At 38.1% G+C, this 72,089-nt stretch overlaps 3 protein-coding genes and 1 long non-coding RNA gene across 5 annotated transcripts; 3 read left to right on the top strand and 1 right to left on the bottom strand.

The window, feature by feature from the left end:
- Nucleotides 1–36,414: 36,414 nt before the first annotated feature.
- Nucleotides 36,415–38,013, top strand: LOC148696385 (uncharacterized). The gene is made up of 4 exons (XM_088696213.1): nucleotides 36,415–36,641; nucleotides 36,867–37,050; nucleotides 37,248–37,306; nucleotides 37,705–38,013. Exons 1-4 carry the CDS (start codon nucleotides 36,528–36,530, stop codon nucleotides 37,864–37,866), a joined length of 519 nt encoding a protein of 172 aa, XP_088552339.1. The 5' UTR covers nucleotides 36,415–36,527; the 3' UTR covers nucleotides 37,867–38,013.
- Nucleotides 38,014–46,741: 8,728 nt separating this feature from the next.
- Nucleotides 46,742–49,363, top strand: LOC148696384 (uncharacterized). Its single transcript, XM_088695201.1, has 2 exons — nucleotides 46,742–47,940; nucleotides 49,285–49,363. The coding sequence occupies exons 1-2, from the start codon at nucleotides 46,742–46,744 to the stop codon at nucleotides 49,361–49,363; spliced, it is 1,278 nt and encodes a 425-aa protein (XP_088551327.1).
- A 5,380-nt stretch (nucleotides 49,364–54,743) lies between these two features.
- On the bottom strand, nucleotides 54,744–59,027 carry LOC148696383 (uncharacterized). Its single transcript, XM_088695847.1, has 5 exons — nucleotides 58,614–59,027; nucleotides 58,403–58,480; nucleotides 58,209–58,293; nucleotides 55,897–55,985; nucleotides 54,744–54,962 (listed from the first exon to the last, which is right to left on the bottom strand). Exons 1-5 carry the CDS (start codon nucleotides 58,914–58,916, stop codon nucleotides 54,819–54,821), a joined length of 699 nt encoding a protein of 232 aa, XP_088551973.1. The 5' UTR covers nucleotides 58,917–59,027; the 3' UTR covers nucleotides 54,744–54,818.
- Nucleotides 59,028–59,091: 64 nt separating this feature from the next.
- LOC148696382 (uncharacterized) lies at nucleotides 59,092–60,553 on the top strand. 2 transcript variants are annotated; one of them, XR_015963659.1, is made up of 3 exons: nucleotides 59,092–59,635; nucleotides 59,949–60,069; nucleotides 60,175–60,553. It is a non-coding gene; the product is annotated as an uncharacterized LOC148696382 (long non-coding RNA). The 2 variants fall into 2 exon arrangements; XR_015963658.1 differs by having other exon boundaries at nucleotides 59,136–59,592.
- The last annotated feature ends 11,536 nt before the right edge of the window (nucleotides 60,554–72,089 follow it).

Genomic DNA, 72,089 nt, shown 5'->3' with positions numbered 1-72,089 from the left:
GTAGAATTTGTCTTCACCAATGTATGGAGAAGAGACTGAGAGATTTGCAATGTCATTGGTGATGTGTGATGTAGCCCCATAATCCAATAGCCAAGATGGAGAAGGTTTGGAAGAGTAATGAGCACATAGAGCAATAAGTTTGGCTGGTGGTATCCTTCCAAAAAATCTTAGGATTCATCCCATCAAAACAGTTAATGGCTTCGTGGCTGGTGGAACCACATATTTGGCATGTAATCTTGAAGCTAGATGAGTGTGAAAAACCTTGATAATTTGACCTAAAACCTTGATAATTGGAGTGATTCTGATTTCCGGGACTATTGCCATTAAAATTGCCACGATTGTTATTGTAATTGCAATTCCCTCTGCTAGAATTGCAATTATTTCTCCTTCGATTAGAATTGTACCAGAAAGATGATTGAAGTGGTTGATTGTACGCATCAAAGGCTTGTTGAGGAAGCTTTGGCAGCAACAGTACCTGAGACTGAACAGAAAAACCTGAAATAACTTAGTGGCAGAAGAAGAGATTGTTTGTTTACGACGAGCCATGGAGATTTCCTTAGTGAGTAACAAACCATGCAGTTTGTCAAGAGAGTTAGAAGATAGACGAAGCATAATTGAATTAATGAAAGACTTGAATTCATCAGGCAATCCATGAAGTGTTGTTGCGATTAGGTCATGATTAGAGACAAATGAGTCAGTGGCTGTAAGAGAATCTGAAATTTCTTTAATCTGTTGCAGGTATTCTAAGATTGATCGAGAACCTTTCTGAATTGACTAGAGACGAGATCATAGTTCATTAGAAACTCCACCAAATCATTGTTTAAGCTTCTGCCATAGTTCTTGAGACATAGAAAGGTGAAAGGTATCAAGTCCTAAAAAAAAATGTCGAATTCAACCAGATCAAAAGGTTTTGATCATTTTCAAACCATTAATCAAACATTGGATTCAAAGATCGATCTGGGAGAAGTGGAGCCGAACATGGCTTAGTTCCGCCAATGAGACCAAGAAGCTTGTAACAGTGAAGAATCAGGGGGCAAACAACACATGCCATGGAAGATAATTCATTTTCTTAAGTTTAATTGGCACCATGCTGCTAATATTCTGGATCGTAAGAGACATATACGAATTCGGAGGTTGAAATTTACAGAGGAATTAAAGTTTGGTAATGTTGGTGAATCCATTGAAGAAGATGATTCAGAGGGAGATGTCATGACATGCAGAGGCAAGATTCAAGATTAGAAGAGTAAAATCAAGAATTGAAGGAAGAAAATCAGAGATGAAGCAAGAATTCGATCAGGAATTCGATGTCGTAGAGTAGAATAGGATCAATATTGTGAGGCAAATGGCAAGATACCATATAGAAATTGAGATTCTCTACATAAAACTTTCATTTCATTGAAGGGTAAATTTAGGACAATACAAGATAGTATATGCAGCCAAAGGCTAATTACAATAGTACCCTTAATTTTTATAACTAACTACACAATTACCATAACTATTTACTGTTATAACAAACTAGTATCAGTTTTGGATGATTTGGCATCTTCCTTAATATTGGAATCTCGCCATATATTGGGTAATATCTAACTAAACCAATCTTTATTCTATAATATATATATATATATATATATATCTAATTAATAATAGTCTTGAATAGAAGAAAAGTCTGAAGTTCAAACTTCATGTTTGTCTCTCGACTCAATCTGGTTTGAACCACCACCAGACTTCACTTCAGACCTTTTTTCTCGATTAGTCAGCCACCACGCACCACCATCCCACTTTATCGTGTAACCACCACCACTACGACTTAGTGTGGTCCTCTACAAGTCTTCTTCACACCTCAACAACGTCAATCACTTTTTTCCACCGTTAACTTCTTCTTCGAACAAGACCACCACCTACCACTTCGCTGCATACAGTGGTTGTTGTTACAACTATATTAGAGAGGTACCTAGGAATGTGGTTATTTATTCATGTCTTAGTGTACTAGTGATGTTTTGTGATGATACAATAAACTTTAACCCCTTAAATTTAACCTCCAGCAAAATGGCAAATCAAATATCTCGAAGCTTAAATAGTCATTGGCTATTAGTTTGTTCGTTAAACTTAAGCACTTTTGCAACTTAAGCTAGTTGGCTAGTGAGGGTGCTATAAAAATATTTGGTCATTCTTTGATTAAGAATGTGTGGACGTGACACCATTGGTCAACAAAGAAAAAAATTGTAAAAATGATTATATTGTTCACCTGATTCAAGTTAAAGTTGTTGATATTAAGTGTATATGATGCGAGATTTATACGCACACAAATTAAACCCTATTTGTGACAATTGTAGTAATGATGTAAGTAGGGATCGTTCTAACCGGGGATTAACTAGGGGTGCTAAACACTTGACTCAAATAAATAAAACTAACTTTTAAAACACTTAACTTACTTAACAAGAATTCAAAACAAGTACACAAGACTCCAAATACTTAAAAACACAAAAATAAAACAAATACGAATGATTAAGACTCAACGAAATATGGGGGAAATGTGTTTGGGCGAGATTAAATTAAATGGACATATTATAATTAAGGGCAAAACGTAAATATGAATGTGATGAAAATATGGATGATGGAATAGCCAAGGGGTTCTTCTCCACACATGTTACACTTGCATACAAGATTGATTCTCAGTTGGTCTTTCGATAAATTATGAAACTCAACACCCCGGGTTAATTAGGTCCGCTTAAATTAACCGTCAAGTTTTCCTTAAGTTAATGAATTGGATGGGTTTGCGCAACGTAATTCACAACATTCTCCAAAAGTCCTTTACGTGAAAAACACAATAAAGATACAATCAAAGATCATTAAACAACATGAAAACTATAAGTGTTGACGAGACATTCGTTACTATGATGAGCATGAAACTCGTGCCAAGAATTCATGTAGCGCGATTGTTTATAAGCAACCTCCACTACTTGTGAATATAAGTTCGTAACGATTAGGTGAAACTCACTTATATTCTAGCGTCATATTCATGCATGAAAATTAAGCGCGCATTCTCAATAAACATACATAAATAAGTTATCAATCAAACGGTTAAACAAATTGAATCCACAACTTATGAAATTCCAACGAAAGTTAGTCAATTCATATTGCAAATATAAACATAGTTTCGAATCACCCCCTAGCTAAAGGGGGTTTAGTTCCTCATAACTTTGAAATCAAAGAAACACCTAAACATTCCAACAACTCAAACTTGAATTGTATGAACGTTTAGGCACTCTTCTCTTCCTCGTTGTTGTAGCACAAGATCTAAGGAGATGTTTAGGGCTTTAGGTGTATGTGGAATGGAGAGGGGAATGGTTGGAGTGGCTGCAATGGAGGAGAAAAACTGCACAAAATGGAAGGTGATTCACGGCACAAGATGTGTGTTTGTGTTGTGTGTTGTGTTGTGAATGGAATGAATGAATTGTGGCTGCAATGGATGCTTATTTATAGGTAAATAAGAGGGAACATGACAGCTAGGAGGTGGGTGGAAATGTGGCTGCAAGGTGTGTGAATGATTATGAATGAATGCATGTGGATGTGGCTAGGTTGGAAAGCTGAAATTGCTGGAATTCAAAGTGAATGTGCACGGCAAAGGGTGTGTTTATGTGTTGTGGCTGATTTGTTTGTTGATTAAAGATGCATGTGGATGAATTATACAATGGGAAAGTATGTGATTGATAACTAGGGTGAATGGTGGCTGCAATGATGAAGTGTGATGGCTGAAAATGGCAAGGGAGGTGCACGGCAATGATGGTGTTTTTGGAGTTGAATGTGGCTGCAAGGTGTAAATGATTATGGCTGCAAGGTGTAGATGAGTATGGGTATGATAATTGATAATTGTATGGTTATGATAAGTGTATAGTTATGATAAGTGATAAGTGAATGATTATGATAAGTGATAAGTGAATGATATGTTGTTATGATAAGTGTATGATATGTTGTTATGATAAGTGTATGATATGTGGTGATGATAGTTTGGTCTTCAATTTCGTCCATCTACTTGGCTTTAAGCATATGCAATCCATTTAATGCCCCAAACTACTCCAAAATGCATCCTTTCGTCCAACACATCTTATGATCCTGAAAACACACAAAAGAAGCATAAAGGACTAAAATAACTAAAGAAACATAACGTAAATGTACGAGAACAAGCCATTTAAGTCGCATGAATATGCTCCTATCAAATACCCCCACACTTAGCTTTTGCTAGTCCTCGAGCAAAACAGAAAAACAAAACAAAACGAAACGAAACAAACCAAACACAATCTTAAACCTTCCAACGTTGCCTCAGGGATTTCCAATGCACATGACATGTTAAAAATCATCATTCCCACAGATTTTGGTTATCTTTACACTTAATCATACTTAATCATAGTCACCACATACTAATTCACAATTAAGCATTTAAAACCATGTTTTGAATGTAGTAACATGCCTTAGAGAATTTGCTCAATTCCTTACAAAATATGCACTCAATTTTCACTCAGATTTTCTGACTACACACCCTAATCTAGTTATATGTGAGAAGATTGATGTAAGCATAAAAACGAACACTCACATATACGTATTTCAAATGAAGCAATTTCTGGAGTTAATAAGCATGTTTTTAGGTATGATCTCATGAATGGAATGCTACTACTTAGATGCGAGAACCAGTGACACCATATACTCATACCAAGTTCAAACTCCACAAATTGAAACACATAACACTCAAGATTGAAGTCACGGGTTATACTGGGGGTTGGGGTGTTTGGATAACAAAGAAGGAGTATGGAAGACAAAGGTTCTTTAAGCAATAGTGAGCAAAGTAATGAATTAGACATTTAGAATTCCCTTTAGAACGCAAATATCAACTTTGAACACCCAAGGGGGAATCACACAAAACTTAGGGCCATATTCAACTTTTTTTTTTGGACCCTTTCTTCAACCATCAACGCTTGTGAGTTCATTCTTACTTATTTTCACTCCTTTTCTTTCTTTTCTTCTTCTTTTTCTTTTGAATCTCAAAACATACATATAAACTTAAGAACAAACTTTTACTCCCCCACACTCATTTTCTTGCATAATGTAACTCAAAAGGAATTCATTTTCCGTCATGCTTACTATGCTTCAAGAACAAGGGTACGGATGGTCCTAATCTAGGCTATGTGAGAATGATATGGGTTAACAAAGAACATGGGCTAAACAAGGCTCAACGGGGTTAAATCTTACAACATATACGAAATATGGGAAGTAAGGCTATTTGGCTATGGTGGCAACTACACAACTTCATCTTGATATATGTTATGCAATTCAATGTCATGCTTTGAATGAAACGGATATAAGTTCTAGCATTTAGTTCTATCATGATACAATTGCATTCTAAGTAGCAACCAAGCAAGGAATAATGAGATCATGCAACAACTTTAGAAAACAAAGAATCACAGATTATAACTCTCCAAAGAACGTTTAGGCTCAAGTCTCACAAGGTTGTAGCGTTTGTATGAGTTCCTTCCTTCAAGCATGTTACAAAAACGAATTTTTCTTTTATGATTGCATGTGAAGTCATACATTATAACCATAACTAAGCATATACCAAGAGTAAATCAAACTTTTCTCCATGTTTATAACTCTTTTTAACAGTCATGCAATTACAAACCAAATCCTCATCATTGTGTTGGAAGGTACCCTAAGACATAAACACACAAAAACGACTCAAAACACTCTTTTTAGGTTTTTCAAAACATGTTTTTCAAATTTTTATGTGATTTTCTGAGTTATAAAACAAAACATACTAAAACACTCTAAAACAGCTTAAAAACATTTTAAAACAGCAAGGAACAACACTTGAAGTTAAGGGTGATAAAATCCACGAATTTGCATCAGATATACTTAGTTACCCCCCCCACACTTAAATCAAACATTGTCCTCAATGTTTTAAGCTTAAAATCACACCAAACAAAAATAAACATAAAAACAGCAACGAAACATACTAAACATGGCATAATGTAAATAACAAAGAGAAGAGTTTAGAGACGCAAATCTGGTTGTGGAATGTAAATTCCATCTTCTCCTTGTTGATTGCATTGAGGCTTGATGTTGGTGATTCCACAGGCTTAATCTTGAACTGGTTTCCTCCCATCGTTGATTTTCCTTTGTGCTACTCTTGAACTGGGCTGGAGGATTCTTTTGTTCTCCCCCGAAGGTGATGCGAGATTTATACGCGCACAAATTAAACCCTCTTTTTGTCAATTGTAGTAAGTATGTAAGTAGGGATCGTTCTAGACCGGGGATTAGGAGGGATTGTTAACCACTTGGATTTGACTCAAAAACGTAAAATAACAATATGAAACACTATACTAGACTCAAAGAATGCAAAACTAAACTTTAAAACACTAAAACAAACCAAAAGACTCAAACATCACCCAAAACACTCAAAACTGCCTTAAAATCACTTTCTGGGGCAGTTTTGAGCACTTTGGTGAATTTGGACGAATTTATGTAACAAATTGAATCACAACACTTATAAACACAAACTAAATTGATTTCTAACTAATTTGACAAGAAAGTAAAGGGGGATTTAGGTTTTGACGAATTTAAACTAAAAGAACAGATTGTAAGTAAAAACAGATAGTAAAGATGAATGTGATGAAAATATGGATGGAAGGCTAGCTAAGGGGTTCATCTCCACACATGTTACACTTGCATAATAAAATGATTTCCAATTGCATTTCAATAAACCATGAATTCTCAACACCCCAAGTTAACCGTGATGCACTAATTAACCTTCAAATCTTCCTAACGTTATTGAATTGGATGATGCATGCGACAATTCAAAACATTCCCCACAAGTCCTCAACATGAATGCATAGAAGAGGTACAAGCAAGAATCATTACGCTCTATGAAAATTATAAGTGTTGACGAGGCATTCGTTACTATGATTGCATGAAACTTATGCCAAGAATTCGTTTAACGCGATTGTTTATAAGCAACCTCCACTACTTGTGAATATAAGTTCGTAACTATTAGGTGAAACTCACTTATATTCTAGCGTCATATTCATGCATGAAAATTAAGCGTGCACTCTCAATAAACATACATAAATAAGTTATCAATCAAACAGTTAAACAAATTGAATCCACAACTTATGAAACGCAATTAGAAGTAATCAAATCAAAATGCAAGCATAAACATATATTTCGAATCACCCCCTAGCTAAAGGGGGTTTAGTTCCTCATACGTACAAAACAAAGAGAATCAAAGAAACACCTAAACATTCCAACAACTCAAACTTGAATTGTATGAACGTTTAGGCCCTCTTCTCTTCCATTCCTCATTCGTACAAAACAAAGAGTATTGAAATTAAACATTGAAATCAAAGAAACACCTAAACATTCCAACAACTCAAACTTGAATTGTATGAACGTTTAGGCCCTCTTCTCTTCCTCTTCGTTGTAGCACAAGGTCTAAGGATAGTTTGATGGTGTGAATGGTTTGGGGAGTGGTGTTTGGATTAATAGGGAAACTCACGGCCAAGGATTGGTGTGATGGTTGAATTTCTGCAATGGATGAGTGAATGGAAGAATGTCCATATTGTGGCTGCAATGGATGCTTATTTATAGGTGAAATGGGGGGAACATGACAGCTAGGAACTTGGTGGAAAGCTGCAATGGTGATGGGAGATGCATGTGGCTTGGTTGGAATGAAAGGGAATGCAATCTGAAATGGGAGATGGAATGGGATGCACGGCAATGATGGTGTTTTGTGTGAATGATGGCAGATTGTGTTTGCATGTGAATTAGGTTGTGAAATGATGAAGGAAATGCATGTGCACGGCAAGGGGAGTGCATGTGGCTTAGGTTGTGTATTGTGATGCATGTGGCTGATTTAATTGAAGATGCATGTGCAATGAAGTGGAATGACAGCTAGGTTATGATGATGAGTGCATGTGCAAAGTTGGTTGAATGATTATGAGTGCATGTGGCTTGAAATGAATGTGGAATGGCTGCAAGGATGAAGTGGACAACCTGGAAAGGTAGGGTGAAATGAAGTGGAATGACAATGGCATGTGGAATGAGATAGGAGTGCACGGCAAGGTTGGAGAAATGATTATGGATGCATGTGTTGAATGATTTCTTGGTGAGGGATGTGGAGTGGCTGGAATGATGAAAGAATAAAGGATGCATGTGGGTTAATTAATTAAAGGGAGTGCATGTGCAATGTTTTAAAGGATGGAATGCATGTGAATATGCTGGAAATCTGATGGTGTGCACGACAATGGTTGTTATGTGCAAGGGAATGTGCTGAAAATGCATGTGAAAGCATGTGAATTAAAGCTAGGGTGAATGTTTTGTGAATGCATGTGGATTAAAGGTTGGGAGTGCATGAAATGCACGGCAATGATGGTGTTTGGTGATTGAGTGTATGATATGATAAGTGGTGAATGATATGTGGTGAATGATAAGTGGTGAATGATATGTGGTGAATGATATGTGGAAGTGTTTAAAATAGGGAACAAAGCCCTTCCTTGCATGGCAAGGAAGGGAGACACAAGGAAACACACGGCATAAGGGATTTGGAAAGGTTTAAATGTCCTAAAACTAAAGGGAACAAGGTTCCAACACTTTGGTCTTCAATTTGGTCTTCAATTTCGTCCAACACTTTGGCTCCAAGCATAAGCTATCCATCCTTAGCCCAAAAGTGCTCCAAAAGTCTCCAAAATGCATCTTTTTGGTCCTTTAGCCCTTTGGACCTACAAACACACGAAAATAGTTTAAAGTACTACAATAACTAAAGAAACATAACGTAAATGCACGAGAACAAGCCATTTAAGTCGCATGAATATGCTCCTATCAGAAGGTCTGAGCTTACTCCTCTTCTTTGTTCAATCTTTCCAATTCGTATTGAATACGAATTGGAAAGATTGATGTTTCATTGTCACCCGTCTTATCTGTCCCTTCTCTGGCAGTGTATCAACCGTTGAAGATGACTACTCGAGAGCAATACTAGGTAAGCAACCAGGAATAGATTCCAGGTAGTCGGTTCCAGATCGGAAGGCTAACTTCAAGTGCCTCTGATTGCTCTCTTTCACTTTGCCATGCGAGTAATAACAAGGACAAAGGAAAAGACAGGGAAAGAGCATGATATGAGATACTTTTGCTTTTGACCTTGATGATATGAGATACCTTTGCTTTTGAAGAAGCGGCGAATGAATCAGCACATGTATTTGTTGTGGTTGTCTCTACATGCTTCAATCTACCGTTTCCTCCTGCTTTATTTGTACTCCAGGTATCTGGTATCTTCTTTAGGGGAGAAAAAATTGAGTATTTCAAGAGGCTTTGCTGGGAGTGCGCCCTCAGAGGTGAGGAAGAGTTGGACATTTTCTTCAGGTCTGCCTTGCCATAAGAGATGAAGGTTGACATATATAGGGATTTCTCAATAGCAAGTGGTGGTACTGTTCTTTTACCCTTGTCGACAAACGTCTCTTCAATTTCTGAGCAAACGGCTCTTCGATTTCTGAACAAACGCCCCTTCAATTTCTGCATGGCATGTAGTGATCACGGGTGCGGCTCTGTTACCACGCGTGTTGGCAAAAGTGCGTAGTTGGGATGATAACCTTCACGTGTTTTCAACTTTGTCAGAGATCTTTTGACAAAGTTGAACGCGTTATCTGAAAAGCCGCAAAAGCGTCGCCAAACTTCACGCAGGAAAATCCGGCTCTTTGAATCGGTGGTCGTGTCGCCTTGGCTTTTTATAGAGGTATCGATCACCTCCAACATGCACACTTTGAAGATTGCCCGTTTGTGAAAATCGTCTTCGGCCCTTTCAGATTTTACTCCATCCACCTTTCTCTTTTAACCCTTTGACAATGGCTAACCCGTCTAACATTTGCTTAGATTTGAGTCTAAGCAGTGATCCGAGCGCACCGCGTCAGGTAAATGTATGGTGCCCTTCTTTCTTTTCTTCTAATGGCCCTTTGACAGGTGAAGACTCTGTGATGAATGACACAACAACAGCTACGATAGTAGCTAGAAACCTCATCACTCCAAAAGATAGTAGGCTGCTTTCAGAACGGTCTGATGATTTGGCCGTTCAGGAGTCCCTCGCTCTTAGTGTTCAGTGCGCAGGCTCTGTGTCCAACATGGGCCAACGCTTACTTGCTCGATCCCGCCAAGTGGAATCATTGATGGCGGAGGTGGAAACTCTTAAGCAGGAGATCAAACAGCTTAAGCACGAGAATAGAAGTTTGCATGTGCTTGCAAATAACTATTCGACTGACATGAAGAGGAAGCTTGATGAGCTGCAAGAATCCAGTGGTCGAATTCAAAGTGACCGTCAAAAGCTTGCGGCTTTCTTCCAGAGGCACATTTTTCCTGGCTCATCTAGCGTTCCACCAAGTATTGAGGCCTCTTCTTTGATGCCTCCCGCTTTTGTAGTTTTCCCAAGTAGTGGGGCTTCAAGTAAACGTCCTTTGTGAAGGCTCCATCTTTCTTTGTTTAGCAGTGCCTATCAATAAATCAAGCATTTTCCTCAATGTTCCAATCATAGACTCACACAATTAACAAACAAACAAACAAACAAAACAACAACTAAACAACCTAACATGGCAGAAACGAAATAACAACAAAGAGAAGAGTTTAGGAATGCAAGTCTGGAATTGGAGTGCTTTCTAAGTCTTCCTTTGTTGAATGCATGGGTTGCTCCCAAGTAGCGCTTTCTTTTACGTCTTGCAGCCGGACGAAACCTTCATTTCTTACTTAGAGCCCACGGTATGGAGGGGTATGTCCTCCACGGTATGCTCCTTGAACACTTTCATAATATGACTCACTGAATGGGCGGGGATAACGATCCTCCCTGATGGTGATGTTTTGTTTCTGAAAGTCCATGTACATGCTCCCATCACCTTGAAATTGATTGGGTACCTGCACAAAAGAAGGTAACAACCTATTAATTGGAATGGGAATTGAAAATGGGATCGAAGACTTACAAACATATTGTGGTGACGGCTCAAAAGTGGCAGTTCCATCAACAATATCACTAGGACTACTTTCAACCATATTGGGTGGTTGTAGGGCAATCACTCCAAGTTCTTCTCCAATGGTGGTTCTTGATACATCCTTCGTGATAAGTGTGGATTCTTTCGGCCCTGTGTCCTTATGCACATCTATGACAAAACAAGAATGACTATCGTTAGGATTCTTAATGGAGTCTGAAACTTTAAAATTAATAGTATCACCACCAAACTCCATAGTTAAGGCTCCCTTGGCCACGTCAATCTTGGTGTGGGCTGTTTTCATGAAAGGTCGTCCAAGTAAGATTGACGATGGTGGAGAGTGGGTTGAATCCTCCATGTCAAGCACATAGAAATCTGCAGGAAAAATCAAGTGGTCCACTGGCACCAAAACATCTTCCAAAACTCCTCTCGGGTATGCATTAGATCGATCAGCTAATTGAATAATGACACCATCTTTTTTAAGCTCTCCTAGATTCATAGATGCATAAACAGAGTATGGCATGACATTAATTGATGCACCTAAATCTAGCATAGCATGTTCGAACTTTTTATTACCAATTATACAAGGGATAGTGAAACTACTTGGATCTTTGCATTTAGGCGGCAACTTTCTTTGCAATATGGCAGAGACATTCTCACTTACATGTACCACCTCTTTCTCCCGAATCCGTTTCCTTGTTGTACAAATCTTCTTCAGAAACTTAGCGTACTTCGGAATTTGCTTTATTGCATCAAGGAGCGGGATATTGACATGCACCTTCCTAAACGTCTCCAGGATGTCTTTTTCATCCTCCTCTTTCTTAGATTGCATAAACCTGCTAGGAAAGGGCACATTTAGTGGAATCACATTAGAAACAATTGAGTTTGGACCTACCTTACATTTGTTGGACGGCCTAGGTGCTTGAAGTGGTTGTGGCAAAGGTTGCTCCACCCTTTCCGTGGCTTTGCCCTTGCTTTCTTCCTCTTGCAGCAACCTTTCATCCTCTTCTTGGCTTGATTTTGGTGGTTGTGAGGTGGTTCCAACTTCCTTGCCACTTCTTAAGGTGATTGCATTGGCGATTTCGAAACCACCTTTGGGATTGACCACCGTAGTGCTTGGTAACTTACCATTTTCACGGAATTGTCCCAAAAATTCGGCCATTTGGCCCATTTGCTTCTTTAGCTCATTAACCTCCTTTGCTTGGTTCTGCATTCCCTGCGCCATTGTGGTTAATAATTGATATGTTTTATCATCATTCACAGACGTACCTGAGTTGGTTTGGGATGATTGTGCTTGAGGAGGTGGTTGTGCTGCCATTGGCCTTGGAAAGAAACCCGGAGGTTGTCGGAATCCACTTTGTTGGGCAGGTTGTTGTGCATCTCTCCATCTGAAATTTGGGTGGTCTCTCCAACCTGGATTATAGTTGTTAGAATATGGATCGTTCCTCGGTTGGTTTTGATTCCCATAGCCTATAGCATTGGCAGATTCCCACCCTCCGTTCTCAATTAATTGAGGGCATGTCTCGGATGGATGCCCTTGCATTGAACACACGCCACACACTTGGTTTTCTTGTGGTTTTGACACCTTGACAACCTGAGACATGAGAGAAGTAAGATTAGCCAATTGTGATTGAATATCAGAAATTGCACTTACCTCATTCACACTTTGTTGTCGTGGCCCCTCTCTTTGTCCAACTCCTTCATATTGTTGAGCGTTGTGTGCTCGGTTGGCAATTAGAGCTTTGGCATCCACTAGAGTCTTGTCCACTAATGCACCATCCGCCGAAACATCTAGCATTTGACGTTCCATGGGAAGGAGTCCCTCGTAGAAATATTGAATGAGCAGCTCCTCCTTCATTTGATGTTGTGGACATGAAGCAACAAGTGATTTAAAACGTTCATAATAAGATGGAAACGACTCACCTTGATTTTGTTGGATGCCACTAATTCGTTTCCTCAAGAGAATGATCTTTGCAGTTGGAAAGAATTTCTCTAAGAATGCACGTTTCATACTTTCCCAAGAAATGACAGTTCCAGGGGACAATTCAAACAACCAATCTTTGGCCTTGTCCATAAGTGAGAATGGAAAGGCCTTCATCTTCAAAATACTCCCATCAACGTTGATGGGTGTCATACTTGAGCAAACTACTTCAAATTCCTTAAGATGTTTGTTAGGATCTTCCATGGACAACCCATGGAATTTAGGAATATGATGTAATAAACTAGACTTAAGTTCAAACTCATCGGTCTTCTCAGGGGCTGCATTGGGGTATTGGATGCAAAGAGGGGCTGCATTGGCCAAACCCGAGGCAGAAAGCTCCTTGATGGTCCGATTGTCCACTGCCATGGTTGGTACTTCCTCTTTAAATTCAGGTTCGGGACTAGGAGGATTATATGCTTGTGATTTCTTTTTCCTTCTCAAAGTCCTCTCGAAATCACCGTCAAAGTCGGAGATATGCCCACGAACAGGTTGTGAGCTACGGGTCATAAACTAGTACCTACACACAAGAGTAAACAAGATAAGTAACCAACTTAATAGACTCGGCACAAGTAAGAAAATAAGTTGACACACACGGCACAAAAACAAAACACATACACAAGGTGCAAATATTAAAACAAAATAGAAACTTAAACAATTTAAACAAGACTCAAGACAAGGGATTAGCAATTTTGCCAATCCCCGGCAACGGCGCCAAAATTTGATGCGAGATTTATACGCACACAAATTAAACCCTATTTGTGACAATTGTAGTAATGATGTACGTAGGGATCGTTCTAACCAGGGATTAACTAGGGGTGCTAAACACTTGACTCAAATAAATAAAACTAACTTTTAAAACACTTAACTTACTTAACAAGAATTCAAAACAAGTACACAAGACTCCAAATACTTAAAAACACAAAAATAAAACAAATACGAATGATTAAGACTCAACGAAATATGGGGGAAATGTGTTTGGGCGAGATTAAATTAAATGGACAGATTATAATTAAGGGCAAAACGTAAATATGAATGTGATGAAAATATGGATGATGGAATAGCCAAGGGGTTCTTCTCCACACATGTTACACTTGCATACGAGATTGATTCTCAGTTGGTCTTTCGATAAATTATGAAACTCAACACCCCGGGTTAATTAGGTCAGCTTAAATTAACCGTCAAGTTTTCCTTAAGTTAATGAATTGGATGGGTTTGCGCAACGCAATTCACAACATTCTCCAAAAGTCCTTTACGTGAAAAGCCCAATAAAGATACAATCAAAGATCATTAAGCAACATGAAAACTATAAGTGTTGACGAGGCATTCGTTACTATGATGAGCATGAAACTCGTGCCAAGAATTCATTTAGCGCGATTGTTTATAAGCAACCTCCACTACTTGTGAATATAAGTTCGTAACGATTAGGTGAAACTCACTTATATTCTAGCGTCATATTCATGAATGAAAATTAAGCGCGCATTCTCAATAAACATACATAAATAAGTTATCAATCAAACGGTTAAACAAATTGAATCCACAACTTATGAAATTCCAACGAAAGTTAATCAATTTATATTGCAAATATAAACATAGTTTCGAATCACCCCCTAGCTAAAGGGGGTTTAGTTCCTCATAACTTTGAAATCAAAGAAACACCTAAACATTCCAACAACTCAAACTTGAATTGTATGAACGTTTAGGCACTCTTCTCTTCCTCGTTGTTGTAGCACAAGGTCTAAGGAGATGTTTAGGGCTTTAGGTGTATGTGGAATGGAGTGGGGAATGGTTGGAGTGGCTGCAATGGAGGAGAAAAACTGCACAAAATGGAAGGTGATGCACGGCACAAGATGTGTGTTTGTGTTGTGTGTTGTGTTGTGAATGGAATGAATGAATTGTAGCTGCAATGGATGCTTATTTATAGGTAAATAAGAGGGAACATGACAGCTAGGAGGTGGGTGGAAATGTGGCTGCAAGGTGTGTGAATGATTATAAGTGAATGCATGTGGATGTGGCTAGGTTGGAAAGCTGGAATTGCTGGAATTCAAAGTGAATGTGCACGACAAAGGGTGTGTTTATGTGTTGTGGCTGATTTGTTTGTTGATTAAAGATGCATGTGGATGAATTATACAATGGGAAAGTATGTGATTGACAACTAGGGTGAATGGTGGCTGCAATGATGAAGTGTGATGGCTGAAAATGGCAAGGGAGGTGCACGGCAATGATGGTGTTTTTGGAGTTGAATATGGCTGCAAGGTGTAAATGATTATGGCTGCAAGGTCTAGATGATTATGGGTATGATAATTGATAATTGTATGGTTATGATAAGTGTATAGTTATGATAAGTGATAAGTGAATGATTATGATAAGTGATAAGTGAATGATTATGATAAGTGATAAGTGAATGATATGTTGTTATGATAAGTGTATGATATGTTGTTATGATAAGTGTATGATATGTGGTGATGATAGTTTGGTCTTCAATTTCGTCCATCTACTTGGCTTTAAGCATATGCAATCCATTTAATGCCCCAAACTACTCCAAAATGCATCCTTTCGTCCAACACATCTTATGATCCTGAAAACACACAAAAGAAGCATAAAGGACTAAAATAACTAAAGAAACATAACGTAAATGTACGAGAACAAGCCATTTAAGTCGCATGAATATGCTCCTATCAGTATACATGCTAAATGGCATAATCTGTGTAATGGTAATTGGCATCATCCTAATGATTAAGGTTGTTAGAAGATTACTTAGTCATTAAGTTTCCTTGCTTGTATAAATAACATTGAAGGCTCATTTGTTGTAACTAATTGTTGTAATTGCAATACATAAAATCTCTCTCTCAAAAACTTTATGCGTCTTCCATTGCTGTTCTTTGAGTTCTTCATTTCTATAATTCTCTAGTTCTGTTAAGATGGTATCGAGCTTAGGTGTTTCTTGAATCCACCTAGGAGAGATGTGATAAGGAGATCTCTATGGCAGTGATGTTTGTTCGTATGGCGGTGGTTTGCGATCTTTCGATTTTCTTCGCAACATTGAATCAGGTAGTATAGTTCTGAAATTTATGCTCTAATTGGATCTTTTTCTGGTTTCTTGATGTGTTTTGTTGAGGCACAAAGCTGTTTTTTGAATCTTTGACTGTTGCAATAGTTCTTAAAATTGTTAAGGCATAAAGCCATAGATTTGTGAAATTTGCTGAAAATTGAGCTATATATTTGTTTGTTTGAGCACCAAGTTGGTTTTTAATTGAAGATTATGAAGAAAATTGATAAAAACTTAGGGCACGAAGCTCTGCATTGTGTTGTATTGTGGTTTTTTTATTAAAAATTTGTTAGCACAAAGCTTATTCAGGTTGAGATGATCGTATATTGAAGAGATTATCAATGGTGTCTACACACTTATGATTGAAGGATTATTAGCAATGCTTACAATTCGACTACAAGATGATAACTCTACTAAGTGGTCATTTTTGTTTCAATCAGTGTTAGAAGGCTATTATTTGTTTAACTTTTTTGATGGTACAAATGTCTGTCCTCCCAAGTATGTAGTTTCTTTGGAAAGTGGTGTTACAAAGGAGATTACTCAGGCATATCATGATTGGACTAAAACTAATAAAGCTTTACTCCGTTTGCTTATATCTATTGTTGGGGATGAAGCTATTGAATATGTTGTTAAGTAAAACGGCTCATAAGCTCTGGACTTAACCCAGTGATAGATATGCTATTGTTTCTCGGGCTCAGTGATAGGAGCATATTCATGCGACTTAAATGGCTTGTTCTCGTACATTTACGTTATGTTTCTTTTGTTATTTTAGTCCTTTATGCTTCTTTTGTGTGTTTTCAGGTTCTAAGGGCTTAAGGAGCAAAGAAGTGCATTTAGGGGCCTTTTGGAGCACTATTGGGCTAAGGATGGATAGCTTATGCTTGGAGCCAAAATGTTGGATGAAATTGAAGGCCTTGTATGCACTTGAGGACACAAAACAATGGCCCTAACCCAATTACACAACCTTGCCATGGGCTTAACCATATTTCCCTTCCCTTGCCATGCAAACCACCCTATTTTAGGCCCATTCTATGTACTTAAACCCTAGCCCTTTAACCTTGCAGCCCTATTCTAATTTATTCACTTCCATATTCTTCTTTAATCCACATGCATTCATCATCATTCACCCTACCTTGCAATTCCACAAAACACATCCCATTGCCGTGGCTTTCCATCTAATTTCAGCCATCCCACTTCATCATTGCAGCCACCATTCACCCTAGTTGTCAATCACATGCTTTCCCATTCTATCCACATGCATCTTTAAGCATTCACTCACAAGCTTTCCCAACAAACAATTCAGCCACATGCATCACAAACACACCTTGCCGTGCATTCCTTGCATTTCCAGCATTCCCATTTGCATTTTCAGCTTTCCACCAACCAATCTAGTTGTCATTCCACATCCATTCCCTTCTTTAATCATTCCTAGCTGCCATTCACATGCTCTCCCATCCATTCTCTCCCTATAAAACCATGCAATGCATTCATACAAACCATTCCAATTCACAACACAAAACAATCACACAACACACCATCACAAATCCCTTTATGCCGTGTATATAAGTTCCATTTTCTGCACATTTTTCTCCTCCACTCCAACCACTCCCCATCCCTCCAAAACACTTCACACCATCACACAACCTTTCCTTAGACCTTGTGCTACAACAAAGAGGAAGACAAGAGGGCCTAAACGTTCATACAATTCAAGTTTGAGTTGTTGGAATGTTTAGGTGTTTCTTTGATTTCTATGTTTAATTTCAATTCTCTTTGTCTTGTACGTATGAGGAACTAAACCCCCTTTAGCTAGGGGTGATTCGAAACCATGTTTAAGCTTGCAATATGAATTGATTACCTTTGGTTGGAATTTCATAAGTTGTGGATTCAATTTGTTTAACCGTTTGATTGATAACTTATTTACGTATGTTTATTGAGAGTGCACGCTTAATTTTCATGCATGAATATGACGCTAGAATATAAGTGAGTTTCACCTAATAGTTATGAACTTATATTCACAAGTAGTGGAAGTTGCTTATAAACAATCGCGTTAAATGAATTCTTGGCACTAGTTTCATGCTCATCATAGTAACGAATGCCTCGTCAACACTTATAGTTTTCATGATGCTTAATGATCTTTGATTGTATCTTTATTGTGCTTTTCACGTAAAGGACTTTTGGAGAATGTTGTGAATTGCGTTGCGCAAACCCATCCAATTCATTAACTTAAAGGAGAACTTGACGGTTAATTTAAACGGACCTAATTAACCCGGGGTGTTGAGTTTCATAATTTATCGAAAGACCAACTGAAAATCATCTTGTATGCAAGTGTAACATGTGTGGAGAAGAACCCCTTAGCTAGCCTTCATTCCATTCATTAAATCCAAATTCGTTTTACAATCTGCTTAGTTTATTAACTTGTTTTGTTATTTCAATTTTCGTCAAATCAAACCCCCCCCCTTTACTTTCTTGTTCTTTAGTGCTTAGAATCTGTTTAGTTTATGTTTTAAAGTATTTTGAATCAAGCCATAATCTTAAATTCGTCCAAAATTGGGTTTAAGGTCAGAAACTGCCTAGTTAGTGTTTTTAGGCAGTTTTGAGTCTTTTGAACTTGTTTTGAGTCTTTTGGTTTGTCTTAATGTTTTAAAGTTTAGTTTTGCATTCTTTGAGTCTAGTATAGTGTTTTATATTGTGTTTTTACGTTTTTGAGTCAAATCCAAGTGATTAACAATCCCTCCTAATCCCCGGTCCAGAACGATCCCTACTTATATCTATACTACAATTGTCACAAGAGGGTTTAATTTGTGTGCGTATAATTCCCGCATCAAATTTTGGCGCCGTTGCCGGGGATTGGCAACTTTGCTAATCCCTTGGATTGTTTACTTTCTGTTTATTTGTTTATTTTGTTAAAGTTTCTGACTGATGCGAGATTTATACGCACACAAATTAAATCCTCTTTTTTGACAATTGTAGTAATGATGTAAGTAGGGATTGTTCTGGACCGGGGATTAGGAGGGATTGTTAATCACTTGGATTTGACTCAAAAACGTAAAAACACAATATAAAACACTATACTAGACTCAAAGAATGCAAAACTAAACTTTAAAACACTAAGACAAGCCAAAGACTCAAAATGCTTTAAAAACACAAACTAAATTGATTTCTAACTAAATTGAACAATAAAGTAAAGGGGGATTGAGTTTTGACGAAATTAAACTAAATGTACAGATTGTAAATTAAAGCAAAATGTAAATGTGAATGTGTGATAGAATTGAATGGAATGAAGGCTAGCTAAGAGGTTCATCTCCACATATGTCACACTTGCATAATAAAACGATTTCCAATTGCATTTCAATAAACCATGAATTCTCAACACCCCAAGTTAACCGTGATGCACTAATTAACCTTCAAATCTTCCTAACGTTATTGAATTGGATGATTGCATACGACAACCCAAAACATTCCCCACAAGTCCCCTACATGATTGCATAATAGAGATACAAGCAAGAATCATTACGCTATATGAAAATTATAAGTGTTGACGAGGCATTCGTTACTATGACTGCATGAAACTTATGCCAAGAATTCGTTTAACGCGATTGTTTATAAGCAACCTCCACTACTTGTGAATATAAGTTCGTAACTATTAGGTGAAACTCACTTATATTCTAGCGTCGTATTCATGCATGAAAATTAAGCGTGCACTCTCAATAAACATACATAAATAAGTTATCAATCAAACAGTTAAACAAATTGAATCCACAACTTATGAAACGCAATTAGAAGTAATCAAATCAAAATGCAAGCATAAACATATATTTCGAATCCCCCCCTAGCCAAGGGGGGTTTAGTTCCTCATGGTACAAAACAAAGAGAATCAAAGAAACACCTAAACATTCCAACAACTCAAACTTGAATTGTATGAACGTTTAGGCCCTCTTCTCTTCCATTCCTCATTCGTACAAAACAAAGAGTATTGAAATTAAACATTGAAATCAAAGAAACACCTAAACATTCCAACAACTCAAACTTGAATTGTATGAACGTTTAGGCCCTCTTATCTTCCTCTTCGTTGTAGCACAAGATCTGAGGATAGTTTGATGGTGTGAATGGTTTGGGGAGTGGTGAAAATGGAAGGGGGAGGCCACGACAATGGTAAGGATTTTGTGTGTGAATGGAGATGGTGTTTGGATTAGTAGGGAATTGATGGAATGGTGCCTTAAGGCACGGCACCAAGGGATGGTTTTCTGAAATGGAAGAGTGTGTTGTGTTGTGAATGGAATGAATGAATTGTGGCTGCAATGCATGCTTATTTATAGGTAAATGAGAGGGAACATGACAGCTAGGAATAGGTGGAAATGTGGCTGCAAGTTTGGTGAATGATTATGAGTGAATGCATGTGAATGTGGCTAGGTTGGAAAGCTGAAATTGTGATGGAGAGTGCACGGCAAAGGGAGAAGTATGTGGCTGCATGTTTGGGTTTGTTTAAAGGGTGCATGTGGGTGAATGTTAGGTTGAAATAATGATGGAAAAACAGCTAGGAAAAGAGGGAATGCATGTGGAAGTGTGGCTGCAAAGAGAAAGGGAATGCACGACATGGGTAGAATTTCTGGAATGATGGTGTTTGGTGTTGGAAATGAGTGGATGTGTTGCTGCCATAATGAAATGGAAATGCTGGAAAGGGTATGAAAGTGCACGGCAATGGAGAAGGGGGAGCATGTGCTTGTAGGGTTGATATGTTTGAAGATGCATGTGTTGAATTGGTGGTTGAATGATGAAAGAATAAGTGAATGATTATGATAAGTGATAAGTGATAAGTGAATGATTATGATAAGTGTATGATATGTTGTTATGATAAGTGTATGATATGTTAAGTGATAATTGAATGATATGTGTATGATAGGTGGTTATGATAGTTTGGTCTTCAATTTCGTCCATCTACTTGGTGTTTAAGCATATGCAATCCATTTAATGCCCCAAACTACTCCAAAATGCATCCTTTCGTCAAACACGTTCTATGATCCTGAAAACACACAAAAGAAGCATAAAGGACTAAAATAACTAAAGAAACATAACGTAAATGTACGAGAACAAGCCATTTAAGTCGCATGAATATGCTCCTATCACTGACCTTGTTTTGTTTTTCTTGTTTTAGGTACTAGTGTATGACTCGGAGTTCTCAACCGATTCGTGAGGATATCTCGGACTTTGACAGTGATTTTGAGAGGACTTTGAGACGGAGGAAGAAGTACCACGAGTCAAATCTATCAAGCCCAGAACCTGAGCTTGAAGAACAAGTCCCAGAAGAGAAGGAGGAGCCCAAGGCACCCAAGGGGGTAGTTGAAGAACCCCAAGGCATGACCTTGGACAACCGGACACTCAAGGAGCTTTCTGCTTCGGGATTGGGTAATGCCGCACCCTTGTGTATCCAATATCCCCCACCGGCCGAAGGCAAGACCGAGGAGTTTGAGTTGAAGTCAAGCTTGCTCCACCACATTCCGAAGTACCATGGATTGTCCATGGAGGATCCGAACAAGCACTTGAAGGAATTTGAGGTAGTGTGTTCAAGCATGACTCCTGTCAACATCGACGGAAGTATTTTGAAGATGAAGGCTTTTCCATTCTCTTTAATGGACAAAGCCAAGGATTGGTTGTACGACTTAGCTCCCGGAACCGTCACATCTTGGGAGAGCATGAAGAGGGCATATCTGGAGAAGTTTTTCCTAACTTCTCGAATCATCCTTTTACAAAAAAGGATAGGTGGAATCCAACAAGAAGAAGGTGAGTCCTTTCCTACGTATTATGAACGTTTTAAATCTCTTGTTGCTTCGTGTCCACAACATCAGATGAAGGAGGAGTTGCTTCTGCAATACTTCTATGAGGGGCTCTTACCAATTGAACGTCAAATGCTCGACGCCTCGGCGGGTGGAGCATTGGTGGACAAGACACCCAGGGATGCCAAGGTTTTGATTGCTAACCGAGCATTGAACGCTCAACAATACGAAGGAGTAGGCCAAAGAGGACCCCCACGGCAGCAAGTACATGAGGTAAGTTCCACACCCGACATTCATTCACAGTTAGCTAATCTTACTTCCATTATGTCTCAGATGGCCGAAGGAATGAGGGTGCAAGGACCAATTGTATGCGGAGTGTGTTCTATCCAAGGACATGCTTCTGAGAAGTTCCCACAACTCATTGAAAATGGTGGAAGGGAAAGCGCAAATGCAATTGGGTTTCAAGGCCAAAACCAACCGAGGAACGATCCATATTCGAACACGTATAATCCAGGTTGGAGAGACCACCCGAATTTCAAATGGAGGGAGCCCCAACAACCACACCAACAAGGAGGCTTTAGACAACAACCCCCAGGTTTCTTCACGAAGCCATACGCACCCACACATGCTCCACAACAATCTGCCCCAAATGCTTCAGGTACGTCCCTAGACAATGATACACTTCTTAAGTTACTAACTAATTTGTCTCAGGGGCAAGAGAATCAAGCCAAGGCAATGCAAAATCAAGAAAAAAGGGTGGATCAATTGGAGAAACAAATTGGCCAAATTGCAGAGTTTGTAGGCCAATTCCGAGACCAAGGCAAGCTCCCAAGCTCAACCATCCCAAACCCAAAGGGAGGGTTCGAAACGGCCAATGCAATCATCTTGAGAAGTGGAAAAGAAGTTGGGGCAGGTCCTACACCATCACCATCAGGTCCTAGCGAGAATGAAAAATTGAGAATTGAAGAGGAGGAAGCAAGCCACCCCACGGCAAAGGTGGAAACACCTTTGCCGCAAGCTTTTATTGATCCAAAAATGTCCAATTCGGCCAAAAAGGGTAAGAATGTGTCAAATTCGGTTCCTACTAATGTTTTTCCTAGGGATGTGCCTTTTCCTAGTAGGTTCATGCAAACAAAGAAGGAGGAGCAGGAGAAAGACATTCTTGAGACGTTTAGGAGGGTCCAAGTAAACATTCCTTTACTTGATGCCATTAAGCAAGTGCCCAGGTATGCAAAGTTTTTAAAAGAGTTATGCACAACTAGGAAAATAATTGCAAACAAAGAAGTTGTGAAAGTAAGCGAAAATGTATCCGCGGTTTTGCAACGAAAGTTACCTCCAAAATGTAAGGATCCAGGGAGCTTTACTATCCCATGCATAATTGGAAACACTAAATTTGAACAATGCATGTTAGATTTAGGTGCTTCTATTAATGTCATGCCGTATTCCATTTATGCATCTATGAACCTTGGTGAGTTAAAACAAGATGGAGTTGTAATTCAATTGGCCAATCGTTCTAATGTTTATCCCAAGGGAGTCCTTGAGGATGTTTTAGTGCAGGTCAATCATCTCATCTTTCCTGCAGATTTTTATGTCTTAGAAATGGAGGATTCAAGCGATGCTCCATCATTACCACTCTTGCTAGGCCGTCCGTTCATGAAAACGGCCCAAACCAAGATTGATGTGGCCAAATGAGCACTAACAATGGAGTTTGGTGGTGATGTAATTAAATTCAATGTTTATGACTCTGTTAAGAATCCTAACGATAGTCATTCTTGTTTTGTCATAGATGTGCATAAGGACATAGGGCCGAAAGGATCCACACCTAGCCCGAAGGATGTATCAGGAACCACCGTTGGAGAAGAACTTGGAGTGATTGCCCTACAACCACCCAATATGGCCGAAAGTAGCCATGGTGACATTGTTGATAGGGCTGCCGATCTTGAGCCTTCACTACAATATGTTTGTAAGTCGTCAAGCCCAATTTCAATTCCCATTTCAAATAATAGGTTGTTACCTTCTGTGGTGCAGGTGACCAACCGATTTGAAGGCGATGGGAGCATGTACATGGACTTTCGGATCCACAACACCACCATCAGGGAGGATCGTTATCCCCGCTCATTCAGTGAGCCATATTATGAAAGTGTTCAAGGAGCATACCGTGGAGGACATACCCCTCCATGCTGTGGGCTCTAAGTGAGGCATAAGCATACCATCGTCCGACTGCAAGACGTAAAAGAAAGCGCTTCGTGGGAGGCAACCCATGCAATCACCAAGGAGAAGATGGAATTTACACTCCATAACCAGATTTGCGTCCCTAAACTCTTCTCTTTGTTATTTACATTCTGCCAAGTTTAGCGTGTTTTGTTGCTGTTTGTGTGTTTGTTTTTGTCAGGTGTGATTTTAAGCTTAAAACATTGAGGACAATGTTTGATTCAAGTGTGGGGGGGTAACTAATGTTGTTGATGCAAATTCGTGGGATTTTATCACCCATAAGTTCCAGTGTTGTTCCTTGCTGCTTGTTCCTTGCCGCTTTTAAGTGTTTTTAAGCTATTTTAGAGTGTTTTAGAGTGTGTTGACTTAAAACTCCGAAAATCACATAAAAATTTGAAAAACATGTTTTGAAAAGCCTAAAAGAGTGTTTTGAGTCGTTTTTGTGTTTTTGTGTCTTAGGGTACCTTCCAACACAATGATGAGGATTTGGTTTGTAATTGCATGACTGTTAAAAAGAGTTATAAACATGGAGAAAAGTTTGATTTACTCTTGGTATATGCTTGGTTATGGTTATAATATATGACTTCACATGCAATCATAAAAGAAAAATTCGTTTTTGTAACATGCTTGAAGGAAGGAACTCAAACAAACGCTACAACCTTGTGAGACTTGAGCCTAAACGTTATTTGGAGAGTTAAAATCTGTGCATTATTGTTTCTAAAAGTCGTTGCATGATCTCATTATTCTTTGCTTGGTTACTACTTAGAAGGCGTTTCATCATATAGTTCCAAATGCTAGAACTCATGCCCATTTCATTCAAAGCATGTTAATTGATTTGCATAACATATATCAAGATGAAGTTGTGTAGTTGCCACCATAGCCAAATAGCCTTACTTCCCATATTTCGTATATGTTGTAAGTTTAAACCCCGTTGAGCTTTGTTTAGCCTTTATTCTTTGTTAACCCACATTATCCTCACCTAGCCTAGTTTAGGACAATCCACACCCTTGTTCTTAAAAAGATAGTGAGCATGACTTAAATGAATTCCTTTTGAGTTACATTATGCAAGAAAATGAATGTGGGGGAGTAAAAGTTTGTTCTTAAGTTTATATGTATGTTTTGAGATTCAAAAGAAAAAGAAGAAGAAAAGAAAGAAAAAGAGTGAAAATAAGTGAGAATGAACTCACAAGCATTGATGGTTGAAGAAAGGGTAAAAAAAAAGTTGAATATGGCCCTAAGTTTTGTGTGATTCCCCCTTGGGTGATCAAAGTTGACTTCTGCATTCTAAAGGGAATTCTAAGTGCCTAATTCAAATACTTTGCTCACTATTGCTTTAAGAACCTTTGTTTTCCATATCCCTTGAGTGTTATGTATTTCAATTGTGGAGTTTGAACTTGGTATGAGCATATGGTGTCACTGGTTCTCGCATCTAAGTAGTAGCATTCCATTCATGAGATCATACCTAAACATGCTTATTAACTCCAGAAATTGCTTTCTTTATGATACATATATGTGAGTGTTCGTTTTCATGTTTACATCAATCTTCTCACATGTAACTAGTTTAGGGTGTGTAGTCAGAAAATCTGAGTGAAAATTGAGTGCATATCTTGTAAGGAATTGAGCAAATTCTCTAAGGCATGTTACTACATTCAAAACATGGTTTTAAGTGCTTAATTGTGAACTAGTATGTGGTGACTATGATTAAGTATGTACTTAAGTATAAGGATGACTAAAATCTATATGAGTAATGTTCTTTTAACATGTCATGTGCATTAAGAATCCCTGAGACCATTGTTGGAAGGTTTAAGATTGTCTTTGGTTTGTTTTGTTTCGTTTCGTTTTGTTTTGTTTTTCTGTTTTGCTCGAGGACTAGCAAAAGCTAAGTGTGGGGGAATTTGATAGGAGCATATTCATGCGACTTAAATGGCTTGTTCTCGTACATTTACGTTATGTTTCTTTAGTTATTTTAGTCCTTTATGCTTCTTTTGTGTGTTTTCAGGTTCTAAGGGCTTAAGGTGCAAAGAAGTGCATTTAGGGGCCTTTTGGAGCACTATTGGGCTAAGGATGGATAGCTTATGCTTGGAGCCAAAATGTTGGATGAAATTGAAGGCCTTGTATGCACTTGAGGACACAAAACAATGGCCCTAACCCAATTACACAACCTTGCCATGGGCTTAACCATATTTCCCTTCCCTTGCCATGCAAACCACCCTATTTTAGGCCCATTCTATGTACTTAAACCCTAGCCCTTTAACCTTGCAGCCCTATTCTAATTTATTCACTTCCATATTCTTCTTTAATCCACATGCATTCATCATCATTCACCCTACCTTGCAATTCCACAAAACACATCCCATTGCCGTGGCTTTCCATTTAATTTCAGCCATCCCACTTCATCATTGCAGCCACCATTCACCCTAGTTGTCAATCACATGCTTTCCCATTCTATAATTCATCCACATGCATCTTTAATCATTCACTCACAAGCTTTCCCAACAAACAATTCAGCCACATGCATCACAAACACACCTTGCCGTGCATTCCTTGCATTTCCAGCATTCCCATTTGCATTTTCAGCTTTCCACCAACCAATCTAGTTGTCATTCCACATGCATTCCCTTCTTTAATCATTCCTAGCTGCCATTCACATGCTCTCCCATCCATTCTCTCCCTATAAAACCATGCAATGCATTCATACAAACCATTCCAATTCACAACACAAAACAATCACACAACACACCATCACAAATCCCTTTGTGCCGTGTATATAAGTTCCATTTTCTGCACATTTTTCTCCTCCATTGCATCCACTCCAACCACTCCCCATCCCTCCAAAACACTTCACACCATCACACAACCTTTCCTTAGACCTTGTGCTACAACAAAGAGGAAGACAAGAGGGCCTAAACGTTCATACAATTCAAGTTTGAGTTGTTGGAATGTTTAGATGTTTCTTTGATTTCTATGTTTAATTTCAATTCTCTTTGTCTTGTACGTATGAGGAACTGAACCCCCTTTAGCTAGGGGGTGATTCGAAACCATGTTTAAGCTTGCAATATGAATTGATTACCTTTGGTTGGAATTTCATAAGTTGTGGATTCAATTTGTTTAACCGTTTGATTGATAACTTATTTACGTATGTTTATTGAGAGTGCACGCTTAATTTTCATGCATGAATATGATGCTAGAATATAAATGAGTTTCACCTAATAGTTATGAACTTATATTCACAAGTAGTGGAGGTTGCTTATAAACAATCGCGTTAAATGAATTCTTGGCACTAGTTTCATGCTCATCATAGTAACGAATGCCTCGTCAACACTTATAGTTTTCATGATGCTTAATGATCTTTGATTGTATCTTTATTGTGCTTTTCACGTAAAGGACTTTTGGAGAATGTTGTGAATTGCGTTGCGCAAACCCATCTAATTCATTAACTTAAAGGAGAACTTGACAGTTAATTTAAGCGGACCTAATTAACCCGGGGTGTTGAGTTTCATAATTTATCGAAAGACCAACTGAAAATCATCTTGTATGCAAGTGTAACATGTGTGGAGAAGAACCCCTTAGCTAGCCTTCATTCCATTCATTAAATCCAAATTCGTTTTACAATCTGCTTAGTTTATTAACTTGTTTTGTTATTTCAATTTTCGTCAAATCAAACCCCCCCCCCTTTACTTTCTTGTTCTTTAGTGCTTAGAATCTGTTTAGTTTATGTTTTAAAGTATTTTGAATCAAGCCATAATCTTAAATTCGTCCAAAATTGGGTTTAAGGTCAGAAACTGCCTAGTTAGTGTTTTTAGGCAGTTTTGAGTCTTTTGAACTTGTTTTGAGTCTTTTGGTTTGTCTTAATGTTTTAAAGTTTAGTTTTGCATTCTTTGAGTCTAGTATAGTGTTTTATATTGTATTTTTACGTTTTTGAGTCAAATCCAAGTGATTAACAATCCCTCCTAATCCCCGGTCCAGAACGATCCCTACTTATATCTATACTACAATTGTCACAAGAGGGTTTAATTTGTGTGCGTATAATTCCCGCATCACTCAGATTAATCATCTCAAGATTGAGTTGCATAATATCAAAAAAAGAGTTGATTCCATTGAAAAGTATTTTTCTCAAATTGAAGCTTCTGAAAGATCAATTACTTGCAGCTGGTGAAAGTATCTCAGATAATGATCTCATTGTAGCAGCTTTGGCTGGTTTGCCTACAAAGTCCAATATGATCAAGACTGTTATTGTAGCTAGAGAGTCACCAATTTCTCCTAAGGAATTTCGAGCTCAACTGTTGAGTGTAGAAAATACAACATAAGAATTTCAATCTTCGCTGCAACTTTCAATGTCTGGAATGTTTTTTCAAGATGAATCTTCTACCACTAGAGCTAATTGGTAGTACTTTGAAGGAGAATGCTCTGCTACTACAACAAATAGGCAGCCTAATCAAAAAGAATTTTTCGATGACACTGGATAGAATCTTAATGGTGGCTTTGGTTTTGTTGGTCAATTTGAAATGGAACTAGTTATTCTAGAGGTCAGTTTCTTAGAGTAACATACCCCAACATTTCCAATCTGGAGGTTAGTTATCTTAGAGGAATAATGGTAGTTACAATGGTCCTTGATATAATTCAGGGCCTAGATTTAATGGAGGAAATGGAAGCAATTTCAACACAAGAAATAATAGAGGGTTCTCTGGCTCATCTGGTAGTAATAATGAAGGAGTTTTTGGATTATCTAGTGGTAACAAAGGAGGTTCAACCTAAAATAACTGGAATGGAATAATGGTTAGAAGTTTAATATGATTCTAGAATGTCAGATTTGCAACAAAAGGGGCCATATTGCTCCCAATTGTTCTTACAGGAATGAACAAGCTCCTTCTTTCAAAGATGGTATTCTAGAGTGCCAAATCTATAGCAAATGAGGACCTATAGCTCTTAACTATTTCAATAGAGGTAACTACTCTTATTAAGGCAATCAACCATCTCAAACTCTCACTGCCATGACTGCATAATCTAATTCTGAATTGAGTCCAAATTAAGCATGGATCATGAATACTAGAGCAACAAATCATATTACTAGAGACATGGCAGACTTGGGCATGGTTACAACATTTGAAGGAGATCAAAAGATAACTGTTGGTAGTGGTGAATGTTTTCCAGTGAAGAATACTATTTTTTCTTCCATTAAAACTCATTCTAAACCTTTACAACTTTTTACAGTGTTACATGTTCTTGAACTTACTACTAGTCTTGTATCAGTTTATACTTTGTGTAAAGACAATAATTGCTATGTAATATTGGATGAATTTGCTTTTTGGGTGCATGACAAGGCAACAAAGACAATTCTTATGAGGGGAAAAAGTAATGGAGGCTTGTATTACATTCCGAAGCAACTGTTTGTTAGCTATGATCAGCTTTTGAATCTACACCAAAGGCTTTCCTTGGAAAATTAATAAAGGCATCTTTGTGGCATCATAGGTTAGGACATCCTCCCAATGAAGTTCTTCACAGCATGCTATGCAATTCATAGACTACTTACCAGTCCGATAACAATCAACACATATGTAGTTCTTGCCTAAGTAATAAAATGTCTAGGCAAATGTTTGAATCTAGATCTCTTGAGTCTGTAAAACCTTTTAAAGGATCAATAGTGATGTATAAGGGCCATCATCTGTTGTATCAGTTGAAGGATATAAGTACTATATCAGTTTTATAGATGATTGTACTCGATTTACATAGATTTTTCCATTAATATACAAGTCTCAAGTTCTAGAAGTTTTTGAAAAGTTCTTTGCTTTTATTAAGAATCATTTTAGTGCTGCTCCTAAGTTCTTTCAATCTGATGGTGGTGGTGAAATACATGAGCACTGCTTTCAAGAAATTCTTAACTACAAAGGGTATTGTTAATTTGGATTCATGTCCTTATACCCCTCAACGTATATCCTAGAGACTGCTATGACATTGTTAACCATAGCACAATTGCCTCATAATTTGGGTTTCGTGCTTGTTCTCATGTTATGTTCCTTATCAATAAAATGCCCTGCGAATTGTTAGCTATGAATTCTCCCTATTTCAAGTTATTTGGTCATCATCTAGTCTTGAAATCTCTAAAAGCTTTTGGAACAACAATTTATCCATACCTTAGACCTTATAATTCTTCCAAATTGGATGCAAGGACATATCAGTGAGTGTTTTTGGTTATGCTTTTGGTTATAAAGGTGTGTTGTGTTATAACAGACTTAACAAAAGATTGTTTGTGTTTAGATATGTCATACATGATGAACAAGTGTTTCCTTTTCATAATAAAGGACCAATGGTTGGCTCAGCTCAAGGTATTATAGTTTCTAATAGATATCATCCTATTATTGTTCCTTATGTTTTACCAATTTCCACTGAGATAAGCACTTCTACTTCTACTGCCACTAGTTCTCATGATGACTCTGTGAGTAATAGGGGTTCAATTTCAAGGGATAGTTCTGAGTTTTAAGACAGTTTAACAATGCTTTAGTTGATTCAGTTAGTGGTGAGATTTCTTCTGGTTCACTACAGCATCATTCTGGAGTTCAAATACAAGATTCACTCTTAATTTCAAGTGATCCAATACAGGCATCTCCACAACAATCTATTATTCTCTCACCTTACTTGTCCAACTTTTGTTGCCTGTCCATCATTCTACACAATTAGAGGTACTTCTCCCTCTTGATCCTCCTTTTACTCCTGCTACTAATGAACATCATAATATGCCATTATCTAGTTCTATTCATCCTATGCAAACAAGACTCAAGACATGACTATTTCCAAGCAAGATTATAGTGCTTTTTCGTTTCTACATGTCTTGATATTGGTTCAAACATGTAAGATATTGTCTTTTGTGGTTTTTCTGCAATTCATCAAGTTCATGAGTCTTGAGAGCCAACATCTTATAAGTCTATAGTTTCTAATGAGCATTGAAGAACTGTTATAGTTGAGGAATTTATTGCATTGCAGAAGCAAGGAACATGGGAATTAGTTCATCCACCTATCAATCAAAGCATCATTGGTAGTAAATGGGTTTATAAGGTCAAAAGAGATCAAAATGGTAAAATTTCAAGATATAAAGCTAGGCTAGTGGCTCATGGATTTAGTCAAGAGCATGGATTGGATTATGAAGATACTTTCAGTCCTGTTATGAGGCATAGTACAATTAGACTAATCTTGGCTCTTGTTGTTTCTCAAAGTTGGACATTGAGACAATTAGATGTGAAGAATCTTTTCTTCATGGGGATTTACAAGAAGTTTTCATGGAGCAACCATAGGATTTTTAGGATACCACTCATCCAGATTATGTATGTAAGCTTGTTAAGTCACTCCATGGACTTAAACAAGCTCCTCAAGCTTGGAATTTGAAATTCACATCTTATTTCCCTACTTTAGAATTTGTCAAGCTTCTGAGTCTTATTTGTCAATTATACTTTATGTAGATAACATCATTGTCACTGGGTCTAATCTAGAGTTGGTTCAAACAGTAATTGATGATTTAGGTGCAGTTTTTAACATGAAGGATTTGGGCAAGTTGACTTTTTTCTTGGGGTTCCAAATCACTTATCAAGATAATGGTGATTTGTTTATTTCTCAATCTAAATATGTCAAAGACTGAAGAAGGCTGGGATGGAATCTTGTAAGCATGTCCTACACCTTGTAAACCTCACACACAACTTCTCGAGGATGAAGGTACACCATTGATTGATCCTAAAATGTTTAGAAGTTTAGTTGAAGCATTGCAATATCTTACTTTTACTAGACCTGATATTGCGTTTGTTGTAAACTATGCTTGTCAATTTATGGCAACACCTACAAATGCTCATTACTATCTTATAAAAAGGATTCTGAGGTAGTTACAAGGTACAACTAAGTGTGATCTTACATATTCTGCCAGTACTAAGTTAGAACTTTAAGCCTTTAGTGATGCAGATTGGGCTTCAGACATTAATACTCGGAGATCGACCACTAGATATGTAGTTTTCTGGGTAATAATCTAGTTTCTTGGCAATTGAAGAGACAAGGTGGGGTTTCAAGGAGTTCTACTAAAGCAGAATATAAGGCATTAGCTAATGCAACAACTGATGTTGCATGGATTTGACTTATTTTAAAGGATTTGAAAATGTTTCTTCCTCTACCTTCTTTTCTGCATTGTGACAACATTTCCTGCATAGCTTTGTGTTCAAATCCTGTTTTTCATAGACTCATCAAACATTTGAACACAAATTTCCATCTTGTGCGTGAGAAAGTTCAAAAAGGGGATATGCAAGTTGTTTCCATTCCTACTGCAAACAAACTGCTGACATTCTTACCAAAGGACTTCATGTTCTTACCTTCATTCATCATTGTTCCAACCTCAAGTTGGGGTTCCCCAGTTGAGATTGAGAGTGGGGGGTATTAAGTGTATACTTGCCAAATGGCATAATTTGTGTAATGGCAAGAGGCATCATCCTAGTGATTAAGGTTGTTAGAAGATTACTTAGTCATTAAGTTTCCTTGCTTGTATAAATAGTTTTGAAGACTCATTTTTTGTAACTAACTGTTGTAATTGCAATATAGAAATTATACATCTCTCTAAAACATTATGCATCTTCCATCACTGTTCTTTGATCATTTCTACAATTCTCTAGTTTTGTTAAGAATTGAACTGTATTCGACCTAGCAAAGAACTTCTTCTCAATCAGAGTTATTTCTTTCTTGGGGATAAGACTTTGACCAAAGAAACAAAGTGCGAGAAATGCTAACATTTGAAGGGAATGTGCGATTAAAGCTAGGAATTGAAGCGAAACCCGATAGAATTAAAAGAAAGTGTGAGAAAGGGAAAGGAAATTAAGAACAAATGTATAGAAAGTAGTTTTTAATTTATAGATAATTGAAAAGATAATATCAAGAATTGAAGTGCATAAAGTAAAGAATTGAAATGTGAGTGCGTGAGCTAATCGCATGCAAAACAAAGGAATTGGAAGACAAATGCGGTGAATAAAATTGCAACAGAAATAAAGAACCAAAACACTGCGTAAACTAAATTGTATGACGTAAATGAATTGAAAGACGAGCAACGAGTAACTTGAGTAAAAGTAATCCCGACTAGAGCTACATTATGCTACTCCTAGGTTATGAATTGAAAAGTTAGTAGAACGAAAAGATGTTCCACGTTGTGTTAAGGGTTCTTCTCATGTTCAATGTTTTGTATTTATAGGCCTCCATAACGTCCCAACATGATTGACCATTAATGGCCTTGGGATTACATCAACCAATATAATTCTTCCTTCAATTGTCATAATTGACATTGACCATCCTTGATTGCATACATCAACACGATTTTGATACAAAAGACATTTACCACTTAAATCATGGATATGATAGAATATAATTAGTATGACATAATTTGATATCCTCTCCACCTTGAGCTCTCTCACCTTAAATATTTGATGACACTTTACTGGCTTGAAACCTTTACATCTATGCTCAATCTTCTAAAAACAGTGAACTAATATAGAAACTCGTGGTTGGGTCACGGTCAAAGCTCATCAAGCTACCCTTGGAAGTCTCGTGGTTGGGTCGTGGTCGGAGCTCATCACGCTACCCTGGAAGTTGGAATGATATTATATGTTTTTATTGTAAAATTATCAAAGAGACAGGCCAATGCCTCGCTTCGAACAACACCGGTACTGTTCCCAACTTGGTAATTACCACCTGCACAATCCATCAGGTGTGAGATTTTATCACAAAAGACCTCGATATTAGTTGGAGTGTAGTTAGGATATGTAAATTCTTTTTTGTTTCTTTCTCTAGCCGATGTGGGATTTCTACAGTTATTTGATGGACTTCATGGGTTGTGGCCAAAGTCGTCACCCTCATGTCCAAATAGCTAGTCACCATACTACGATACAATTGGTGCGGTTGCAACAACAAACTGACCTCGGACATGGTCAAGTATCATAGCAGTATTAACATGGATGACATCAACTCATTCTGGACTAAAATCAAATTTCAGCTTAGAATGAATTCAGTCTAGAGCCTTAGCCTAAGTCATATGATGACTTGAATCGGGACAAATCACATATTGGCATCTATCTGTTATTATCATCTTGGACCAATTTTATTACTTGATAACCCTAGATCCATGAGGTCGAATGGTGTAAAATTTGGGCACAAATCAGTCCCTTGCATAAACCAGAAACACAACAATAAGCCCAATACAATCATTCTGAGTTGTACTAGCATCAGTTGCGCGTGAAATTAGTATATTCCATTCAATTTAAGATAATGTTACGGCTAACTAATCTCTATGTTGAGAGTGAATTCCATATTAAGGAAAGGAGAGACCTTGCATGTGCTTATAATAGGTTGTGCTACTCTCTATATTGTCAATTGGTTTTATGGTGGAACCTCAACTTTCTTCATGTTATTAGAGCAGGTTGTCCTACGTGTGAAGCTCAACGGCCACATGTGCTCCACATCTCCCGAGTTGTGTTGTCTATGTGTTAGGCTTGAAAATTTGCCACACGTGATGGTGCTTATAAGAAGTTGGGCTACTCCCTACATTGCCAAGTAACTTTATGATGGAACCTCAACTTTCTTCACCCTGCTAATCCAGGAAGCTATTGATAACCATTGATGAAATGATACATTGTTAGACCCACCAAATCATGATGCTAACTCTGTTTATCCAGCCTAACAACAACATGAATAGGTCGGACTCGTTACCATGTTCATAGCCAAAACGATCGAAGCCCTTTAAATTGAAACCATGTACAGCATGATTCCTAATGAAAGTGATTTCGATACGCTTTGTTTCAATTCCAAAGAGAAAATGAACATAAATAAACAACTTTTTTTAAAAGGTTCATTTATTGATTTGCCCCTTAAACAGTCTTGTAGTCTCATAGACGTTAATTAAATGAAAGACCAGTCTGAGCATTTCTTATTGGCAAAGATGTGTGTCATTGTGGTTGGTGATGTCTAAAATTTTAGATTGTCTTAAACCTCTGAAAACAACCAATTCTCTGCCAGCGTGGACGACTTGATTTTGATAGTTTCAGGAAGTAAGGTGAGATAAATTCAATTTAAAAAAATAAAATGAGATTAAAGGATAGTTTCATAGGCAAATCAATAAATAAACCGAAAAAATGTGCTGACATTATTTTCTATTCAAACCTAATTAGCTAAGACGGGTGGTGTGGCAAAAAAAACCAAGTGCGAGGCACATGGGGTACATGCCACATAGAGTGCATACTAAGTAACGACGTTGGTGGGGGAGGGTGGACCTTTCCATGTCCACAAAGAAGCTGCAAGGACGGTTTTGCCACGCTCCTTTGTCTCCTTCGTCCCTATGTCCCTACCTCCCACTCCACTCATGGGTCCTATTCAACTTATTTTTTGGTTCTCATTCAACTTCTTCTACGCTTCTTTAACAAGATTATACAATTCTCGTTTTAAAATCACTCATTTAACATCTTGTTTATGAAATTATAACTCTATTAGTTAAGAGTAACCATCCTTGCATCTAAAGTTTCGAGTTAAATTTCTCTACCTCTTCCCTACCATTGCTCGCATAAAGAAAAACAAAAGCTTCATGTTACTTACCTCAATGGATATTGAAATTACTCGGTTTATGACATTAATTATTAGAAAATACTTGTTTCCAACCCATTGATTCTTTCATTCTCAACTCACTTGTGATTAGCTTATCTTCATTGAACAATTTTTATAATCAGAACCATTCATTTTCTTCAATATTCTTTAAAAAAATATCAAATTAAAAAGGTTTTAGCTTTCCACATTGAATATATACGTGAAATTATATATTTACTCGTCTATCTTGAAAGTAAAATTCTATAAGTAATGCACCATATCTACTTACAATGATCACAAAATAACACACATTTCTGAGACAATTTTTTTTGAAGAATTCGCCATGATATATCTGATTCATGCATAATATCATGAAAAATGAATACAAATTTTTGGTTGCTTCTTAATATCGACAATAGGTTTGAAAAAGTATCTAAAAATTTCAAATTTAGATATTCGTATCCTTTCAAAAATAGTGAAATCCAATCTATAAGTACGTCTCACCTTATGACTACTATGTGCGATCAATGGATTTGGAAATGAACTGTTTTCCTCTCTCAATATCTATTTCCATGCATTATTCATGCACCAGATAAGTTATCCATGTATCATGCTTTTGTGCTTTTTAGGGCCCTCCAATCGATTTAAAAGTGAGAGATGAAGGGGACAAGGGGAGGCCTCAATATCTTGAGTTTGGTTTTAGACGTTCATCACCCAAACACCTACATGTTCTCTTTAAGAACGTCTCTACCACCTGCATTTATTACTCCTCCTTCCCCTATCACTACAAATACTATGCAAACCTAACACTTCAACTCACTCACATATAGAAAGACTTTCCATTACTCTCATCGATTGAACCATCGACCGTTAGTTCTGTTTGTGACTTCAAAACCTTGAGATCGTAACCTCTGTCTTTCGTAATTATGTCTTCAATTGTTCTTCTCGTTCTTCTGTGCCTTTCCATGCATGCATGCAATGCCCGACTTCTAGGCTTCGTTCCAAAAGAAAGTGGCTGTAGAGCCTACCATTCTATTGAGGTCGGCACAAATATTTCCTATATATATATATATAAGATAATTGATGGGATTTAACGTAATTGAACCAACCAAAATGGTCATCATAATCTCATCTAATTAACTGAAATATAGCTACCTGAAATGATCTTGAAATATTGTGACAGAACCTACCTTGCATGCAATATATAAATGGTTTATTATTGCATAGTATTGAAAGTGGCCTAACTATTTTAGGTTTTGGTGCAGGATGTAGGGAATGTCTTGAGACGTTCTGAGACTTCAATGTCGTCGACGAGGCCGACCATCTCAGTAGAATGGCAAACAAAGCAAGTAGAAGTGAAGGTCGACGCTGAAACATTACTCACCCTTCAGAGTATCCCAAAGGATGATCTTTTGAGGAAACAAGGACATTTCCATGGACCAACTTCAGGTTCTTAATCTATCTTCGAATTAATCAAGTCAAATTATCTCCCAATAGTATTCTTACTATATATGTTGTTAACTACGAAAAATAAACATTCCTCCGTTGTGCAAGGAAAAAAAAAAATTTATTTCCCAAAATTATTCTTGTTATATGTGTTATTTTTTTGTTGTTTACGATGGTGATGGTATGGTGGCGATGTGCAGGACATGATATTTTTACAGTATCTTCTGGGATTGACCAGAAGAAATCGATTAAAATGAAGGTACGTACATAAGAATTCACCCAATTGCTGCGTTAGAGTATGATCCCTTCTAGAATGATGCATGGTGGTGCAAGTGGCCACATTTATCTACTTCACCATATGTTCCCTGTGAAGATGCAGGGCATGTGGTCAACTCATGCATGAAGAAAATCAGTACTATAAACTACGATTTTGCAACAACGCGTAATTTTTTTTTGCCAAACTTATATTATCAAACAGCTTCTGAGGTGCATGCTAGATAATGAATTTGAACCACACATTAAAACAAGAATCAACATAATCAATGATGCTTAAATTCACAGCCTAACAAAATAAGTATATATGACATAATTGCTTGATAGTGTCAATATTTTGCATCGAAATGCATATATATGATATGAAAGATCTGCATGATTTAGGGATTGGAGAGGCACAGAAGGACATTACTGGGATCTGCTACACTACATAATCAGATGGAAGAAGATAAAGGTCCGAAAGGAAATAAAGCTATGGAGGACGTTGGTGTTATGGATTATGCACAACCTCACAGGAAACCACCCATTCACAACAAAAAGTCCTAGACATATTATATGATCAGCATGTCTACACTTCTGATGAATTTACCGTCTACTTTTACCTAGTTGGCAAGCGCTTAAGAAAAACAATATAATGCTTTTCCTTGGTTTCTGGGAATGATATAGATATTTATAAATAAGGAGCTTTCATTACTTTTTTTTCAATAAAAAATATCTGTTCATTAGAAAATAATAATAATAATATCTCCTCGCAAAACCTTGGAAAAGAAGAGGAAAAAAAAGAGTTCAGCTGTTATAATTATGGATGCCATGTGAGTGAAGATTATTCATTGAAGATTGTTGCATAGGGTAAATAGTTCTCACTAATTGGCTTACAGTATTCTTGCTCATGGTTTTATAAGGTTGTATATGTTTTGTCAATTGAATTTTCCTATATAAAAGAATAATTTTGAGGCCCCACATACAGACTGAAAAAACCTTTTGTTCTCTCTTGTGAGCAACAAAAGCTCAAACAATAGCACAAAGAAATCATACAAGTTTCTTTCATTTCCATGTCCCATATCCAAAAATAAGTAAAAATAACAAGGCAGTGTGATACTTAGATCGTGTTCCACTTCAACCTCTAAGAAAGGTTCTCCCTCTCTTTCTCTTTTGCCTATTTATAACATGTTATCAGCATGACTTTGTAACTCTAACTAGTTTTCATTCCTTTGCCAAAATGTTTCCCGAAAGGATATTATTGTTTCTCTTTCTTCTCTGCCTCATTTGGTTTATGTTCCCTTGCCACTACAATGACCTGCTAGCACCATGCTTTCTCTTAGTCCTTAATTTAATAATTAACTATGTTTTATATTTATTATTTGGTGTAGCTTTCGATTACTAATCATGCACTGCATTTTAGATGGTGCAGTACAATGGCCCATCATGCACAGCATAGTTAAATTTACTGTAGTTTTAGATGGTGTGGTATAATCACCCATCCTACACCTCTATTTAAGTTTACTGTAATTTTAGATGGTGCGGTATAATCTCTTATCCCGCATTACATTATTCTGCTCAGGATGATGCGATACAATTGCCTTCCTCGTTAAATAACTACCTAAGAATTTTTAATTAATGTCTAAATTATGTTAATCTTGAATTTGAAGTTTTGAGTGCTAATCATTTTGGCCTAAAGTTCAAAAATGAAAATTTGTAAGAATGAAAAGTTTTAACACTGCATTCATTCAGAATACATATTACTGCAAGTTCTTACACATCTCACTTTACTTTTCAGAAAAAGAAAATGACTAACTTGGCAAAGTTTGATTTTGTCGCCCTGAATGTCACTGGAAAGAATTACCTTACCTGGGTTGTAGATGTCAAGATCCATCTTGAGGCAGGAGATCTTGGTGACACCATTAAGGAAGGAAACCTTATGTCCTCTCAAGATCGGGTGAAAGCCACTGGCTCTCTAGAATGCATTGAGAACTAGATATAATCACCAGAAAACAGCGATTCTCCCAAGAGCTCGTTATGACTGGACACATTTGAGAGTCCTGGATTTTAAGACGGTTGTTGAGGGTTGATGTGAAATATTCTAACACTCAAATTAAAACCCTATGATTGTAGTGTATGAAAGTAGGGATCGTTTTAGGCGGGGGATTATAAGGGATGCTAATCTACTCTAAACTGACTTAAAAACACAAAACTTAACTTAAAAACACTTAACTAGACTTATATGACTCAAAACAAACTAAAAAGACTCAAAACACACAAACTAAGTTAAATTGACTCGAAACAGACTCTAAGAAGTTATTTGGACGAATTTTAGACTATTAAAACTCAAAACACTAAATTGGATAGATTTGAACACATTTCTAATTAATCTAACACACTTAATTAAAAGGGAGATTGATTTGGACGAAATTAAAGTAAAAACAAACAGATTGTAAAGACTCTAAACAACTTGGACGAAATTGGGTGAAATATGGGTGAATGGCTAGCTAGAGGGTCCTTCTCCACACCTGACACAAATGCATACAAATCGATTTCCAATTATTATTTCTTTAAACCATGAATGACAATGCCCCAAGTTAATTGCATCGCACAACTAACCCAAATTTTCCTTATTTCATTGAATTGAATGAATACGCATTACAACCAAATTATCTTTCTCAAGTTCCCTATATGAAACGCATGATAAAGATACATATCAAAAGTCATTAAGTTCTATGAAAATCATAAGCATTGACAAGGTATTCATCACTATGAAACGCATGAGACTCCTGCCAAGGATTCACTTAACACAATCATGACTAGTGACTTCCACCACTTGTGAATATAAGTAAATAACTATTACGTGAAACTCCCTTATATTCTAGGATCAAATTCATGCATGCAAACTAAGTAGGCCTCCTTAATCAACATACAAGAATAAGTTATCAATCAAAAAGATAAGAAAATCGCATTCATGATTTATGAAACAATAATTGGATGAAATCAATTCATATCACATATATGTTCATGGCTTTGAATTCACCTCTAACTAAAACGAATTTAGTTCCTCATGTTCGCAAAACAAAGACAATTAAATTTAAACATTGAAAACAAAGAATAGAATACACCTAAAAACGTTCCAACAATCCAACGTTTTGAATGGCAAGCACGGCTCCAGGTGTGGTGGATGGTGTGGTGTGAAATTGTGGTAAAGGGTGGTGGTTTATGAGTGTTGCGGCATCATGTATTTATAGGGTGAAGGGAAGGCATGAAATTGGGCTGAAAATGAGAGAAATTAGGACTCCAAATCACCAAAGAACAAGGACACTTTAAATCAGATTCCAAGGAGGACAAGGAATGGTCCTTGTGGCAGATTCTAGAACTTCTAGAAGGGCTACATGTGGTATAAACTTAGAGCACGAAAATAGGGCTTCTAGAACTTGATATTTAGGTGATTTAATGTGAAAATAAGTCCTCTTTGAAGCTGGAATTAAGGTAGGAAAAGATTAGGATAGGATAAGATAAGATAAGGTTGTATAAGGTTTGGATAAGATAAGGTAATTTGGATAATATTCCTTCTTTGTAGCTGATTCCTTATCTTCCAAGTCTTCAATTTATTTCTTCCACATGTTAATCACATTCCTAGCCTTTCTTTATCTTCAAATTCGTCCATCCAACTTGCTCCATGCATATGCAAACCATTCCAAGCCCAAAACTGCTCCAAATAGCACCAAATTGCACTTCTTGCCAACTTTGTCATTTAAACCTACAAACACATGCAAATAGCTTAAAGAACTATAATAAATAGAAACTAACTTACTAAATGCAAAGAAACAAGCTAACAAAGTCGCATAAATATGCTCCTATCAAGGATAACTCTTCAATGTTCAAAATTAGTTCCCAAATGAAACTTTGTGGGTAGAAGATCACTGAAGCAGACATACTAGAAAAGACATCCAGTACTTTATATGCCTCTAATTTGCTCCTGGATCAGTAATATAGAGAGTGTAGTTTTAAGTACAACCAAATGATACTAAGCACTTTGTGGTTGAACAAAACAATGAGCTTCTGATGAAAAATCATTAGTCCCGACCAACTAGATTAGTACTATATTCCCAGAAGTGAATGCTACTTCCCTTGAAGCAAACACCACCTCTTCTCGTGGCTATAATTACATATGAGGACTTGACTGCAAGCGAGGCCCATGGAATGGAAAGGGCAAGAACCTTGGTATTCAATACAATCAGAGTCCAAGGCATAGTCCCAAGTCAGAGCTTTAAAAATGTAAACTGCTATACGGAGAAAGCTCATATGAATGACATTCTGGGAAATCCTGAAAGAGTTTGCCATAAGTGTGGTGGCAATGGTCATTGGGCACGTACATGTCATACCCCAAAGCACCTCGTGGATCTTTATCAGGCATCCCTCAAAGAAAAAAAATTTCTGACCAACTTTATCGACCAGGCTGATTCGATGAATGTACCTGATCCAGTTTTCAATTTATCAGGACAATTGAACACAATCCATCTAGATATTTCAAACTATGTTGTGGAGAGGGGGAATGAAGTTTATAGGTCTGAATACATCAATCTTAGTTGCTGTGTAATTTTGCTTTTCATTACCTAAACTTGTTGTCTGAACCTTTTATTTTCAATTCAATAAAGTGGCATCATAATTTCCTTTAATTATGAATAAACTATTTTTAATTATGATTGTTTTACTCACAAAGCATGGATTAAAATTATGGATATTCTCAAAACAGGGCAAAGATATTTGTTTTGCAAACAGCGTAACCACGCATGCAATACTTCAAGATTGAGAGTATTTTTCAAGCTTGATTCTACAAAAGCAAAAGTAACAACAATATCTAGCTAATCAGACGTAATTAAAAGCTCAGGTCGTTACCAAATAGAACACCCATACAAAATGTGTTGTACACCACTTGTTCTACAAGGAATTTGTTGAGTTTTAAAGAAAAACGTTTGAATGGATACCACATAGAAACAAAAAAAAAGTAGAAAATGAGGAATACCTATGCATTATCTCCAACGATACCCATAAGCTTACATTGGAGAAGTTGCATTGTTTATTGAGTAGATTGTATTATACATACATAAGGGCAATTGAAGCAGACAATGTCATGAACCAAAAGTTCTTTGGCCCAAAAATTTACATGCTCTGGCATGACCGTCTGGGGGTCATCTAGGATCCACCATGATGTGTAGGATTATACCAACTCTAATGGACACACATTACTATGCAAACATATTGCCATACGAAATGATAACCCTTGTCAGGCTTATTCTCAGGGGAAGTTGGTAACTAAAGCATCTTAGTTAAAGATTGATGCCAAATCCCTATCATTTTTGCAAACAATTGAAGGGAATATTTGTAGGCCTATTTTACCACCTTGTGGACCATTCTGATACTTCATGGTCTTGGTTGATGCATTTACTAAATATTACATGTTTGCTTTTTGTCTACCCGAAAGGTAGCTTTTGCAAGACTTCTTGCTCAGATAATTAAGCTACGAGCACAGTTTCCAAATCAACATATTAAGTCAATTTGACTTGATAACTCTCGTGACTTTACGTCTCAAACTTTTGATGAATATTGCATGACACTGGGCATTGATGTTGAAAACCCTATTCTTCATGTCCATACTCAAAATGATTTAGCAAAAGCATTTATCAAGCGGCTTCAATTAATAGCTCGCACTCTATTCATAAGAAACGAAGTTGCCAGTTTCTACATAGGGACATGCCATCCTACATACTACATCATTAGTTCAATTGAGCATGTTGCCAACCATTAATACTCCTTAGTACAACTCGTATTTGGGCACCAACCAAACATTTCATATTTACTATTTTTTGGTTGTGCCGTCTACGCGCCTGTCACACCACCATAACGTACTAAAATGGGACCTCAGTGCATATTGAGAATTTATTATGTAGGTTTTGATTCACCATCTATGATTCGATATTTGGAACGCTTGACAGGTGATATTTTTAGGGCTTGTTATGAGGGTTGTCACTTTGATGAGACAACTGCCGTTAAGGAAGAAAAGAAATTCCAGAAGAAAGCACTTAGTGTGAAAATGAAGTGAGAACAATTGTTCATCTTCAAGGTATTGCCAATCAAATGCCAGTTGCATGTAATGATGCATAAGTGGAAAAATCATATGTACCAATTGCAAATGTGCCTGCAAGAGTTGATGTCCCTCGTGGGCATAATAATGTGGCAACAAATGATTCATCCATTGCATGCCTGAAGCGTAGTAGAAACTTAGGTTCAAAAGATTTAGCTCCTAGAAAGAGGAAGATGAAGGCACATCTGAATCCAAATGAAACCATTCATGAAAATGAAATGAATGATGAACTTACAATTTATGATTCTGTACTTCTAAAAAAGCGAAATGTCATTGATGAGACACATATCCTTGAAGAGACAGAAATACATGAAAGTAAAGAAATCTCCATAAATTATGCTTGTACTAATGAACTGTGGAATCCAAATGAAATAATTATCGACGATATGTTTGCATTCGCAGTAGCCACTGAAATCATAGTAAGCTATGATATTGAGCCACACTTTATTAATGAATGTAAACAGAGCCAAGATTGGCTAAAGTGGAAAGATGCGATCCAGGCAGAATTATATTCCTTGGAAAAACGAAGTGTTTTTGGACCAGTAGTCCATATATCATTACTTTACCTTTACTGCACTTTTACTTGTGCTCTGACATCACGTGTGGAATGGGTTCAATCCCGCGCACATACGCACTTTAGAATTAGTTATTTTAGGTTAAATTAGTTTGCACTTTCCGCATCACCATCACTTTATGGCTTCATAAGCTTTCAGGTGTCGGCCAACACAACTCGATCTAGGTGTCCAGATGGATATTCTGGGTCGGGGTTTGTTAGTTTGGTAAAGCCCGCTTGGAGCAAACCCTATAGGTTACAAATGGGTGTTCATAAGAAAGCGCAATGAGAAAAACAAGATTGCAAGATATAATGCACAACTCATTGCGCAAGGTTTTTGACAAAAAACTCGTAATTGATTATGAGGAGACATACTCTCCCGGAATGTATGCAATTACGTTCCTATATGGAAATCCCAAAAGGACTTAAGTTGCCCGAAGCAATTAACAAACCATGATGTGTGCTCTCAATTAAATTAAGGCAATCGTTATATGGGCTAAAATAATCTGGAAGGATGTGGTATAAAGTTTCTTAATGAGTATGTAATCAAGGAAGAATGTACCAATAATGTCATTTATCCTTGTGTGCTTATTAAGAAATCAGACTCTAGGTTTGCTATAGTAGCAGTATATGTCGATGATTGATAGGAGCATATTCATGCGACTTAATTAGCTTGTTCTCGTGTCGTTATGTTGTGTTTACTTAGCTATTTTAGTGTTTAAGGCTACTTTTGTGTATTTTCAGATTATAAGGCCAAAGTGTGCAAGAAGATGCAAATTGGAGTCTTTTGGAGCGAAAGAGGAATGAATGAGTTGAAGATTTGAAGAAACGACGAATTCCTACTCCAACGATGAATTCTTACCAAAACGAGGAATCCTACTCAAACAAGGTTTCCTACTTGAAGTAGGAAAGTTAACCCTAAGTTTCCCGTTTTGGTAACCTTTCCTAATCTAAACATCCGTATTTTCTAGCCACTTTGAAGACCTTGTAGGTACTTTAGGACACAAAACCAAGGCCCTAGTCTCCCTTTAATTTCTGATTTTATTTCCTAAATTCTAGAAGTCTTTGAATTTATTTTAGTTAATAAAAACAAGCTAGGGTTTATTTCTGAAATCATATATGTTTTAAACCCCTAGCCGCATCTCCCATCCATCATCCATAAACCCTAAGCCTTCTAGTTCTAATCTCAGCCGTTCCCTTTAATTTTCTCCCTAGCCGTCACTCCTCACATTCTCCCATTTTTCCACCATAAGCCGTAGCACCCATTCAGCCATTCTCCCATAATTCCCCCTAAGCCGTGGCATTCCATAATCATTCACCCTAATTCATGCAGCCGCACTCTTCACCATTCTACCCTAATAAACCAATTATTTTCTCCCAACAGCCGCACTTTCTCCCTGCCATTCCAGCCGAACTTCTCCCTGCCATTCCAGCAACTGCCGCAGCCATCCCCTCCACTCCAGCCACCTTCCACACCTCCATACACCTTTCCACCACCATTGCCGCCCACTTTAACACCCTAAATCCATCCCAAAGTCAGAAAAATCACCCAAATAAACCCACACAACATCTCTGCCGCAGCAAGGAGAAGAGGAAAGAGGAGCTTGGACGCGCCGAAATTCAAGTGGATTCGTTGGGCGTTCTAGGTGTAATCAATCCTTTGTGCTTTATGTTTAAATTCAATTGTATTTCTCTTTCTGTGAACATGAGAGGCTAAACCCCTATTTAGCTAGGGGGTGATTCAAAACCATGTTTATGCTTGCAATATGATTTGATTACTTTTGGTTGGAATTTCATGTATTGTGGATTCAATTTGTTTAACTGCTTGATTGATAACTTATTTGTGTATGTTTATTGAGAGTGCACGCTTAATTTTCATGCATGAATATGACGCTAGAATATAAGTGAGTTTCACCTAATAGTTATGAATTTATATTCACAAGTAGTGGAGGTTGCTTATAAACAATCGCGTTAAATGAATTCTTGGCACTAGTTTCATGCTCATCATAGTAACGAATGCCTCGTCGACACTTATAGTTTTCATGATGCTTAATGATCTTTGATTGTATCTTTATTGTGCTTTTCACGTAAAGGACTTTTAGAGAATGTTTTGAATTGCGTTGCGCTAACCCATCCAATTCATTAACTTAAGGAAAACTTGACGGTTAATTTAAGCGGACCTAATTAACCCGGGGTGTTGAGTTTCATAATTCATCGAAAGACCAACTGAAAATCAAATGGTATGCAAGTGTAACATGTGTGGAGAAGAACCTTCTAGCTAGCATTCATCCATATTTTCATCACATTCATATTTATATTCTGCCTTTTAATTACAATCTTTGCATTTAGTTAATTTCGTCAAAACCTCAATCCCCCTTTACTTTAGTGTCTAATTTAGTTAGAAAGTGTCTTAGTTTGTGTTTATAAGTGTTTTGTATTCTTTGAGTCTTTTGATTTGTTTAGTGTTTTAACGTTTGTTTTACGTTTTTGAGTCAATTTCCAAGTGAATTAGTAATCCCTCCTAATCCCCGGTCTAGAACGATCCCTACTTGCATCTTTACTACAATTGTCACAAGAGGGTTTTAATTTGTGTGCTGAATTAGTTCGCATCAAATTTTTGGCGCCGTTGCCGGGGATTAGCAACTTTGCTAATCCCTTGGATTGTTACTTTCTGTTTAATTTAGTTTTTGTTAGGAATTCTGACCTTGTTTTGTTTTCCTTGTTTTAGGTACTAGTGCATGACTCGGAGTTCTCAACCGATTCGTGAGCATATCTCTGATTTTGACAGCGATTTTGAGAGGACTTTGAGACGGAAGAGGAAGCGACACGAACCAAGTCCACAAAGCCCAGAACCTGACCTCGAAGAACAAGTTCTAGAGGAGGAGGAAGAACCCACGGCAAGGATCTTTGAGGAACCACAAGTCATGGCCGTGGATACCCGGACACTCAAGGAGCTTTCGGCCTCGGGATTGGATAATGCCGCACCCTTGTGCATTCAATACCCCACGGCTGCCCAAGGTAAGACGGATGAGTTTGAATTAAAGTCAAGTTTGCTTCATCATATTCCTAAATACCATGGCTTGTCCATGGAAGATCCTAACAAACATTTGAAAGAATTTGAAGTAGTTTGCTCTAGTATGACTCCCGTCACTGTTGACGGAAATATCTTGAAGATGAAGGCTTTTCCATTCTCTTTGATGGATAAAGCCAAAGATTGGTTATATGAGTTAGCTCCCGGCACTGTCACTTCTTGGGAGAGTATGAAGAGAGCGTACTTGGAGAAGTTCTTTCCAACTTCTCGCATCATCCTCCTACGCAAAAAGATAAGCGGAATCCAGCAAGAAGAAGGTGAGTCTTTTCCTACGTATTATGAACGATTTAAATCACTTGTTGCTTCTTGTCCACAGCATCAGATGAAGGAGGAGTTGCTCTTGCAATATTTCTACGAGGGTCTCTTACCTCTAGAACGTCAAATGCTTGATGCTTCGGCGGGTGGAGCATTGGTGGACAAGACGCCCAGGGATGCCAAGGTCTTGATCGCTAACCGAGCATTGAACGCTCAACAGTATGAAGGAGTAGGCCAAAGAGGACCCCCACGGCAGCAGGTTCATGAGGTAAGTTCCGCACCTGATATTCATTCACAGTTAGCTAATCTTACTTCCATTATGTCACAGATGGCCGAGGGAATGAAGATGCAAGGACCTGTGGTATGTGGCGTATGTTCTATCCAAGGACATGTCTCCGAAAAGTGTCCTCAACTCATCGAGAATGGCGGATGGGAGAGTGCGAATGCCATTGGGTTTCAAAGCCAAAATCAGTCAAGACATGATCCATACTCCAACACGTATAATCCGGGGTGGCGAGACCACCCAAATTTCAAGTGGAGGGATTCCCAGCAACCTCAGAACCAAGGAGTCTTTAGGCAACAACCCCCGGGGTTCTTTTCCAAAACCTACGGCCCACCCCAAAATCAAGCCCAATCCGGCCCAAGTGCCTCAGGTACGTCTCTTGACAATGATGCACTTCTTAAGATACTAACTAAGTTGTCTAATGGGCAGGAAGATCAAGCGAAGGCTATGCAAAACCAAGATAAGAGGGTGGATCAACTTGAGAAACAAATTGGGCAGATTGCCGAGTTTGTAGGTAAGTTTCGAGATCCCGGACAACTCCCTAGTTCCACCATTCCAAACCCAAAAGGAGGGTTCGAAACGGCCAACGCAATTACCTTGAGAAGTGGCAAGGAAGTTGGCATTACATCCAAACTATCACCATCAAGCCCCCGAAGAGGATGAAAGACGGAGAATTGAAGAGGATGAAGCAAGCCAACCCACAGCAAAGGTGGAAACACCTTTGCCACAAGCTTCAAATGACTCCAAATTGTCTAATTCGGCCAAAAAGGGTAAGAATGTGTCAAATTCGGTTCCTACTAATGTTTTTCCTTTCAATGTGCCTTTACCTAGTAGGTTCATGCAAACAAAGAAGGAGGAGCAGGAGAAAGACATTCTGGAGACGTTTAGGAAGGTCCAAGTAAACATTCCTTTACTTGATGCCATTAAACAAGTCCCGAGGTATGCAAAGTTTTTAAAAGAGTTATGCACAACTAGGAAAAGAATTTCAAACAAAGAAGTTGTGAAAGTGAGTGAAAATGTATCGGCGGTTTTGCAACGAAAGTTGCCTCCAAAATGTAAGGATCCAGGGAGCTTTACTATCCCATGCATAATTGGAAAAACTAAATTTGAACAATGCATGTTAGATTTAGGTGCTTCTATTAATGTCATGCCATATTCCATTTATGCATCTATGAACCTTGGTGAGTTAAAACAAGATGGCGTTGTAATTCAATTGGCCGATCGTTCTAATGTTTATCCCAAGGGAGTCCTTGAGGATGTTTTAGTGCAGGTTAATCATCTCATCTTTCCTGCAGATTTCTATGTCTTAGACATGGAGGATTCGAGCGATGCTCCATCATTGCCACTCTTGCTAGGCCGTCCATTCATGAAAACGGCCCAAACAAAGATCGATGTGGCCAAGGGAGCACTAACAATGGAGTTTGGTGGTGATATAATTAAATTTAATGTTTATGACTCTATTAAGAATCCTAACGATAGCCGTTCTTGCTTTGTCGTAGATATGCATAAGGACAAAGGGCCGAAAGGATCCACACTTACCACGAAGGATGTATCAAGCACCACCATTGGAGAAGAACTTGGAGTGATTGGTCTACAACCACCCAATATGGCCGAAACTTCAAATGGGGACATTGAGCCCAATCGATTTACAGGTGGTGGGAGCAGTTATATGGATTGTCGGAACCGAAGCACCACCATCAGGGAGGATCACTATCCCCTCCCATTCAGTGAGCCATACTACGAGAAATTTCAAGAAGTATACCGTGGAGGACATACCCCCCCATTCCGTGAGCCAGAGTGAAGATTAAAAGAAGGTTTCGTCCGGCTGGAAGACGTTAAAGCAAGCGCTTCTTGGGAGGCAACCCATGCATTCAACAAGGAGAAGATGGAATTTACAATCCATAACCAGATTTGCGTTCCTAACCTCTTCTCTTTGTTATTTACATTCTGCCATGTTTTTGTGTTTACTTTTATTTGGTGTGATTTTAAGCTTGAAACATTGAGGACAATGTTTAGTTTAAGTGTGGGGGGGTAACATTCTGTTTTGAGATATTTTTGCATGAAATTCGTAGGGTATTACCACCTAACATGTCTAAACTTGTTTCCCACTGTTTTTAAGTGTTTTTAAGCTATTTTAGAGTGTTTTAGAGTGTGTTGACTTAAAAATCCGAAAATACCATAAAAATGTAAAAAATTGTTTTGAAAAACCCAAAAAGAGTTGTTTTTGTGTGTTTGTTTGTGTCGTAGGTCACCTTCCAACGCAATGATGAGGATTTGGTTTCTGATTGCATGATGATTAAAGAAAGTTACAAACATGGATGGACATTTGATATACTCTTTGGTTTATGCTTGGTTGTAGTTATAATTTACGAATTCACATGTAATCACAAAAGAAAAAAATCAGTTTTTGTAACATGCTTGAAGGAAGGAACTCAAACTAACGCTACATCCCGGTGAGACTTGAGCCTAAACATTATTTGGAGAGTTAATAATCTGTGCATCATTGTTTTCTTAAGTCGTTGCATGATCTCATTACTCATTGCTCGGTTACTACTTAGAAGGCGTTTCATCACTTAGTTCCAAATGCTAGAACTCATGCCCATTTCATTCAAAGCATGTCATTGATTTGCATAACACATATTCAAGATGAAGTTGTGTAGTGACCACCATCAAAGCCAAACAGCCATGTGCCCGTCACTCATTTTGTGTTTAAGTTTAACCCCATTGAGCTGTGTTAGCCATGTTCTTTGTTAACCCATATCATCCTCACCTAGCCTAGATTAGGACCATCCGTACCCTTGTTCTTAAAGCATAGTAAGCATGAATGAATTCCTTTTGATTAATGTGTTGCAGAAAATAAGTGTGGGGGAAGGATTATTGATGTGAGTTATGTGCCATAGGCACGGCTAGAAAAAAAAAAAAAAAAAAAAAAAAAAAAAAAAAAAAAAAAAGTGAAAAAAAAAAAAAAAAAAAGAGTTGAAAAGAGATGAAAAAGAGTTCCAAAGTATGGTTTGTTGACGTAAGGGCCCAAAACAATGAATTAGGCCCTAAGAGTTGTTTGAATCTCCCCTATTTGTCTAACAGTTGATTTCTGCATTCTAAGGGAATTCTAGGTCTTAATTTCATTACTTTGCTTGCTATTGCTTAAAGAACTTTTGTTTATCCCTACCTTTCCTTGTGAGCCAATACCCGAAGCCCCGTTACAACCCTTGACTTCTATCTTGAGTGTTGTGCATTTCAATTGTGGAGATTGAATTTGGTATGAGCATATGGTGTCACTGGTTCTCGCATCTAAGTAGTAGCATCCCATTCATGAGATCATATCTAAACATGTTTAATTACTCCAGAAATTGCGTTCTTTGTTATAACATATGTGAGTACTAGTCTTTCATGTTTACATCAATCTTCTCACATATAACTAGTGTAGGGTGTGTAATTAGACAATTTGAGTGAAAATTGAGTGCATAACTAGTGAGGAATTGAGGGAATTCTCTAAGGCATGTTACACATTCAAAATGTGTTTTAATTGATTAAATGCGAACTAGTGAATGGTGACTATGATTAAGTATGTGCTTGAGGGGAAGGAAGACTAAAAGCTATGTGAGTAATGATCTTTGACATGTCATGTTTCATTGGAAATCCCTGAGGCAAATGTTGGAAGGTTTAGGTTATGTTTCGTTTGTTTATTTTTCGTCTTGTTTACTTTAGTTGTTTTGTTTTGCTCGAGGACTAGCAAAAGTTAAGTGTGGGGGAATTTGATAGGAGCATATTCATGCGACTTAATTAGCTTGTTCTCGTGTCGTTATGTTGTGTTTACTTAGCTATTTTAGTGTTTAAGGCTACTTTTGTGTATTTTCAGATTATAAGGCCAAAGTGTGCAAGAAGATGCAAATTGGAGTCTTTTGGAGCGAAAGAGGAATGAATGAGTTGAAGATTTGAAGAAACGACGAATTCCTACTCCAACGATGAATTCTTACCAAAACGAGGAATCCTACTCAAACAAGGTTTCCTACTTGAAGTAGGAAAGTTAACCCTAAGTTTCCCGTTTTGGTAACCTTTCCTAATCTAAACATCCGTATTTTCTAGCCACTTTGAAGACCTTGTAGGTACTTTAGAACACAAAACCAAGGCCCTAGTCTCCCTTTAATTTCTGATTTTATTTCCTAAATTCTAGAAGTCTTTGAATTTATTTTAGTTAATAAAAACAAGCTAGGGTTTATTTCTGAAATCATATATGTTTTAAACCCCTAGCCGCATCTCCCATCCATCATCCATAAACCCTAAGCCTTCTAGTTCTAATCTCAGCCGTTCCCTTTAATTTTCTCCCTAGCCGTCACTCCTCACATTCTCCCATTTTTCCACCATAAGCCGTAGCACCCATTCAGCCATTCTCCCATAATTCCCCCTAAGCCGTGGCATTCCATAATCATTCACCCTAATTCATGCAGCCGCACTCTTCACCATTCTACCCTAATAAACCAATTATTTTCTCCCAACAGCCGCACTTTCTCCCTGCCATTCCAGCCGAACTTCTCCCTGCCATTCCAGCAACTGCCGCAGCCATCCCCTCCACTCCAGCCACCTTCCACACCTCCATACACCTTTCCACCACCATTGCCGCCCACTTTAACACCCTAAATCCATCCCAAAGTCAGAAAAATCACCCAAATAAACCCACACAACATCTCTGCCGCAGCAAGGAGAAGAGGAAAGAGGAGCTTGGACGCGCCGAAATTCAAGTGGATTCGTTGGGCGTTCTAGGTGTAATCAATCCTTTGTGCTTTATGTTTAAATTCAATTGTATTTCTCTTTCTGTGAACATGAGAGGCTAAACCCCTATTTAGCTAGGGGGTGATTCAAAACCATGTTTATGCTTGCAATATGATTTGATTACTTTTGGTTGGAATTTCATGTATTGTGGATTCAATTTGTTTAACTGCTTGATTGATAACTTATTTGTGTATGTTTATTGAGAGTGCACGCTTAATTTTCATGCATGAATATGACGCTAGAATATAAGTGAGTTTCACCTAATAGTTATGAATTTATATTCACAAGTAGTGGAGGTTGCTTATAAACAATCGCGTTAAATGAATTCTTGGCACTAGTTTCATGCTCATCATAGTAACGAATGCCTCGTCGACACTTATAGTTTTCATGATGCTTAATGATCTTTGATTGTATCTTTATTGTGCTTTTCACGTAAAGGACTTTTAGAGAATGTTTTGAATTGCGTTGCGCTAACCCATCCAATTCATTAACTTAAGGAAAACTTGACGGTTAATTTAAGCGGACCTAATTAACCCGGGGTGTTGAGTTTCATAATTCATCGAAAGACCAACTGAAAATCAAATGGTATGCAAGTGTAACATGTGTGGAGAAGAACCTTCTAGCTAGCATTCATCCATATTTTCATCACATTCATATTTATATTCTGCCTTTTAATTACAATCTTTGCATTTAGTTAATTTCGTCAAAACCTCAATCCCCCTTTACTTTAGTGTCTAATTTAGTTAGAAAGTGTCTTAGTTTGTGTTTATAAGTGTTTTGTATTCTTTGAGTCTTTTGATTTGTTTAGTGTTTTAACGTTTGTTTTACGTTTTTGAGTCAATTTCCAAGTGAATTAGTAATCCCTCCTAATCCCCGGTCTAGAACGATCCCTACTTGCATCTTTACTACAATTGTCACAAGAGGGTTTTAATTTGTGTGCTGAATTAGTTCGCATCAATGATGCATGGACATCCAAGGCTGAGTGTTGTAATAATGGATGCCATGTGAGTGACGACTATTCATTGAAGATTGTTGCATTGGATAAATAGTTCTCACTATTTTGCTACAGTATTTTTTCTCATGGTTTTGTAAGGTTGTATATGTATTGATGGTTGAATTTACTTATATAAAAGGGTAATTTTGAGACCCTAGATATGGATTGAAAAAACCAACTTTAGTTCTCTCTTGTGAACAACAAAAGTGCAAACAGGAGCAGAAATAAATCATACAAGTTTCTTTTATTCCTCTTCTTTCGTACCATCTGCCATATATAAAAACAAGCAAAGATAATAAAACGGTATGATACTTTGGTCGTATTTCACTTCAACCTTCAACAAAGTTTCTCCCTCTCTTTCGACTATTTATAACATCAAGTTCCTTTATGCAACAAAGAATGGTCCACTAGCGAGTAGTGACAAAGTGTTGATTTGATGGATGATGGCTGCTCCCATTGTTTGCATGTGTTTTTATTTTATTTTATTTTTTTTATTTTGTATGTTGATAGTTTAATAAATTATTGTAACAAAGGTGAGAAACATTTTTATTTTTTTTTTTAAATTTTTTTATGTTGATAGTTTACTAAATTACTGTAACAAAGGTGAGAGACATATTACATGGATGTGTCACAACCTTCTGTGTTGTCATGGTCGGTACTTTAGCTAGTTACATTCACACTTCAAAACAATTTTTTAAAATGAACCACGATATGTTCATTCTTACATTACACATGAAATTTTACCATAACAATTTATACTTTCTGCCTATTTGATTGTCCGGTCAATTACTAAATTGATGACGTGAGACCATTTTTTTGTTGATATTGAAGCCATGCCCACACCATTCGGGCAAAAATTAGTTATTATAGAGTTTTAGCTTCCCTTGAATCAAATACTTCATTTTCTAAAACGATAATAAATTACACAGTTGGCCCCGTTATTAATTTAGTAGAGTAAATGATAGACAAAAATTAATAGGATTTCAAAAATCTCAAGGTGCAATGTGAAAAAACTGATACATCGTGCTTCATTTATTTGTTGATGTGGTTGACCCCTTATTTTTTTGGTTAATCGGTAGCTAGTAGCATCACATCAGCTCTTTTCCAATTTTCAATTAAGCACACCGCAAAGAGGGTTATGTTCCACAAATTCGATGTTCCTATCCATGCACTGAATGCCTTCCACATTACATTTTCGTTTAAAATTGGCAGGAAGAAAAGCAGTAGCAATTCATAAAAGCTGGTAGGATAGCTGCACCTGCTCTATACATAAACTACATAGTTATGGGACTCAATGTTTTTGAAATAAATCGATCATCGGTGGGAGTAACAAAACTACAAACCAACTCCGAAAAACATTTCTTCGTTTCATGTATTAATTTGTAGGTTTTGTTTAATAACGTATTCTTTTCTGTGGATAAATCAAGAACCACTGCAGCTCACGATAAAAGGTTTAGCATAGCTTATAAATTCTGAGGTTCTGATGCCCAGCTTCAGATCAACCTCGCCGCCGCCCAGCCAGAAGAAATCAGGACTAAGTTTCTCAATTGCTTCATCCATAATCACCTGAAAACAACCGACAGATCATCGTCACAATAGGAACAGCAAAACCAACCATATGTGCTCGCCTTATGCTTATTAAAATTCGTGTGATGAGGTGTTAGGTGTTGTCAGTGGTCACAAATAATCACTACGATCTCATTTCATAATGTTCTGTCATTGCGATCTTTTCTAGTGTACGACACATTATAGGACCCATGATAGGAATGTGAATGCCCACTTGATTCAAGCTCCACATATTTCAAACATTATATGCTGCTCCGTACACTAATGCATGTGAAAAAACACACACAAGGTTGTTTGTTGTCTGCCAAACCTCTCAACAGAGGTCTAACTCTCACTATCAATCAGTTTTTTGTCCAACAGAGTGGCAGATAATCATTAATCAAGACAACCAATACAATGGGCCAGCTTAACAGCTGGTCTGAAGGTTGGAAGGATTGAACATATAAAGCAGGCATCAGGAAAGGTTGGAAGGATTGAACATATAAAGCAGGCATCAGGCAATTGAACGAAGGGCCTGTGTGCTAGAGCTTAACCTGTCATGAAACGACACTGAAGTGGTTCGTCTCAAGAACTCCGGACAATACACGTGTAATTTAAAGAATGTGACGGTTATATGTGCACTAAAATCCAAATATAAGTTACCAAATCTAAAATAAAAATAGGATCCTTCATGTTAGAGAAAGTTTAAAAGAGATGAACAAATAATTTAGAAACGGGATCCATCCTAGTTTTTCTCATCAATCACATCAGACTTCTGACTACATCAGTTAATACCAAGTTTTATAATTATCAAGGCATAGATATGTGAGAGGCAAGGAATCTTAAGTATCATGTCAAGAAGAAATGATTCCTGTACCACAAGACCATTCAAAATAATTCCAGTTTCAAAGGACATGAAATACATCGTAAATAATTGCAAAAAACAAGTGCTCACTGGAATGTCTGTTTTCATGCCAACACATGTAACTGCATTGTGCTCAAACCCAGTCAATTGTATTGAAGTATCCTCAGGCGCAAGCCTCACTGCATAACCAACAACAACCCCTATTACCTTTTGAAATATACAATAAAGTAAGAAAGCTGACTAAAATTGAAGATCTCAATTTAAAAACCTGACAGGGGAGAACAGAAAGAAAAGCAAACAAAGCAACTAATTCTGGAAAACCCCTTCGTTTATTCATTGAGGTTTGGAGCACATTTTCAGTAGATTTTTAAAAAATGAAAGAAAGGATGGTTTATGGAAATGCAGTAGGAGTAATACAAAAAGAAACAAAGAATGGAGTTGGACTGACACTCTTTAATCTCAAATGTCCAATGACGCAAAGGGGTTAACGAAAAAAATCTACCAAAGCAATTGCAACACATCCCTATAACTATAAGAAAGATAAAAAAGGACAGATTTTTTATTTTTATTTGATAATAGGTTGCAAAAACAAAATTATGTGCAGAGAGTTGGACCATTGTTCTTTCAGAGTGAAGGAAAAATGGGGGAAAATGAGAAGATTATGAATCAAGCCATACCAAAAACAGATGCACGAAAAGCTCACACAACAATACAGTAGATGTGAAAAATAAAGATGCTCATGGGAGTAAAGCAGCAGTATTGAGAAACAAACATGGAATGGAGTTGGATTAATTCTGTTTATTTAATCAACTGTCCAACGAGGCAAAAGAGCAACAACAACAACAAAGCCTTATCCCACCAAGTGGGGTCGGCTATATGAATCCTAGAAGTAACATTGGAACACATCTCCATCGGTTAAGGAGAAGGCTCAAGCAGAGAGGATATTTAGTACAGTGTATGCACATATAAAATCCTGGAAAACATTTTCTTGAAAAGCAGATTCCCAAGACGATCAATGTGCAAAGAGCTGGACCAATTTTCGTTGGGAGAATGAAGAAATAAATTGGTGGATCTAAGAAACTCATGCATAAATCCTGTTAGGATTTGGTTCGTCTTTTGTTAAAGTCCTATTTTGTTTAGGATTGTATTAGGAAAGCTAAAGGTGCACAGATTCTTATCCTACAAGGATTAGGAAAGAATTAAAGTTTTCTTGTACAAGTAGATTAGGAATCCTTGAAGCCAAATTGGAATAGGAAAGAAAGTGAACTTTCCTATCCCATATAGACTAGGAAACCTAATCAGAAAATAGGATGTAAACCACGTCCTATACTTATAAATAGAGGTGCAGGAAAGGCTGAAAAGGAAGTGAGAGAAACGGAGAGACAGTCGAGGAAAGAGGGATTAGTCCTAGCATTTGCAGAATTAATGTATACTCTATTATTAATCAAAGATGCCGTGGTTTCTCTACCTAGAGAAATCACAACTTAATGTAGGCAAAAGTTCTGCCGAAGCAGTATAAATCTTGTGTGTTTCTAGTTGTTCTCTAATTTTGCTAAGTTCAGTCTAGTGCCGGAAACATCAAGGAACAAGATCCAGAGGGCAGTCAAAATTATAACAAATCCATCTCAAGAACAGTTGGACCAGAACGGCCCAAAATTGCAGAAAATATGTTTACACTTCTAGACTATATACTGAAAAGAAAGGAGGCATAGAAATAAAAAAAATAAAAAAAAAGACAATTGGAACAACTTTTCTATTTTTCAACCTGTCCAACAAGGTGAAAAGAGGGTTGAGAGGGAAATGTTCTCTTATAGCATTGGAACAGACTCCGTGGACTTAGAGGAGTACGCTCAAGCAGAAGGAATATTTATTTGATGTACATGGAAACCATTTGTCGGAAAATAGGTTTTCAAGAAGAACTATGTGCAAAGAATTGGACCAATTTTTTTGAAAGAGTAAAGGAAGAAGAGCGGCGAATCTAAGATTGCCATATCAAGTAAACTTGGGCAATAACAAATTATCCTCTAATACGATTACATGTCATGAAACATCAATGCGTATAAATTGGTACATCAGCGTTTTAAGACATTACAATACCTAACCCAAAATCACATTGAATATTGTCATTGTTCAAAGCATTCACCAAAGAGACGCAATGTTTCCATCACTAGTCTACACATGACACCTTCTACGAACTCACATTGCTAGTTTGCTACCTAATTGACAGTAGGAATTCTCCATGGTTGTACATATAACATGATGCACTCGTCAGAATTTCACACCAAAAAATGGAAAGAACATAATAAGCTCAAGATGCAAACATTTTGACATACACAAACGCAGTAATCGAGATCTTATCAACAAGTTACTGATTATCAAGATTCAAGAGAACAAGAACTGACTGTTGAATTTCTTTTTCGCTATCTTGCCGTCATTGAGCGAATACAAGAAGTTCTTAACAGCTTCAGCATTAAACCGAGCAGTGTACTGCACCCAAAAACAGAAGGACACAATTTCATACAACTCACACACCGGCGTTGTTATTGTTTCGATTAAAACACCCCCACAACAACAAAAAAATTGACACTATAAGTACCTGAACAACAACAACATAGTACTTTGAATTGTTGCGGTCACTACAATCAACGACACTGGATTGGGCCTGAGTGTTAACCTGGGAATGCAAATGCAAGGTCGTAAAATAATTAAAAAATTACAAATGGGGTATTTCGTAGAAACCTAAAAACGTTTTCGATATTAGGAATTAGGATTAAGTCAATGAAGACTACAAAGATTAAGCTGGGTACCAAGACAATGCTTTTGCAGAGATGGTGGATTGAGGCAGCGCGGAGAGCGTCGCGCCGGGCATCGAGGGACCAATCGTAGTAATCCGAAGCAACCCTCTTGAAGGCGAAGTCTTTTACGCCATTGGCGAGGAGAATGGCGGAGAGGCGGGCTTCGGTGGCGCCGACGGCGGCGTTTTGAGTTGAGGAAGGGATGGGGGTGGAGGTGGATTGGGGAAAAGAGGCGGAGGTGGAGCTCTCAAGCTTTGATATGCGTTCGAGGATTTGGGTTTGGATTCGCTCCACCTTTGCTAGTGAGTCTTCCATTTTCTGCCTCTCCCTGGTACAGTCTCCCTGCTCTGTTTTTCGAGCTTTGGGTAGGCTCGAGACCGACGCTCTCCTTATGGTGGTCTATGATTTCGTACAACCTTTTTTTTATTATATACATCATCATATATGCTAAAACTCAACCTTTTTTTTGCCCTTCCATTTTTGCTCTGTCTCTTTTGATGTTTCCACATTTGTAAAGTCGAATGACTGTTTTGCCCATTCACTCCACGCATCCATCATTGAGTTCTGTTTGTTTCCGCTTGTCTCTCACACATCTCAGCTGTATTGTTCTGCTCAGATTCCGCCTGTGTTGACACCCTTGAAACCATAGAAATCATCATCGATCAAGTTTCTGTTTCGACTGTGGCCTCTTAATTTTTGTCTTCATCTGACTGATTCCAGCTGTGTTCGCATCCTTCAAAACCTAGATACCAAAATTCCGATCAGTTTTCTGAAGCTTGGGTTTGATTATGTTCGGCTTCGTTCTGCTCCTCGCCTTCCTGTTCACAAGATTGGGTTTTCTCAGATTTGGTTCACAAGATTCGCCTTCCTGTTTACTTGGATTTTGAGATTTTTTTCTCTTTTATTTAAGTTTTTTCGCCTCTGCTGACAACATCTTTGGTGGGACTAAAATTCCAGATTCGTATAGCAACATGTCTAAACTGTTCAAGTTGTAAGTGCTGCTTCTGATTCTATGTCTTCTCGTAAGTTTAAAGGTAAAATTGTGTGATCTAACGACTACAATCTCTATTTATTCATACATCAAATTTAAAGCTCCAACTACAGAGGTGTAAATCCAAAAGATTTGTGATTAATCATAGCAATAATGGAGGGAATCATAGTTTTTTGTTGGGATACGCATATTCCCAACCACTGTGCAGGGAACATCTCCCGTTTCTAGCTGATGTTATATCACATTAGGTGATGGTGCTAGTTGTTTGGAATGACAATCGAGAAGTAGCTCTTAATATTTAACACGACGAATCATGTCAAGATTGAATATCTTTGTGTTTTTGTTGTTTCTTTCAGGAGTTTGAGGAACAGCAACTTACAAGGGCCTATTCCTGATTTCAGTAGGATTCCAAACCTTGGTTATGCACAGGTTCAAGTTTAAATGTGTAAAAAGTGTACCCACTTTTTATTCATGATGGTTAGTGCTCGCTTGCAACCCAATTTGCTGCTGTAAGTTTTGCGTTTTACAATCTGTTCATGCTTAAACCTCTTCCAATTTTGCAATTCTGCGTAAATCTTGCAGGTCCAGATGGGACACGTATCTGGGCAATGTTGGGATGTCTAGGCTTGGGTGGAGACGTGGACTTATGGAAGTGGTGAAGTAGCTTAGCTCTATCTCATTAGCTCTCATCTGTTCTGTTTAAGCTCATTGGTGCTGGCTGTGAGGTTTTTCGAAACTCTCAATTTTCGAGATCTGAAGCTTAGAATCCCATTCAACCACAAGGAAAAAAAAATGTTTTGGCATCCAAAAAGAAGCATGTGCAATCCTCTAATTCTATTAATATAAAAGAAGTGACGCAAATCCAATAAAGATGTAAATAAGAGCTATTAGTGGAAAAAATAGTTGTATAATTCCAGGCCTTGAAGAAGGCTACAAAGTATATGAGAATAACGTATCTAAATAGTTGAGGCTCACCACTAGGCCTTCTTGATACCCATTTTTAACTCGGATCCACACCAAGATTTCGGTTATGGGACCTGGCAACGTGGGCATAACCATCGCGCAAACCCTTTTAAGTGAAGGTTTAACCGATGAGCTCGTCCTCATTGGCACCAGTCCTAACAAGTGACGTGTTGAGATGCTTGATCTCCAACACGCCTCCACCTTTATACCTCATACAGAACTCATAGCGTTGGTCAGTTACACCGTCACTGTTGGATTTGACATTTGAATTGTGACAGCTGGTGCGCGTCAAAAGCATGTGGAGTCCAGGCTCAACTGCTACAAAAGAATGCATCTCATTTTTAAAAATTTATACCCTAACTCGTGCAACACTCCCCAAATTCCATCATATTAATTGTGACCAATCCAGTTGACATATTGACTTACATGGCATGGTAGCTATCCGGGTTCCTTAGCAATAGGATATTAGCGTCGTGTACAAATTTAGACTCGTCCAGATTTCAGTTCCTCATTGCTGATCACCTTGGTGTCAACACTTAAGATGTGCGGGTGATTTCATGTCATTTATCTATTTAATTCAAGCTTTTATTTTTTCTTCTTAACAAAATTGGAGAATTTGCAATCAATACAAATGCTTGTTCACTTATGGATGATTCATGTTATAGGCTTACATCGTTGGAGATCATGGGGACAGCTCAGTGGTACTATGGTCAAGCGTTACCATTGTTGGAATGCCGATGTTCAGAAAGCAGTAACAAATGGGTTGCAAGAAATAAGCATTAGATAGTATTCACACCAGAGTCATAGAGAGTTTAAAATCGTATACTTATTCGGCAACTGGATACTCATCAATAGCTAGCCTGGCTTGGGCATACTAAAAGATCAAAGGAAGATCCACCTGGTTTCGGTGCTCGCAACGGGGTTTCATAGAGTGATGGTGGGGAAATGTTGAATTCTAATTAAGCTATTTTGTGTATATTTCATCATAAGAGACATTTACAAGAAGGGGGCTCTTATAGGGAGCTCGAGAAAGGCTGAAAGCCATTGGACGAAGGAGGGAAACAAGCCACAGCAAGGACCAATGGTTAACCAAGCTCACCCTAATTACGAGTTACAATATTGGGCTAAACCTAGTTACAAGTTACAAAGAAGACATAAACCCTACAATTAAGGGAAAAATGAAGAAAGTGGCGGCTGTAACGCTCCCACGTGATTGCTAGATTTGCAGGAGCAACTTGTAACCTATACATCTCTTTCAATACTCCCCCTCAAGCTGGATCAAGGGGGTTCATTCATCCAAGCTTGAACAACAACCTTTGAAACTGTGTAGAGTCTAAGGCTTTTGTAAAAAAGTCTGCAAGTTGACCGTGACTTCTTGTGAACACGGTTTCCATCACTTTAGATTGAACTTGGGCATGAATATAATGGCAATCAACTTCAATATGTTTCGTCCTTTCATGAAACACAAGGTTGGATGCAATGTGCATGGCAACCTCGTTGCAACAAAACAAAGGCATAGGTTGCTTGCTGGTGAAGCCAAAGTCTAAAGAAAACCCCTTAACCAAATGAGTTCACAAGTTGTGGCTGCCATGGCCCTATACTTAGCATCGGCACTAGACCTTGCTACCACCATTTGTTTCTTACTTTTCCATGTGACGAGATTGCCTCCAACAAAGATGCAAAAAACCCATGGTTAACTTTCGTAAAGGGGGATTACCTACCCAGTCGACATCGGTGTATCCCATAATGTAATTGGAGCCATCTTTCTTCATGGGCAACCTACTGAGCCCTTGAGGTATAGAAGAATCTTTTTGAAATTTCCCATTGAACCAAGGTAGGTGATAGAATTTTTACCACACGTGCAAAAGGGTTAAAGGCACCTATAATACTTGCAAGAATGGCAAGGATATTGTAGTATAAATGGTTCTAGTAAGGTCGTTCTCCCCAAGGATTATTAAATAATTCGTATCAAACCAAATTTTAGTTAATTACTGCAAAGCAAAGATTTGGGATGATTGATTTTATGACCTAATTTAATACAAAACGAAATTAATAAATGAGAATAAAACAATCTGGAATATTAAAGATGAGGAAAAAGAAACAGTTTTTAGAAATTAAATTGAGAAAGCACTAGGGATCTGCCGTCACCTTAACAATCCTATATAGTTCTCCCAATTACTTATGACCTATACATGCATATTTCGAAGGTTAAGTTTTTCCTAATATATGCCTACTTGGACCCCCAATATAGAACGTATATCGAATATGCAATCCGTCTGTGGTATTCATATCAAATCTAAACATGCATGACTCATTAAGTTATGTGAAATCTTTTGAAAAACCATGCAACCTTTAAGATCTGGTATTCATCCTATGTGAATTTGCACATATTAATCACAAGAAGCCTTCGTCAATTTCAAGGACGGACCTCTGACCAAAATTGCATCAAATTACTTTTCTAAATATCCTAATGGTTGCGAATCACTAAGACAAATAGATAGTTTAAACCAATGATTAACAATTCAAAACATGCATGCATATTATCATAAGCAAATTGAAAACAAACTACATATTCTTGCTAAGGCTCGTGGCCTCACCATAGCAAAAAAGGAATTAGTTATGCATATTTGTCGATGCAAATTTTCGCCGTCTCTAGTTTTGATGAAAATGCAGCTGCAAAACAATCAACATCATTGATCAAGGACCTAAGCCTAAGTTAGTTTCTCTAAGTAGAGTAACTAACTTAGGCTTAGGCCAATGGATCTCCAATGCCTAAGTTAGTTTCTCTAAGTAGAGTACAATGTTTAAGGCTTTTAGAGGTAGCAAAAGCTTATTGAAATTTGGTAGAATAAGGGGTATATATAGGGGAGTGGCCAGCCATGGTGTTAGGGTTTTACCCTACACATGGCGGCATCCTATTGGCCATGGTTTTATGGAGAAATATGCTCAAGATATTAAATAGAAAATAATGTCTTGAGATAATGGAGTAATTATCCCTAATTGATTTAAATAGGGATTACTTACTTGAATGAAGTCAATCTTCAATTGGGAATGTATTAAAGATAAGATTTGATTAATCCTTATCTTTAATGTTTTGACTTTTCCTTGCCAAGGGCAGGTAAGTTGTGGACAGTCGTATTCAGCTGCTGGGACCTTCAAGGGTGTGAACTGCGCGTGGGAGAATCTGAGGGGCTTGCCCATTTGTTAAGGGCAATCTTGTGGGCAAAAGTCCACGTGTCGCCTCTAGAATTTTTGGAATTATTTTAGGCTCCACAAATTCCCCCACACCCGCTGGGCTGCATGTAGGAAAAGGACAGTAGGTCTCAAGCTGCATGGGCTTGTATAGTTGTTTCCCAATTTAAACTTGATTTCCTTCCTTGATTTGGAGATAGACTTCTGCTGGGAAAAGGAAACCAATTGCCCCCAATACCTTTTTAATTCTGCCTTAAGCAGGGGATTAAATAAAATTGGAGAACAATCATCATTCAACAAGGAAGAGAGAAGCCAGGGGAAGTTTGTTCCCCTACTCCTAGCTTTCTTCCTCTCTTGCCCTTGCAAAGAGTCGTCTCTTGTTGTTGTAGTGGGTAGTGTGGGCTACTGGTGGTACGACACGGGAATCGACTCGGATTGAGCTGAGGTGCTGGAGGTGCGAGCAAGGCTCGACGCGCAACTGGCATGGGCCGAAGAAGCAAGGGTGTGGAGTTAGGTTGGGGCCCGCTAGAGCTTGGAGGAGGGGAGAGAGGCATAGGGCGCTCGCCCCCCTTCTTGTGGCCTGGCCGTGTGGGTGAGTTGGGCCATAGGGCCTGGCGCTAAGCTCTGCAGTCCTTTCATTTTTATTTTATTTTTGTTTCTTTTCTTGTGAACTGCCTTAAAAAATATTTTTCTTCGTACTTGTACACACCAAAATTCTGTAACGAATGAAACGAGAACACATGTACAAAGTAGATTTGTATTGATTTGAACTTGTAGGTTACAATCTATGTTTACAATTTTCCTCTGATTCAGTCTTCAAATTTGATGTAGATGCATAGGTTGTTGATCCAAGGGTCACGATGACTTGATCTCAGACGAATGATTGAATGATTGCTTCAAGTTTTGAGCTTGAAACAACTCTTAGATGGCCTTCACCTCAAAGATGCGTCAAAGGTAGAGTTGATGTAGGACTTCGTTGATTCAAGGGTCATGACAACTTGATTGAATCGAACGTCGTTACAAGTTTTGAGCTTGCAACAAAGTCTTGAAGGTATCGACACAAGTGCTTGTTGATTCTTCAAGGGAGTGCTTCGGCTTTGGTCGAAAGAAAGCTTCAGCTTTGGTTGCGAGTTCTTCAAAGAGAACTTTGGCAGCGTATTAGTCTTCAAAGATTTGTGCAGAGATTCTTCTTAATGTGTAATTTTTTGACCCTTTTGTTTGTCTTAGGTCCTTGTATTTATAGACTTGCAAACTTATGCCTTTGGATGGATTTGGCTTTGATTTGTGTCTTGATTCATCCATGGGAAAATTTAGGCATATTTTATGTCTTAATTTTAGCCACCTTCCTCATATTGGCCAAAATTTATAGGCCTTGTTGCCTATTTGTGAGCAATCTTCAATTCTTGCTTATTTTGTGAAGATGTTTAGGCTTTCTTTCCGGTTTTTTGAGAGATTTTGGGCCCCTTGCCAATTTTAAGGGGGTTTTTCTCCCTTTTGTCGAATTTTGGGAATGTTTTACATTTCCTTTGCTTGATTTGTGCCACATGTCATTGATGACTTGTCCATTTGTGATGCGTCATATGCCACGTGGAGTTTTGTGAACCTTTCATATACAACGAAATTTACATGTCTACAAATGCCCCCACTTCAAGGCGCGTTGTAGGCATGTGCTTGTCACATGTAGGAAACGTGGTTTGAAGTCCTGCAATGTCAATGTTCTAACTCAAGGGTCATCGAGACTTGATCTTGAATTAGTTTGCTTCTTCAAGGGCCGTAGAGGCATATTTCTTGAACGAAACATTTCTTCAAGGGCTGTAAAGGCATATTTCTTGAATTGAGATGAGGAATTTCCTCAAGGGTCGTTGAGGCGTATTTCTTGGACGAAACATTTCTTCAAGGGCCATTGAGGTGTTGAGGCGTATTTCTTGGACGAAACATTTCTTCAAGGCCCGTTGAGGTGTATTTCTTGAATGAAATAAGAATTGTCTTCAAGGGCCGTAGAGGCCTAGTCTTGAGTGAAAATGAAATTTTCCTTCAAGGGCCGTAGAGTCTTGATCTTGAGTGAAAATGAAATTTTTCTTCAAGGGCCGTAGAGGATTGATCTTGAAAGAAATATTTTTTTTCTTCAAGGGCCGTAGAGGCTTGATCTTGAAAGAAATTTTGGAAATGGATAAATCGGCACATACTTATTGTGCGTATTGATTTTGCATAATTTTGACAAAATACAGTTGGGTGTATTTTGAATTTTTTCCTTGTGGTTGTAGGAAAAAAATGTTTTTGCTTTCTTAGGTAGGAATCTCCTTCAATTTCCTTCAAAATGTTGGAAAGCCTTGGTGATTTCCTTCAAGGATTAGGAAAGCCTTGATGATTTCCTTCAAGATTTTGGAAAGCTTTGATGATTTCCTTCAAGGCTTTGGAAAGATTTAATACTTGTCCTTCAAGGTTTTAGAAATCTTTGATGCTTGTCCTTGGGTAAGTAGGATTTTCATTTTTTTTTTCTTTCCTATTTCTTTTCCACGGCAAGGAGGAGGTGTATTTTCCTTTCCCCTTTTGATTTCCATGGCAAGGAGGGGTATTTTTCCCTTTCCCTTTTGATTTCCACGGCAAGGAGGGGTATTTCCTTTGATATTTTGGAAATTTTGAAGCCCTTATCTTATTTTTTTTTTCCTTTTCTTTTCTTTGCTGATTTTTGGTGCAAAAACCGCATGCTTTTGTTTTGGGAAACTTTGAAGATTTGTCCTTGGTTTGGGAAACATGTCATCTGACTTGCACACCAAGTTTGAGGTCGATTTCTCTTCTGGAAAATTCTGTAAAAATATGGGAAACGTAGCTTTATCTCTTATCTTTTGAGGCATATATCGCACACCACTAGGAAAGTCGAACATCATCAGCCTTTTAGGTTCCTTCTCCAATTGGCCTTGTATCAAGATTCCTCCAGAAAGTCGAATTATCACCAAAAACGTCCTGCTTGCGCAGATTGGTTGAAACTAGCCATTTTTTGCTTGGAAATTACTTCTTTTTGTTGGAATGTGCTTCCTTATTTTGATTTTCCTTTTGCTATTTGGGTATGTATTTCCCTTATAGTATTAGGAAGCAATTGACCCCTATCTATAGGACAATTGGGTGTGTATTTTTTTTTTCACAATTCACAACCCAGCTGTGTTTTGCAGTGGGTTTTGCTACTTGCTTGCCGTGGGTTTTGCTTGCTTGGAGCTTGTTGCAATGCGTCACTTTTTTCCTATGGTGTTGTGTAAAAGACTGCAGCGGGTTTACGTTGTGTGGTGCCTTTTGGTCACAGTTTTCCTTTGGTGGTGACGTTGCCGTGTAGTGCAAGAAACTGCTTGCGTAATCGCTACGGGTTTGCGTAGTGCGATTGGGTGGCATTTTTGTTTTCTTTGCTACTATAGCATGCATTGAAGGACCATTTTGTAGCTACCCTCTTTGCCGTGCAATGCAAGAAACTACTTGTGTAATCGCTGCGGGTTTGTGTAGTGCGATTGTGTAGCATTTTGGTTTTCTTTGCTACTTTGGCGTGCGTTGAATGACTGCCTTGTAGCTGCCCTTTCTGCGCTGCTCTTCCAGCTTTTGTGGCTGATTTCTCTTCATTATTGTGACTTTGTCATCGTTATCCTTCAACGCTTACGAGGTTTGTCTCGCATGTCATTTGCTTTAGCGAAGCAATATTTTTTCTTCTTTGTTTTTTCCTTGCCATCCCACCTTGTGCTTATGTTGCATTGTTTGTTTTGTTGCAGCCATGATATTTTTTATGTGCTTTAAGAGCAATACCATCACCATTCTTGCAAAGGAAGACGCTTGTTCTTCCTTCAAAAGACAACTCTATGCACATCAAGTCGTTGTCTTCTGATGCATGTTGGGAGGTGATAGATTTTGGTCGACCAAATAAGAAGAAGAAGGAGTGTATGTCGAGGATTCTTATCTTGAATCCTTTGCACCATGCTCATGACAATTCATCGGCTTTGTTTAAGCTTCTTGGTGATCGTGTCCGTAGTGGAGCTCTGCGACTTTGAATAGTACTTTGCCGACTATTGGAGAAGCCGTCTTTTTTTTTTTTTGTTTTTTTGTTTTTTTTTTTTTAAAGAAATAAAGTATTCATATTCTTGATTTTGCTTTTCATTCTTCAAAGTATTTGTGTTTTTGTTGATGATGTGACTATGCTTGAAGTTTTGAAGTTTCAAGTTACCTATATAGCCTAAGTTAAGGAGGGATAAAGTCATGATGTAGTTCAAATGAGTGATGGGTTGCTTTGATGGTTTTGATTGTGATTTTTCCATACACAGTGTATGTTCTTGCGGGCCAGGAGCGTTGGGTGTCACATTTTAAGCTCGTGCGAAAAATGAGCATTGGATGTCACCTTTTAAGCTCATGTGAACAAGGAACATTGTTGCCATGTGTAGTTTAGGCTCGTGCAGGCAAGGAGCATTGTTTCCGTGTGCAATTTAGGCTCATGCAGGCGAGAAGCATTGTGCCGTGTGCAGTTTAGGCTCGTGCAGGCGAGGAGCATTGTTTGTTTGGTTTAAGGGGTAGTAACGTTTCAAGATTCTGCCATTGATGGGGCCGATCTTTAAGCCATCTTCCACCATGATTAAGTAGGCGCTGTTGGTGTAGACCTCTTGTATTACGTAAAGTCCATCCCACTTTGATGTTAAATTGCTTTTTGTTTTGTGAGTTGTGATGATAGGCCTTTGTAATGCCAAGAGAAGATCTCCAGTTTGGAAAGACCTTGGTTGGATTTTCTTGTTGAATGCCTTGGATAGCCGTGCTTGGTAGCATTCCAAGTATTGTTGAGCTTTGAGCCTATTTTCATCGAGTACTTCCAACTTTTGAAGTCGTAGCTTTGGGTTTTCCTCTTTAGTCAAGCCTTCTTGTATAGTCATCCTTAGTGAGGGGATTTATCTTTCGAGCGGCAAAACAACTTCCACGCCATATACAAGAGAATAAGGCATAGCTTGGGTAGGTGTCCTATGTGTTGTCCTATATGCCCAAAATGCTTCACTTATTCTTTCGTGCCAGTCTGTCTTTGTTTGGTTGATCACCTTCTTCAGGAGGTTGCACAACGTTTTGTTGAATGTTTTTGCAAGGCCGGTCACTGGAGCATGATACTTGGAAGACTTGTGTTGCTTGAACTTATATTTCTCACAAAGATCATCCATGAGTCGGTTGGATAACTGTTTTCCGTTGTCGGTGATGATGTAATGAGGCACACCATATTGATAGATGATATGTTATTTGATGAAATGGACGACAGTTTCCTTCTTGACTTCCCTTAGGGGTACGTCTTCAGCCCACTTGGAGAAGTAGTCTGTTAAGGCTAAAATGTAGGCTTCTTCGGCAGATGATTTTGGTGCGATTGGTCCTACGACATCCAATCCCCATACATCAAAGGGCCATGAGGCAACTGTAAGGCGTAAAGGCTTAGGTGTTTGATGTATGAAGTTGGCATGGAATTGGCAAGCTTGGCGCCTTTTGGAGTATTCTAGGAAATTCTTCACCATGCTTGTAGTAACCCATTCTTTTGAGCTAGAAATGTAGCTTTAGTCCAGACTGATGCTCTTCACATATGCCTGAGTGTGCTTCTTCCATGGCTTGATTGGCTTCTTCCTCACCTAGGCATCTTAGAAGTACTCCTTCAAAAGAGCATCGGTATAGTGTTTCTTTGTAATCAAGGAAGCGAGATGCTTGTCAACATATTTTAAAGTGGTGTTTAGGATCGTCTGGAAGCTTTCCATGCTCCAAGTAGTCAATCAGCGGTTGTCTCTACTCCTTAGTGTGGACTGGAAGTACTGAGATGATGTTTGTGTCATCTAGTAGCATTTCAATGATGAGTGGGATCACCCATCTTTGGTAAACTAGCACGTCTGTAGCTTCATCTTCTCTTAGCACTCTACTTGAAGCTAAGTTAGCGAGAGCGTCTGCCATTTGATTTTCTTTTCTTAGCACATATTCTAGTGTCATAACCTCAAACTTTTGTAGCAGTTGAGTTGCTAGCCAGAAGTATGGGACGAGATCATCTTTCCTCACCTCATATTTAGTCAAGAGTTAATTGATTATGAGCTTGGAGTCAACATACACTTCTGGCATTGTGATTTCCATGTCAATCACCATTTGGAGTCCAATAATCAATGCTTGGTACTTGGCGATGTTGTTGGAGCACAACACGCTTAATTGGAAGGAATATGGTAGTAGTTGTCTTTATGGTGACATGAATACTACTCCTGCCTCGGCTTTGTCCATTCGTGTGGATTCATCAAAGAACATTGTCCATGTTAGGAAGATGTCAATGTAGAACACCTCATCGTCAGGCAAGTTGTTCGAGATTTTCCAATCGGTTAGGATTGGGTGATCGGCAAGGAAGTCCGCTAGGGCTTGTCCCTTGACAGCTTTGGCTAAGATGTGGATGATCCCGTGTTATTTGAGAAGCAACGCCCATTTAGCTAGTCGCCCTGTCAGAACCAACTTGGACATAATGTACTTAACCAGGTCGGCTTTAGCAACCAAGTAGATGGTGTAAGCATGCATGTAATATCTAAGCTTTTAGACAGCAAAGACTAGGGCAAGGAACATCTTTTTTATCGGTGAGCAGTTAAGCTCGGCACCAGTAAGAGTTCTACTTAGGTAGTAGAATGCTCTTTCCTTTTGGTCTTCATTTTCTTATGCCAAGAGTGCCCTAATAGAACCTTCTTATGTGGCAATGTATAGAATGAGCAGCTTTCCAGGCACGGGTACTCCTAAGACATGTAGGCTTGCCAGGTACCATTTTATGCTTTCAAAAACACTGCGATAGGCGTCATCCCATATGAACGGAGCGTCTTTCTTCATGAGTCGACTGAAGGGTTGACAGCGTCCAGCAAGGTTAGAGATGAAACGCCTAATGAAGGCTAGCTGTCCTTGTAGACTTTTTAGCTCATGTAGATTCCTTGGCTCGGGCATGCTTTGAATAACCTTAATCTTTGATTGGTCCACTTTAATACCACGGTGCTTAATAATGAAGCCGAGGAACTTCCTAGAGGTGACGCCAAATGCACACTTCAACGGGTTCATCTTGAGGTTGTAATGCCGTAGTTTGTTGAACACCATTTGTATATCTTTCAAGTGATCGGATCTCTTCTTGGTCTTGACAACTACATCGTCTACGTAACATTCTATGTCTTCGAAGATTTTCTACATTGTGAGTTGATATGTAGCTCCAACATTCTTCAAGCTAAGGGGCATTACCTTGTAGCATTAGATACCCTTTGGAGTGCGGAAGGCTATTAGTTCCTCATGTTTGGGAGCCATGAAGATTTGATTGTATCTAGAGGAGCCGTCTAGAATGACAATGCCTCGTGGCCAGTGGTTGCGTCCACCATGATTTCGATGATTAACAAGGGAAAGTCATCATTCGGGCAAGCATCGTTGAGGTTGCGGAAATCTACGCAAACATGTATTTGTCCAAATTTCTTAAAGACAATGACAATGTTGGAGATCCATTTAGGGTATTGCACTTCTCGAATGAAGCTTGCTTCAATTAGCTTGTCAATTTCGGCCTCAATTTGTGGGATAAGCTTGGATCGGTAGCGTCTTTAAGTTTGCTTTATCGACTGTGTTCCAAGCTTGACTGCAAGATGATGCACGACGATGGTAGGGTCATGGATGGCAGTTGGTAGTACTCTTTGATCTTGTCCGTACTTAGTAGTGCACTTATGAAGATAGGCTTTGGTTTCTTGCTCATGCCTAAGTTGAGCACATTGAAATCATCAACCGTGGCTTACCCCCCATCCTCGAGCTGTGGTCGTGCAGCAATGATGTCCTCCTCAGGGATTTCGTTTTCTTTATCTTCTTGGATCGTGATGTGGAAGATGTCTTGGACCTCCTTTTCAGTGCTGTCCTCTTGGGCATGTTAGCATGAAGATTGGCTAGTGTGGATGGTGGTGCTCATTTTTACCTTTAGTTGTCCTTTTGTGTCAACTTCCAAGGTTGCTTGGCCTTTCATCCTTGAAGGAATCGAGCTTCGAACATCATCTTTTTCTGCAAGAGCGTCGAGCTTTTCTTCCTTTGGCGTTGTCTTCCTCTTTCTAGTAAGCTTCTTGGTTTCTTCGAGTCTTTCCAAAGCTAATCGTCGTGGAGGAGAGCTTGCTGTGTTGCTTTGTAGGTTTTGACAACCTTTCAAAAATAAAGCTTTGGGGTGTTGGCGTGTTAAGCCTTTTGAAGAGGGAGGTTCGGTCTTAACCACCAATACGATCTTGTGCCGAAATTCTGGGTTTTGAACAATTCAGCCTATCGAAGATTGACATTCGAGGGGCGAGTTTAGGCTCATCTTGATCTTGTTCAAAGATTACGTTGAT

Source organism: Pyrus communis, chromosome 6 (genome assembly GCF_041283825.1).
Source record: "Pyrus communis isolate YQ-2024b chromosome 6, ASM4128382v1, whole genome shotgun sequence".
NCBI classification, from domain to species: Eukaryota; Viridiplantae; Streptophyta; class Magnoliopsida; order Rosales; family Rosaceae; genus Pyrus; species Pyrus communis.
Note: the sequence above shows the minus strand (reverse complement) of the source record. Positions and strands in the feature narration are given on the sequence as shown.

Coding starts and splice junctions, on each gene's coding strand:
- LOC148696383 (XM_088695847.1), bottom strand. CDS start 58,916: ATGGAAGACTCACTAGCAAAGGTGGAGCGAATCCAAACCCAAATCCTC. Junction 58,481..58,613: donor TCTGCAAAAGCATTGTCTTG/GTACCCAGCTTA, acceptor TTGCATTCCCAG/GTTAACACTCAGGCCCAATC. Junction 58,294..58,402: donor ACTATGTTGTTGTTGTTCAG/GTACTTATAGTG, acceptor TTTTGGGTGCAG/TACACTGCTCGGTTTAATGC.
- LOC148696384 (XM_088695201.1), top strand. CDS start 46,742: ATGACTCGGAGTTCTCAACCGATTCGTGAGCATATCTCTGATTTTGAC. Junction 47,941..49,284: donor TTTAGGCAACAACCCCCGGG/GTTCTTTTCCAA, acceptor ATCGATTTACAG/GTGGTGGGAGCAGTTATATG.
- LOC148696385 (XM_088696213.1), top strand. CDS start 36,528: ATGTCTTCAATTGTTCTTCTCGTTCTTCTGTGCCTTTCCATGCATGCA. Junction 37,051..37,247: donor TTTCCATGGACCAACTTCAG/GTTCTTAATCTA, acceptor GGCGATGTGCAG/GACATGATATTTTTACAGTA. Junction 37,307..37,704: donor AGAAATCGATTAAAATGAAG/GTACGTACATAA, acceptor TGCATGATTTAG/GGATTGGAGAGGCACAGAAG.